The 71,270-nt window shown below is 35.6% G+C and overlaps 6 protein-coding genes and 1 non-coding gene across 9 annotated transcripts in view; 1 reads left to right on the top strand and 6 right to left on the bottom strand.

Moving 5' to 3' along the window:
- LOC113711964 (serine/threonine-protein kinase STY46) overlaps positions 1–8,426 on the top strand; it is an 11,486-nt gene extending 3,060 nt beyond the window's left edge. For both annotated transcript variants that reach the window (XM_027235222.2, XM_027235223.2), the window contains 12 exons: positions 892–964; positions 1,976–2,086; positions 2,541–2,591; positions 2,740–2,879; positions 2,998–3,105; positions 4,116–4,189; positions 4,582–4,757; positions 6,306–6,401; positions 6,898–6,978; positions 7,073–7,123; positions 7,919–8,062; positions 8,145–8,426. In XM_027235222.2, coding sequence (XP_027091023.1) covers positions 892–964; positions 1,976–2,086; positions 2,541–2,591; positions 2,740–2,879; positions 2,998–3,105; positions 4,116–4,189; positions 4,582–4,757; positions 6,306–6,401; positions 6,898–6,978; positions 7,073–7,123; positions 7,919–8,062; positions 8,145–8,174 — 1,135 coding nt within the window. In that variant the 3' untranslated portion in view covers positions 8,175–8,426. The remainder of the gene's footprint in view (positions 1–891; positions 965–1,975; positions 2,087–2,540; positions 2,592–2,739; positions 2,880–2,997; positions 3,106–4,115; positions 4,190–4,581; positions 4,758–6,305; positions 6,402–6,897; positions 6,979–7,072; positions 7,124–7,918; positions 8,063–8,144) is intronic.
- A 3,863-nt stretch (positions 8,427–12,289) lies between these two features.
- On the bottom strand, positions 12,290–13,657 carry LOC113711966 (uncharacterized). Its single transcript, XM_027235224.2, has 2 exons — positions 12,837–13,657; positions 12,290–12,572 (listed from the first exon to the last, which is right to left on the bottom strand). Exon 1 carries the CDS (start codon positions 13,617–13,619, stop codon positions 12,852–12,854), a length of 768 nt encoding a protein of 255 aa, XP_027091025.2. The 5' UTR covers positions 13,620–13,657; the 3' UTR covers positions 12,290–12,572; positions 12,837–12,851.
- Positions 13,658–19,824: 6,167 nt separating this feature from the next.
- On the bottom strand, positions 19,825–19,931 carry LOC113713135 (small nucleolar RNA R71). Its single transcript, XR_003453463.2, has one exon. It is a non-coding gene; the product is annotated as a small nucleolar RNA R71 (small nucleolar RNA).
- Positions 19,932–35,345: 15,414 nt separating this feature from the next.
- On the bottom strand, positions 35,346–37,013 carry LOC113711577 (uncharacterized). The gene is made up of 2 exons (XM_072068098.1): positions 35,941–37,013; positions 35,346–35,834 (listed from the first exon to the last, which is right to left on the bottom strand). Exons 1-2 carry the CDS (start codon positions 37,003–37,005, stop codon positions 35,829–35,831), a joined length of 1,071 nt encoding a protein of 356 aa, XP_071924199.1. The 5' UTR covers positions 37,006–37,013; the 3' UTR covers positions 35,346–35,828.
- An 8,054-nt stretch (positions 37,014–45,067) lies between these two features.
- On the bottom strand, positions 45,068–46,347 carry LOC140015482 (uncharacterized). 2 transcript variants are annotated; one of them, XM_072068100.1, is made up of 3 exons: positions 46,056–46,347; positions 45,616–46,016; positions 45,068–45,349 (listed from the first exon to the last, which is right to left on the bottom strand). In XM_072068100.1, the coding sequence occupies exons 1-2, from the start codon at positions 46,345–46,347 to the stop codon at positions 45,631–45,633; spliced, it is 678 nt and encodes a 225-aa protein (XP_071924201.1). In that variant the 3' UTR covers positions 45,068–45,349; positions 45,616–45,630. The 2 variants fall into 2 exon arrangements, with proteins under 2 accessions (XP_071924201.1, XP_071924200.1); XM_072068099.1 differs by having other exon boundaries at positions 45,616–46,347.
- A 4,199-nt stretch (positions 46,348–50,546) lies between these two features.
- Positions 50,547–51,761, bottom strand: LOC113711967 (uncharacterized). Its single transcript, XM_027235226.2, has 2 exons — positions 51,040–51,761; positions 50,547–50,798 (listed from the first exon to the last, which is right to left on the bottom strand). The coding sequence occupies exon 1, from the start codon at positions 51,743–51,745 to the stop codon at positions 51,062–51,064; it is 684 nt and encodes a 227-aa protein (XP_027091027.1). The 5' UTR covers positions 51,746–51,761; the 3' UTR covers positions 50,547–50,798; positions 51,040–51,061.
- Positions 51,762–55,085: 3,324 nt separating this feature from the next.
- LOC113711963 (uncharacterized) lies at positions 55,086–57,306 on the bottom strand. Its single transcript, XM_027235221.2, has 2 exons — positions 55,600–57,306; positions 55,086–55,339 (listed from the first exon to the last, which is right to left on the bottom strand). The coding sequence occupies exon 1, from the start codon at positions 57,291–57,293 to the stop codon at positions 55,623–55,625; it is 1,671 nt and encodes a 556-aa protein (XP_027091022.1). The 5' UTR covers positions 57,294–57,306; the 3' UTR covers positions 55,086–55,339; positions 55,600–55,622.
- Positions 57,307–71,270: the final 13,964 nt, after the last annotated feature.

Raw genomic sequence — 71,270 nt, 5'->3', positions numbered from 1 at the left:
TAAGGTGGCAAATGCATTAATTATGAAGCTAAAAGAAGTAGTGTTAATGATGAAAAGAACAAAATTTTGTCAAAAAATTATTTCTAACACTTCATTTAATATTATATTATGATTACTTTTGAGTTAGGAACTGTCCATCATTACAATTCTATGCCAGATGAATTAATGATGTGAAAGCTTTCGACATGTGCACCAGTTCCAAAAGGAAGATTTCGATTCTTGCCTTGTTACATGAACCAAAATACTTTTTAGTCTACCCATAATAAATTTTGGAGTTTAAGGGATTTAAAGTATATTTCTGTTCATCTGTGAATCTCTCTATGTTGAAGAAAGATTAATTTTTTGGAGTTTTGGCTCGTTCATTTTTGCAATTTTTATCCAATGGTGCCCTTGCGGTAATTGTTACAAGGTCTGCATATTGAAAGGGGACCTTGTATATGACCTATTGGTTTTTGTTATGTGCGCAAATAGCTAATTTGTCTCCCTTATTTACTGGGCTTCTTTGATCCCAAATCTGATTTGTAGCTTCCGGCGATGCTTTCTTTCATATGTGGGTCATAGTCATTGGTAATTGTTATGTAGCAAGGTATTGGTGTGACTAGCCTGCTCCATCATCATATTGGGATGCTTTTAGATGAAAGCTTTTGTGTCTAACACTATCAATTATATAAATGGGAAGTCTGGTCCCAGGCACAACTTTCACTTTTCAGAACATTTATTTTTCATTATGAAATGCAATCTTCAGTGTCTTTTGACATTATCAAATATTTTGGTGTGTTTTCTTTTGCCCACAGTCTCACTGGCCTTAGCTGTTTAAGCATATGGATAAAATGATACTAGACTTCTACTCCAAGGATTTTTGTGTTATTTGATTGCTTTTCTGTAGTGCAGGCAGGACGTTTCACATATACCAATCCATGAAGTAATATTTTCAACTGTTGACAAGCCCAAGCTCCTCAGTCAGGTTAATGCTTGAATGAGATAATTTATCAATTGAAGAAATTGGTGTAGTATGGCTATGGAATCTTTTAGTTCTCCATTTTGCCTCATAAGCTTATGGTTGATGAATTTCAAAAAGATTTTTGTTATATTTTAAGTTCAACACTAACTTTTCCAAATATGCATGATATCAATGCTAATATTTGACATTCCGGAGGTTCTAAGCCTCCAAAAGTGAAAGTAGTGAACTTGATTGTCCTGCTCTTCTAAGCAACAAAAACCTTTGTATATTGAGTCAAGTATACATGCATTATTGCATTTTTTTCCTAATAAACCATAGTAATATTAGGACTAGGAAGTTGAAATAACTGATTGATATTAACCGAAAGAAAATAATGCAAATCTATTTGCATATACGAGGGACACATTAAGCTAAGTATCTAGTTCTCATAAAATAGCCATATATGCTGCAATTTTGAACTCTGATACTATTAGGGTTACACTTTTCTTTTGTTACTGAAGTCTCACGTGCCCACCAGTCCCTGAATGTAAGAATCAAACATATGCATTATATGATACATGATGTAATATCATTTAGTTTTGTTTTGGAATGTTGCACATAATATTTCTTTTTGGTGCATTTAAATGATTATTAGAATTCGTATTTATCTTGTTCTAATATGTCTTATATCATTGTTTGTCAAGTGTTTTGTACGAAGGGGAATTGGTGCTGTGTAATTGTGGTATCCCTAGTATGCTTAGTGGGCCAAACAGTCCTAGAAACTTTGCGACATACTACCGTATTTCAGGGTTAATGAGAATGGTACTGTATAATATTAGCATAAATTTGTTGGAATGGCTGAAAAGTCTTACGGGTTAATCATGCTTACTATATCTACTGGATATAAGATATAAATGGGTAACCATACGTTTCATCTGAGAAAATTGCTATAGGCATTAGGCACTGGATATGGTTGCTTTGATTTTGCTGATAAACATTTTGTAATGACTTTAAACTTTGTGTCCCTCTTTCCAGCTTTCAGCTTTGCTTTCTGATATTGGGCTTAACATCCGTGAAGCTCATGTGTTTTCCACAACTGATGGCTACTCTTTAGATGTTTTTGTGGTGGATGGATGGCCTGCTGAGGTAACTGTGATTTCAGTTTTAACATTTTAGCTAATATTCTAGACTCAATGCGCTGGAAGATTGCTTGGTTGAACCTGTTATGCTGATGCCATTCCTTTGTTAAATATTTCCCATATTTCATTTATAGGTACTACATCTTTTGGTTTTTGGACAAGTGATAATTGATGTATCCTTAAGCTGCATGTACAATGTGTTTATCATGTGAAACTTCTTAATGTTGGTTTTTCTGTTCATTGCTGACCACTAAAGCTTCATGATTTGCGGGGTATGACAACGGAGAGGGAGAACCATTCTTGTAACACAGCATCAGTATCTCTTGAGTTATCAATATGGATGAGTTCATTCTCATGGGACATGTTAAATCTTCATATAAGGAGCATTGTGATTATATTTCTTGTATGACAGGGATCTCTGCTGAGTCAAAATGTTGCTGACTTTGCAATCTTGTGGTCAGGATACAGAAGGCTTGACTGAAGAAATGAGAAAAGCAATAGCTAGAAATTTGGTAATTCAATTTCCTTGTGATGATATTGTTATTCTTTTGTTGTCACTACTTGTGATATGTGCCCACTTGTTAAAACATGATACCTATGCTTTTTGTTACCTCTTTGTGAAAATCAAATTAAAACAATGCCCTGTTCTGACTGCCATAGGGATCTTGGTCTGGCTCTACACATTCCAAGCATGCTGTGGAAAAAGCTTTACCTGTGGAAGCAAAGCCTGTTGATTGGGAAATAGATACAAGATTGCTCAAAATAGGGGAGAAAATTGCATCGGGGTCGTGTGGAGACCTGTGAGTTGACCATTTTTTCCTATATGCATAGATTGGAAGCCAAGAAAACAGAAAAGATATTTCCTGTTTCTTTTTTTCTTTTTTCTGTCACTCACTCTCAACTGCAATTGAGCAAAAGGTATCGAGGAGTTTATAAAGGTCAAGATGTTGCAATTAAGGTTCTCAGATCGGAGCATTTGAATGACACCTTAGAGGATGAATTTGCTCAAGAAGTGGCTATCTTGAGGTACATGATTGTGATTGATGCGAGCCTCTGATGATTAATCTTTGCTGAGAAACCCCAAAATACTGTCCTGTCATAGTTTGGTCTGTTGAAATTTTGCGCTTTCAACAATAAGTTATTTTCAGTTCTTATTAAGATTTTGAGGACTGAGCTTAGAAAAAGAGTGACAGGCTGTGTACAGTAGCACCAGAAAGTGTGTCAATGCATCATTGGATGGTCATAAAATGATGAAAAATGAGTTGATATTTTTCATTTATTCTTTGTGTAGATAGCTCTCCTGAGAAGCAACATTGATGCAAACTAACCAGTTTAAGCTCGTAAATGTGGTGTATTTACAAATAATTTCCATAGCTCCTTTACATTATAGAAATTTATTTTGCTGTTTTGTCTTGCAAGAATTAAGCATCCGTACCACAATAAGACATCCTAAATTGTTACTAAAACTTGTAGTAACTTCTTTATCTAAAGGTTGGGGGCTTCAGTTGGGTTGGGGCTTAAGTATGAACGCTAATGTTATCTTACCCATGTCGAGGTAGGATTTAAGCTTTGTATTATTCAACGTGGTTGACTTGAGGTTTAAATGAAAGCTTGAATGACCAAACTCTTTTGCTTAGCAATTTGTTAAGTTTTGAGTTGAAAATTTGCATGTAACTGAGTAAGAAATGAAGCAGGTTAAGCTGGTAGTAATAAGGGATCTGAAAGGAAAAACAAAGAAAGTCATGCATGCTTTTCCTGCCTTTGAAGTAGTTAGGCAGTTAAAAATTTTTGGCGCACATTGCAGTTTGTAATTACGGCACTGTTATATCCTCAGGCAGGTTTCTTTAGAAACCTATGACATTGTTTCTTTGTTTGATACACCCTTCTCAAAACTAGGAAGATGCCATCTTGTGTTGTTCTTCAATTAGCTAAATTGCATGGGTGCAGATGTATTTTGATGATTCAATTTCATTTACAATGTCCAAAGCAAAAGTTGTTACCAATTTGACTAATTCTACATGTTTATTTGAGTGCAGGCAAGTTCAGCATAAAAATGTTGTTCGTTTTATTGGTGCATGTACAAAATCTCCTAATTTTTGGATAGTTACAGGTACATGGCTTTGGGACTGACTAATATTTATATTCATGTCTTGTTTATCTTCTGCCATTGCTTACATTTTCTAACTGTACTCGAAGAAAATGAAAAAAAAGGATCTAATCATAGTTGGTTCTTAATTAAGTGAATAAAGATGTTTTCTTTTTGGTTGTTTTGAAAATTCAATTGCTATCTTGTATGTATGGAACTTAGACACTTATGTTAAGATACTCCGTCTATTGCATATGGTTTTTTCATCTTCATCGTGTCTCTTTAAGTATTATGTGTTGCTTGAGTGGCGTCTATACATCATTTTGTAGTTTTGCATATTAGATAACTAAGTTAACTTATATCCTTGTTGGAATGCTTATGTAACTTGTTGACATAACTCCTGCTGCTGTGTGAAGAATTCATGCCTGGGGGGAGCCTCTATGAATATTTGCACAAGAACCATATTGTGTTGAAGCTCCCACAGCTGCTGAAGTTTGCCATCGATGTCTGCAAGGGAATGGAATACTTGCATCTAAACAACATTATCCACAGGGATCTAAAGACAGCAAATTTGCTGATGGATAGTGCCAAAGTAAGTAGTTTGAATGTGCCAATTGGATTCTTTTGATGATGGCTGTAGACCCAAAAAAAAAAAAACTTTTTCAGTTAAATCCTGATACTTGTTTTTGATTTCCTATCAGGAGGAGGATTTGTTATGCCCAGTGGGGAGTGAGGGAAGGGGGGGGGGGGAGATAGTGGAGGTATTTGTGCGTTTGTCATGGAAAATAAATTTTTAAAAAATCAATTAGCAGTTTGTGTAGTTGTAAAGTCCCTATTGTTAGTATCTGATGATCTTACCAACCATATAGCTGGTCAGCTTTTGATGGCTTCACGATACTTATTCCTTTGATATGACTCTGAGAGTGACACCCTAGGGAGTGGATGTGATTCAAAATTACTTTCACCCAATGCAAAATGCTCTTGCTTATTCAATTCTTCCCTTTAGCACTATTATCTGAATGGAATTCTATTTTGCACTTTTTGATAAAGTAATACGGTGCTTATGTTTGACTATGTGGAAAAAACTATTTATATCTTTAGCTTTTTCTCCTGGTCACTGATAGTCCTTGAATATAGCTTTTTTGGACCAGAGTTAATCTAGCCAATTTCTTGTCTTTTGGATGTTAGATTTGCTGAGTTACATGCTATATTTTTGGCTATGACATGAGTGTGAAGATTTTTGGTCAGCTGCAATGTCAAAACTTGTCTTTCTCTGACCAAGTGTTGCCCGTTCTTGTTTCTTTGGATGAATATTTGCATCATTTGAAGTAATTAAGTTCTTCTACTGCCATAAATATAATGCTCTTTTGGGATGGCTGTGATGGTTGTTGTGTGATGCCCATTTAGTTTAGGTGAACTTCCAATCTAAAAATGAAATAGCAGCAGTGTGCAAATTTTAGGCATCTTTTGCTTGTATGAATAACATGAGGAAAAAAAATTGGGGCTGGGGGGGGGGGAGTATGAAATTCTTGGGATCTGACCTTAATTTCAGAATGACCAAATTTGTCTTAATGTCCTAAGAATTATATTCAGGTTAGAAGAAACTCTTGTCTATAGACAAATGCTTTTGCATTCATTGCAGTACAAATATGTAACTAAAAGATTAACTGTGGGGCCAATTTGATGTTGCTAATTTGCTGAGACCTGCATGTCTTTTAAGTAACAAACTGATTATAATACCTGGAATCTACTCATTTTATAGAGATTAAACAAACCTGCCTTTGAATATGAATGTAGAGAAATTCAAATTAGAAGGTGATAAACTTCTATTTTGAGTTATGACTCCAACAATGTGTGGTTTGAGTAAAGATTCTCCAAAAGATTGCATTCAAACTAGCAGGAATGATTTTTTTGTTAATGTTTCTTGAACCCTTGATTAGCTGTCTTGCCACCTTTTAGCATCTAGAATACACTGATCATTGTTGGACATCAATGGTTTTATTTTACATTCTAATCGGGTGATTGCATTTTACTGGTTCTTAAGTGATTCTATTTTACTCTTGCATGTCTTGGAGTTTTGCTCATCGTGCTGCTTAGTATATTACTCATGTGAGTAATCATTAATTTTTTTTTTTTAAAGGTTGTTAAGGTAGCTGATTTTGGTGTTGCTCGATTTCAATCTGTTGGGGGTGTGATGACAGCTGAGACTGGAACATACAGATGGATGGCTCCCGAGGTTTGACTGCCTTGTTCTTTAAAAAGCTAATGAAGCCATCTATAGTTTATATATCATTTCCAGCTTTGCGTATACCTTTGGACTACGCATGTTGAAAAGTGTGAAGCATGCCGGAGATCCTTTTGATCTGCTTGTGGTTTTAGAGACTTGATTTGGTTCCATCCTTTCCACATAGCTATTTAAATGAAGCTGTTGCTCTGTGCAATTAATTTTTCTACCATATTGCAAATTGTTATGGTATTTCCAGTTCTTCGTGAGACAAGATTTAACATATGCCTACTGCCAGTGATTTCTTATCTTTGAAATGGTTATATATCCATTGCCTGGAAAAGAATTTCTACACTCCATTATTCCCTTGACTTTTACTCCTCTAGTAGATTGTTCATGTTACTTCAATGGCCTAATAAGTAGTAACTACCGGGAGTTGCTTTATTTGTCTGTTTCTCTCTTACGCTGAACTGCTCGTTTTGCTTAAATTCGATCTGCTTGTTTGCAGGTTATAAACCACCAGCCATATGATCAGAAGGCAGATGTATTTAGTTTTGCGATTGTTCTTTGGGAGCTCGTGACGTCCAAGGTGCTCTGAGTTTTATCATGCTTTATAGAAAATTTTAACTTCATTGGATCGGTCTTCTCTTTGAAGATTTACAATCAGTTTGCTGTATCTGCAGATTCCATACAACACCATGACACCCCTTCAAGCTGCCTTGGGAGTCAGACAGGTTTACAACATGATTCATTTCTTACAATGATACATTAGGCGACTTATGTTGGTTGACTATGTCAGTTGTAGCACTGAAATGCGAGTGATGCATAAGAGCTGGCTTGATGCAAGATACATCATAAGTTCGTGATAATGTTTTTCCTGGAGTTCCAAAATTGGTATTTTATATTGGCTAGGCAAGTATATCAAGTAATAGTTGGAAAATTAGAATGGTATGTGGATGAATAGGAGAACATGTAAGGTCGTCATGTTAGATAATTAGGTATGAGATGGGAAACATGGGGGATGGGCTAGTCTCACTGATCCACAAAGTACTTACAAAGGAAGGGTTGCTGATAAAACTTTTCAGTTTTGGGAATCTGGACATTAATCTTGGGGCAAACCATAAATTGAGACAATTCATTTTGGTGGAAGTGAGGTAGTTGTGAACTGCAAGTACTTTGTTAATGGAAGTTGAAGTAACAAGATGTAAAGAAATGTTAACATGACACTCAGTGATGTACCTCCTTTGGTTGCGAGTAATAGTCGCTATACCTCCTTTGGTTGAATAGAGCGCTTTGATAAGACTGTTCCTCAGAGAGTGTGGCAACACAATCAAGATGGTAAAATTAATTTTTTTTTTTCGGAACAATTGTCTCGTCTCTAAGTGCCTTGCAATTTTTTTTTAATTCCCTTAGCGAGATAACAGTCTTTTTCCATTTCATGTAAGGAGTACTATTTTTACCATTTCTTCCTAGAAGTTACTTTTTTTTTTTTGTTAATGTCGAATTGACTCGATGTATGTTCCCTCTAGGGTCTTCGGCCTGAGCTTCCCAAGGATGCGCATCCAAAGCTCTTAAATATGATGCAAAGATGTTGGGAAGCGATACCCGAGAACAGACCTTCCTTCTCCAATATAAGGGTACAACTCGAAGAACTTCTTCAACAGGAAGTTCAGGTAAATGTTGGTGGTCAATCTGCTGCTTCTTTTTGATAAGTTTTAACATTGACATGTAAGGATTGAGATTTGTGTCATGCAGGAACTTCCCGAAGAATCGAATGGCAGCTGAACATTGCTTCCACTACATGCTAACGGCCGAATTTTGCAGTAACTAATGAGGGATCCTTTTGTTTTTACCCAGTTCCTGATACAGAGTGTATTAACGTCTTCAGGGAAATTGGACAATTTTTACAGAGCCACTGGTATAGGACTGTAGAGTAACGAGAGTCATTGTACCAAGTCTTTTTGAGCGCCAACTATCAGACATTATTGATCTTGTACGAGGAGGAGGGATATATAATGCCTTTTGTTTTTCCCTAAACCTTTTTTTGAGTAAGCTTTTTTAGATTCATTGTAAGATTAGTAGGTAATTATCTGTTTGGTCTTGCTTTTGCTAATCAGTTGCTCATCTAATCAATCACATAATAAAGAACAAAAAACAAAAGAAGACTTGGGTGAGTGGAGAATCATCTTTTCTCAATTATTTCGATCAATAATTTTGATATGATACTTTAGTAAGCATTAGAAGTTGTATACTAGTAATGTGACAAGACATCATGAATTTGAAATTTTTATATAAAATTCCTTCAATTATTGCTCGTATGGTTTTAGGGGTGGAGTAACAATATGGAGATAAAGAGATAATGATAAATTTGGGGAACATTAATGGCTAATAGTGGCATCTTAACTTGTGAAAGCTTTCCATTTGTGCTAATCACAAAGTTAATTTTCAGATATAGGAGCCTAATTGCTATCATCCAATGCTACCTACTTGAAAACTATCCATCAAGAAGTTAGGCAGAATGATACCTCCAAGTCCAATTCCTAGGTGCCCTCCAGAAATATAAGGCATGCTTTTCAATAAAAACTGCAAAAAGATGTATAAGTTGGTGGCATTGAAAATTGAAATCACATGTTTATTATTTTTATTTACTGAATAACCCTTGTCGTCAAGAATCCGGTAAGTGTTTTTGTCCCTTCTTTTGATTTCTTGGAGTTTTCATTTTTTTCAAGAATGATGGCTACAACTAAACCATAGAAATGGTCTCTTAAACTAACTTGGGCAAATTTGCATCTAGAATTATAATTGTCAATTAGGAAAAACTTTCCCCTTCCTGGTCAGAATTTTTCTCTACACCTTCTGATGAATATTTTATTAAGAATGTACATTTTTGCAAGAAGAAGTACAAGTATTTACTATTTGTATTGACAAATTTTTAAGACGATATTGTGCTCTTTTTCTTTTTAATCATGAAATCAAATAGAACTATAGAATTTCTTGATGGCTTAGACAAGAATGGGCATAGCCCCCCACGGGTTGCTCGGCTGGGTTTCGCGTTCTTAGTTAAGGCGTCGGTCTTGGTTTCGATTCAGCCTGGGATATCTTCCTGAGGATCGGTGGGGCCCGCTCTCCTAGGGTTAGGGGATTAGTCGGGTGTAGGCCCGGATACCCCTAACTGAAAAAAAAAAAGAAAAAAAGACAAGAATGGGCACATCTAAGTTTTGCACATCCAACTTCCTGGCTACATTCACAGGATTGTGTGTGTGCCTACCTCCTTCCTCCAAAAAATTGAATGTCAACCGATACATTTTTTTTTGGGGTTCTTCTGTATAGCCTGCAGGGAACAGAATATATCAAAAAAAAAAAAGTGGGTGGTCAAGTGTTTAACTGTGGGCAAAAGTTTAATTTAGGAAGCAAAAGATTAGCAAGTCAGATGTCAGGCGTGGTGGATAATATTCGAATTTTATAGTGGGTCCAAAAATAATTTTTTTTAATAGTGGGTCAGCCTTATATTTTGTGTGCTTACAGAATTAAAAATATAAAATATATTTTTTAACATCAATATTAGCATAACTCCAATAACATGCCAGCTAACTATTTCTCAGACGTGAAATTCAAGATAATAACATCTCAACAAAACAATTTCAATAAGAAGAGAGAATAATTAATAGTACCATATAACTATTTCTCAGCCATGAAATTCATGATAATAACATCATAACTAAACAATTTCAACAAGAACAAAAAATAATAGGACAAATAACTTTTTTTTATAGGACAAATAACTTAGACCCTCGACATGTGCAAAACAGTAGAAGTCTTTTCAATTAGTTGTCAGATAATGATCTTGACGTCACCATGCAATGAGTTGTCGAAACTCCCCTATTTTTTAAAAGCAGACTATTCAACTCCAATTATGGGACACTTTGACGGACTCTTATTTTCTCTGGCTAATATGTGTACCTTTCAAAATCTCTCAAAGTCTTATATGTAATCTTCCGAACGTCCCTACCAATCATTTCACATTTAATTAGATTCGGAGGCCTGATCCTCCTGCTCCAATGCATGCTTAATGATACCCTAATTTTTTTTTTCCATTTTAATGCTTCCTTTATTTGTTCTATTGATCATTCGTCATGATGACATTATTATGAGATGATAATTTGCTGTCCTTCAACTAGGGCTGCAAACGAGCCGAGCCGAGTCGAGCTTTGAGCTAATCGAGCCGAGTCTCGACTAAATTTTACCAAGCTCGAGCTCGAGCTCGAGCTCGAGCCGGCAAATTTCGAGCTCGAGCTCGACTCGAATCAAGTCGAGCCGAGCTCGAGCTCGGAAAAAAATAAAAAATAATTATTTTATTTTAAAAAAATAAATAAAATAATATTTTTTTCTTAATAAATAATAAAATATTAAGGATATATACGTAATTTTACTATAAAAAAAAATAAAAAAAAATATATAATATACGTAATTTTATTATTAAATAAAAATAAAAATAAAAAAATATATATATATACCCAAGCTCGCGAGCCGGCTCGCGAGCTAACGAGCTTAATATTCTGAGCTCGAGCTCGACTCGAGCCGCTCGCGAGCAGCTCGATTCGTTTGCAGCCCTACCTTCAACTAGCCGCGAGCAGCTCGATTCGTTTGCAGCCCTACCTTCAACTAGCCATTTGTACTTCAAGAAAACTGGAGAGCCCAGAACTGATGAAGGTTAAGAAGAAAAATAGAGTATATTTTTGAGTTCAATTTGTTGAATTTTCTTGATGGTGAATACTTGATTAGAAAGCTTATGGTTCTTTGGCTAATCCGCAGTTGGGCAGCAAAAGAATGAATGACTGAGATTTGCAAAAAGAGCACTTTTATGGATTAATAGAAGATGATATGAAATCATGTTCCATAAGAGATACACTGCAATTTTGATCCGTTTAATTTTGGTAGAAACAAGAAAAAAAAAAAGATTGAAGAAGGTTAGCATGATATCCTTTCACATTTCAGAATTCGGTTTGCCATGAAAACCCCATATAAAATTCTCATTTACGAGTTAGATGTCTTCAGAGAAGAGAGTTTTGACATCAATTCCATATCGTTATCACGTAATACGAAGTCAGATTCACTAAGAAAGTTTTGACAGCCCTTATTTTTTGTTTTCTCTTTTGACAATTTCGTAAGCTTGAAAGTTGGAACTGATCATACTTCGAGATATTATTGTTACTTGTGTTTTTCGATTGAGTCCAGCTGTCAGACAAGAAATGTAATCACAAAATAAAAAAAATGCTTAAAAAACTATGATGATATCCCAAATTCATGAAGCATATGTGGATGCATTTTTAGTACTTGCATCACAAGCATGAATTTGCTGTGCAGCACGAAGATCCTATGTTCCTTAATTCATTCGATATGTAAAATCTTAAGGGTCATGGGAAGAGTGTCCTACTATTTTTTTTTTGGCTGCTTTTGTAATCATTAGAGATTATGCGAGCAATTATTTCCTTTCATCTTCTAAAGAAAAAGCACAAGAGTTAGTTTATCATGGGGAAAAATATTGGGTTCTGTTGTAGTCGAAACTAGTTAGGGATAAATAATGATGATAGCGTCATTAATACTTTATCAATAGCGCAGTCAGAATTTGAGTTTTGTAACTATAGATTCCACGAATAAATAGTTGCATCAAATCAAGATTTACACTTTTCATAATGTTAGTTTCCTTGAGTTTCAATGATATATTCATTAGTATCACGTTTCGGTCTTAAACAGTGATCACAAACTATTGCATCCTTTTGAGTTGAAAAGGGGAGCAGGTGAAAAAGAAAAGTAAAACATACAATTAGCATTAGACCAGATTACCTAAGTATTTGAATATTTTTGTTAAAAATATGATTAAGAATATTAAAGACAAAATATAAGAGAAACAGAGAAAAGTGTCGTAATATAAATAGTATTCATTTATTACATGGAACCTGCGGTTTGCCGGCAGGATAGAAAACCTTACAAACATGACATGTACTGCATGGTACGTAAAACGATACAAATCCCATAAACAAAGGAACTAAGGCGCTACAACCAATTTCGATAAAGAAATGGTAACGTAGAAAAACTTGAAATCATCATCTTCACATTGGGCTTTTATTCTTATGCTTCTACATCTTCAAGAAGGTCTCAAACACTGGTTTCCTTCTCCTGTGCCTGCAAATATTCAGCTGGCTATCAGCTATATGCATTTCTAAGTTGATAAGCTAGTTAAAAAAAAACTCTTTAATCTATATACTGTACAAGTTCTTGATAACAGAGGGAAAAAATGATGCCTTTCTTTGGTAACATAAAAAAAATTTTCTAGCAGTCATTTTGGTGGATGAAGTGAAGGCACTTAGCATGATAGACATGACAGTTTGTGTTGATAGAGATATGTTTTATCATGCAGAAGTGGGTATATTGAACAAGTGTTATTACCTCAGAAGCAATTGCTTAGTAGTGGTGAGGAGGTGGTGGAGACTTGTATTTGTAAACTGGGGGAGGAGGTGGTGGTGACTTGTAGTGGTAAACTGGTGGTGGTGGAGACTTGTATTTGTAAACTGGGGGAGGAGGTGGTGGTGACTTGTACTTGTAAACTGGGTGTGGTACCGGATGAGGAGGTGGTGGTGGTGACTTATACTTGTAAACTGGGTGTGGTGGTGGCGGAGGAGACTTATACTTGTATACCGGATGAGGAGGTGGTGGTGGTGACTTATACTTGTAAACTGGGTGTGGTACCGGATGAGGAGGTGGTGGTGGTGACTTATACTTGTAAACTGGGTGTGGTGGTGGCGGAGGAGACTTATACTTGTATACCGGATGAGGAGGTGGTGGTGGTGACTTATACTTGTAAACTGGGTGTGGTACCGGATGAGGAGGTGGTGGTGGTGACTTATACTTGTAAACTGGGTGTGGTACCGGATGAGGAGGTGGTGGTGGCGACTTATACTTGTAAACTGGGTGTGGTGGTGGGGGTGGTGGAGATTTGTACTTGTAAACATGATGAGGTGGTGGTGGGGACTTGTATTTGTACACTGGTGGAGGTAAATGCTCTGGAGGTGGTGGTGAGGGATAGTGGTAAGGAGGAGGAGGAGATGAATACTTGTAGTGATCATCAGCTGCAGTTTCTGAGGGCAAGCCAAGAGCAACAAATACCACTAAAAGAGTGGTAAGAAGAGGAGTCAGCCCAGACCCCATTGCTTTTGCTTTGCTTCCCATCATAACTACAAATTCTTGTTTTAGGCTGATATGCTTCTAGGCAGCCTCTAGCCCCCTTTTTATAGCACTCAGTGCCTTCATTTTTAACTCCCAAGGCTCGGAAGATGTAAGCATGGTAAGTCTTTTTACAGCTCTCAACAACTTTAGAAAAGTAAAAAATCTTTTGCAGGTTGGAATGGGTTGTCCTCAAACTGTGCTTTGACAGATTTGACAATCGTGAATATTCATTATTCAATTGTGTTAGGTGGAGGGTTATGCTCTAACGTTTTGAATCTTAAGCTATATAATAACAAGTGTTCGTACTTTTTTGCAGCTTAGCCATGCAATGACTTCGAAATATAATATTGCGTGAATGACATCTATGAAAAGAAGACCGGATGCAGCCGACTCCCCTCCCTACCTCTAGTACCAATCCTATCAAGAAGGATGGTGTGATAATTCAAAGTAGGTGTTGGCGCGGGTCGTATACCCGTCCCATTCACCATTTGATTGATTCGACCTGCACCTTACAGGTCAGTCATTTTCTGATTTTTACCTGCCCCGCATATCAGCGGGTACCCGATAAGATAGGGTCGGATCAGCGGGTACCCGTTCCGTCCCGTTTATCATTTAATTTTTTTAAAAAAATGATTTATACTAATTTAATTTTATATTTTACACATTCATCTAAGATTTAATAATTTTTTTTTTCTAAAAAAAGGTTTCCCACCAAGAAACAAGCATATGAAGAGAATATAAGATAAAGGAAAAAAATTAAAAGAAATCAAAATCAATAAAAGTTTGAAATAAGTAGCACAATTTTTAATATATATGTTCCACATTAATTAAACTTTTTTCTATAAAATATAAGATCATGACCTTTACAAATGAATCTTGTAAATAAACTATAGTCTCTCATATTTGTAATGCAATTTGTTCAATAAAATTACTTATTTGGTTCTAACTTATTATTTTATAGTGTGTATAAAAATAAAAAATATATATATGCGGGGCGGATCGGATACCCGCGAATTTTTAATTATGTGACTCTAACTCGCCCCGTATCTTAGCGGATACCCGACCCTCTTTTGATCCGATCAAATAATAAAAATCAAATATCCTAATTTTTGGATCGGATCAGATCGAATATGACGGATTTTCGGATTAGCAGATAATTTTGCGCACCCCTAATTCAAAGTGGTCATTGTCTCATTATTATTAACAGTCAATCTTGGAGTAAAGTAGAAGAATTTCTGACATCAAATGGGAGTCGGTGAATTGATTTTTAGGGTAAAGATCCTGTAAAGGCTTTCGTAGACGTGACCATAAAAGGTGCATTTGTGAAGAAATGAGTTGGTAGATTATTAGCTAGATGAAACAAAGGAATGTCCTGTGCACTAAGAGGTACGAAAAGATCGTACCTCTACGGCTCTACCATGGCAGGTTTTATCTTGGTCAATGATCAACTATTGGACAAGCCTGATACTTTTGGTCATTCACCAATGAAAATGTTTCAAATGTGATTAACAGACGTACCATTTTCCCTGTCATAAACATTTATGTACTAACCACCGTTTTATCTGTCTTTCTGTAATATTTCGCCAAGGATTTCAAACAACAAAAGTTAACTGCACCTTCTCCTCTTTCCCTCTATTGCAGCAGTGCCGTCCAGTACAATTATTCTAATTCCCACATAATTGGGATAATTCTGTAAACCTCCCTTAAGGTTTTTGATTATTTCATTAGCTTCTCTCCAAATTTTGAAAATTATACTAATCTCCCTTGAGATTTATTATTTTGTAATATCTAAGTTCAACCAATAATTAAAAAGTGATATTAGGAAAGAAAAAATAATATGATTTCACTATTTTCTTTCATCTACTAAATTATTTAATTAATCTAATATCAGCACAAACATTAAAGAAAACACTTGAATTTGCTTTTTATCATCAAGGATTGAATCACATATGCCATAAAAAATAGTATATCATTCTATATATTTCACTTAATGTAAGATCCAAATTATTCTTTTCAATTACAAACCCATAAATATTACAAAGAGTGAACTTTAACACCATAAAAATTTTAGTAACTAACTTTAATATTTTGATAAGAATATTTATGATGTTAAAGTTTATTTTTTTTTTTATAATAACAATGGATTTGTAATTGAAAAGAATAATTTGGATCTTACATTAAGTGAAATATATAAAATGATATACTATATTTTATGGCACATGTGATTTGATCTTCAATGAAAAACAGCAAATATTAGTATTTTTCTTTAATGTGTGGGTTGCTATTAAATTAATTCAATAATGTAGTAAGATGGGGGCAATGATAAAATCATATTTTTTTCTCTCTCATAATATCATCTTTTAATTATTGATTGGACCTAAATGTTACAAGATAAATAATCTCAAGGAAGACTAGTGTAATTTTTAAAATTTGAAAGGAGGCCAGTAAAATAGTAAAAAACTTCAGGAGAGATTTCTGAAATTATCCCCACAAAATTTGCTTTTCATGTCTTTTCTTTTTCCCGTGTTAAACTGATTGAAAGCAGCGTATCACACTAAGAGAACTTCTATGGAAGCACGATGCCGCCAAACTAGAGCTCAACAATCAACCCAGATTGGGATTTTTGTTGTTCTTTCTTTCTTCTTTTTAATTTCAAGAACAATACTTAATCCCAATTAAAGAATGCTTCGGATTTCATATTTTTACCTATGTTTTGCAAAGCACAGAAGGAAAGAAAAGAAAAAAAGGAGGGAAAAACCCAATTCTCCACAGTATCGATTCCAAAAGGGGTGAAAAAGGAAAGAGCACAATCTTTACTCCATGTAATCGGCTATGAACTGGACTATACAATTAAACGTTGAATGCACTAATCAAAAGCTATGGACACGTATAGTTTGTCGGTGGGTTTCAATGAAAATTAGTCTCTTCTTTTTTTTTTCCAATTACTTAATAATTTTTTCTAATATTAATTTAATATTCTGTTGGATATGGGTTGATGTCCACGGCTTTCATGGTTAGTTAATAATAAAATGTCCAAAATGACAGATTTGCAGTGCCTATCAAATGTTTTAAAAAATGCACAATAAAGGGAAGAGCTTGAACTAAGGCTTTTTTTTTTGGTTAAAAAGTCATCCCAACGTTAGTGATGGAATTTAATTAAAACATTACAGCTAGAGCTATATTAGTCATCCAATTAGCAAGTTGTGATTGGTCATTGAACAGCTTATAGGACTATTTCTCCTATAAGTTGCTCAATGACCACCATAATGCTTGCCGTTCTATTACACACTCTCGTGTATTAACACGTATTCTTTTTAAGAGTTAAAGTTAATTAAGGGTATTATTATGATAATTTAAAGTGTATAAGTATCAATCTATTAGAGTGTACACACTAATACTAATGCATAACAAAAGACTCATTACCATTCAACGATTGACCATGATGTGTTTGTAAGTCATCAGATTAGTTATTGCAGCAGTGAATGTACAAATACCTGTACTTGATCTTGGGTACGATTGTACCTATCAACTTGTTTATAGAGTTTACCTAACTTTTTAGAATTCTGCAGATGAAGAGGCCGTGTTTTAGGCGTGACTATTCTTTTTTCAAGAATTGACAAGTAGACTAGGTCGAGGAAAGATCATGAATTTCAACGTTTAAGGGGACAATTTTCCATCTTGTGTTTTTGAAAAAATGCTATGGTGGCTATGTTTGGATAGATAATTTTTCCAAATGATGGTATAGGCAGATTTTTCCTATGGTACATCAACCATAGAAAATCTTTGTCGACAGACAGTGAAATAGTACTCTTGTATGCTATGAGATGAAACCAAAATTTAAGAGTAAAATATAGTAAATCCCCTTTGTGTTTTAGAATTCGATCATGATACTCCCTCATTGTTTAAAAACCTCCACATAATCCATTTGTGTTTTGGATTAAATTAGACCGTGGGTGGAAATCATCCAAATTAACAGAAAAATCCAAAATGTCTATGCTACCCCTCTTATTTCTTTCATTTCTTGTTTTGTTTTATTTCTAGTTATTCTAAGTGATAGGTTACAATTTTATCATTTATTTTATAATTAATTTCCCCTATTACCTGACCCGATTTAAATTAATTGTCAAATTTTACTCACTTTTGACAATTTGCATTTATTACAGGGAGTGGAACGCAAATACCATAACAAGTGTCAATTTGACAGTCATCAGGAAATGAGTTCAAGTAGCGGTCCTCATTCCAGGGGCATTTTGGTAAACGGAGGAACTTTTCTACTTTTGGGGAATTGCCGAAAAGGGAGGAGATGGAACAAGACCTGGAGTCTCCTTTTCTTTCTTCCTCTAGGCAGCCGCAGAAGGGAAGTAGTAATTAGATAGGAAATAGGATGGTAGAGACCAAGCACTACTTTGGGTGGCTTTCTTTGACTTTTCTTTTTTCATCCTTTAGTTGTTTTTCTTCTTCCGTATGTGTAGAAAAAGTGCAGACGAAACAAAACAATGAATCACTCTCTGTAGTTTGGTTTTTTATCCTTATTCCAACGCAATTGAATCTACTGGATCAAGACGATGTCCGTGAATATTATTTTTGAATTCTCGCGTGGGTCTTTCGCATTAGGAATGAACTAAATTTTCTTTTCTAGTCAAGAAATAACTGATGCTTTGGTTTGTCTAAAAATTGTGAGATCGATTTAATTTTATCTTTTCCTCTTATTTATTGGTATTTACATATTCTCCGATTGCAGTGCTATTAGTTGTTAAATTGATTGATTATCTTGGATCGAGATAGTGAATTGATTTAGTAACCTATAGTCAATTAGGGCATTAAATCCGTAATTGTTTCATTGCCTTGAAATAGTGACAACTGGCATGATTGGGTTTGTATCAAGGGAATACATGGGCTAATTTAAAATAATCCTGATAGTGCGTTATTTGGTTAGAATAGGGCTCCTCTAATACGTAAGGCAATTGGGGAATTAAATCTTACGGACGTACCTAAGATTATTTCTCAATTATAGCAGTGATTAACGGACATACCTTAATCACTGATACAGTAAGGAGGGGTTGACTATCATCACTTGTTTGACAGTTATAATCTATTTATTAGTAAATAATTGGAATTGCCTTTGCGTCGATGATCAATTAGGTGAACCATTGCTGAAATTATTTCTTGGCTAGACCTTTAATTATTATTATTCTAATTTTAGTGAATTGTCATTTAATTTCTAGTTATCTATTTATTTCTATTTGCACTCCTTAGATTGTTATCGTTTATACAAAAACACCTCCTTGTTACTGTGGATTTGAAAAGAAACAAATTTTTTCCAATCCCTGAGGATACGACCCTACTTGCCCTGTTTACAAATCAACAATTCATTTTGAATAAGCAATCTCATTCTGGTATATCGGGTTAAGCAAACTCTTCGGGAATAGGGTGAATCAAGTAACCCATTACACACCTATAGTCCCTGCTCCAGTACTCAGAATTGGGCTCTGATTATTTTAATTGGCAACTAGGTTTATTTTTATTATTGCACAGGCATCGATAACCTGTCAATTTTTAGCGCCGTTGTCAGGGACTGGTGTTGGTTTATTTGTTTCTTTTTAGGTTCATTTTTGTTCTAATTTTCTAGTGCTTTCCTAGTATATGCCTCATTCTTCTCATACAGGTGAATTAATTTTTGACCCCGAGGTAGAGAAGACTGCGCATAAAATAAGGAAAGAGACCGGACAACTTAGAGAAGAGCACTCCAGTGCTTCATCTCAAAGACCTAAGCCAGAAGTTGAACTAACAGATTCACATAGTGATACTTCTAGTGACTCGGATCGAGAAGAAGTCACTATGGCTAATGCACGGATACTAAGGGAGTTTGCTGCTCCTGATTTAAAACAGCAGCCCTTATGTATTACTTTTCCATATTTAAATGATAACCACTCCATTTGAGTTAAAATCTGGTCTAATTCATCTCTTGTCATCTTTTTATGATTTAGCAGGTGAGGAACCGTATAAGTATTTGCAAGAGTTTGATGTCGTTTGCAACAGTATGAAACCTCCGGAAATTACAGAAGAACAGATAAAAATGAGAGCATTCTGCTTCTCCTTGAAGGACTCCGCAAAAGACTGACTGTACTACTTACCACCAAGTAGCATCACCACGTGGGATCAGTTGAAGAAAAAGTTTTTGAACAAATATTTTCTTGCGTCTCGAGCTGCAAGCCTAAGGAAGGAGATATGCGGTATCAAGCAGTATCTAGGAGAGTCGCTTTATGATTATTGGGAGTGATTCAAGAAGTTATGCATCAAGTTCCCTCAACACCAAATAAGTGAGTAATTGCTCATCCAATATTTTTACGAGGGGCTGTTTTTTAGAGACAGGAGTATAATTGATGCTGCAAGTGAAGGGGCATTGGTGAACAAAATTTCTTGAGAAGCGTAGGAGCTAATTGAAGGAATGACGGAGAATTCGTAACAGTTTGATACGAGGGAAGATGTCCCGACACGCAAAGTAAATGAGGTAGAGACATATTCCATCCAATAGCAGTTGACCGAATTAACATCCTTTGTTAGGCAATTAGCTATAGGAAATACATCACGAGCCAAATTGTGTGGGATCTGCACTGCTATGGGTCATTCTACAGAGATGTGCTCAATGATTCAAGAGAAAAGTACGGAGCAAGTGAACATGGCTGGTTACGCGCCCGTGCTAAGAAAGCCATACGACCCGTACACGAATACATACAATCCTGGTTGGAGAGATCATTCCAACCTCAACTATGGAGGAAATAGGCAGCCAGATTTTACACCAAATAGACAGCAAGGGTATCAATAACAGTATCAGTCTCGCCCGCCACCACCTCCTTCAAACTCAAGTCTGTCTATAGAAGAGATGATGAAGCAATTAATTGCTAATCAACAAAAAATGGATTCTGACCTACAAAGTATGAAAAATCAATTGGGACAGATGCAAGTAATGCAGAATCAGATGAGTTAGATGGCAATAGCAATCAACCGCCTGGAATCCCAAGTTTATGAAAAATTACCGTCTCAACCTGAACTGAACCTGAAAAATGTAAGTGCAATGATCTTAAGGAACGGGAAGAAAATTCAGAGATCCGAACTTGTGATTCCGAAAGATAAAAATGAAGATTGAATTGACAAAGAGCTTGAGGAGGAAGGAATGAGAAATGCGAATCCAAAGATAATTCCTGATTCTATAATTAGAGTTGGAACTAACTTACCGCCTTTTCCGAGCAGGTTAGAGAAATCAAAGAAGCAAGATAAAGAAAAGGAGATTTTAGAGGTTTTTTGATAAGTGAATATTTAACGTACATTTTGTACAGATTTGGCATGAATCTTTGGCATGTTTTGAGAAGATTAAAGCCATATTTGAACTCTTTTAGTGATAATTACTTAAAATATTGTTTAAGTGTTCAAAACTTGATAAATGAGTGGATTAATGAGTTAATTTTGTGAAATTGTGAAGGTTATTGATGTATGAAATTCGTGCACGAAGTTGAAAGAAATGCAAGGATCATCCAGAGGACAAAGTACAAAAGAAATTGGGAGCAAAAATGTAGAAAAAGGAAAGAAGTGAAAAACTGAAAATTTAATCAACACGGATTCGAGCTCGGATCCGTGTGAACAAGAGGGATCCGAGCCCTCGTATGTACTTTTGGAGGAGTGTATCCAAGGTCAGAACGATCCGACCTCGGATCCACCTTGGGAAGTCCTCGGATCCAGTTTCACCCCCGGATCCGAGGCTCGGATTTGTCTCTCTGCTCAGCAAGTGACACAGCTGTTTTTCTTTACCTTTCTCACAATTTTTTCAACTATTTTGAGGGATAGAAATCGGTGGCACATGCTTCTGCAACAAAAGAGAAGACCAAATGAGTTGTAGAAAAAAGGAAACATCATATCTTTGACTTCTTTTTACAAAATCTGAATGGAGGAAATTATGAAGAGGAAAATAGACTTTCTACTACCTTTTATGCAAAAACACAGGGGAGAAGCAGGACAGGACCATACGTAGCTAGTTTTTCCTTCTTGTAACATTTTCTCTCTAGCTAGGAGTCCTTAGAGAAGCATTTGGAGTTTTCAGTTGTAATCATCTTGTACAAGAACATAGCAGAAATTGGAGGGATTCACCATCAATTGGCTAAGATTTCTTTTATCTTTCTTGTACTTGTACTTTATGATATTTTGCATTAATAAACTTGTGAGTTTGATTGTTAAATCATTCATGAGTAGCTAATTTTCTTTATCTAGGAAGTAGATGAAACTTATGGCTAAATAATATGACTTGAATGTGATTTACACTTGTTATATTTTGTATTAACTTGTTTACTTGTGTAGTTGTGATTACTTGTTATTGATTGATCACCAATAGTATGTTTATAGTTGTTATTATTCAATGAGAATTGGTAGTAACAATGGAAATAAATGAGTAGAGCTTAAGTTGTATGTTCATGAAAATAGAGATACACTTAGGTGGATTATTCAGCATTTCATGAAATAAAACAGAGTAGTAGTAGTATTTCACCATGAAAATAGGGAAAACTATATTGGTCTAGGCCATTTCATCATGAAAATGAGACTTGATAATTTTGGAAATGAATCCCTAGTTAAACAAGAATAATAATAAGAGGTAAATCCATTCATTTGTGTTGTTTATGCCATAAGTGGAATCTACATCCCTAAATTCTTCCTTGAGTGAAATTTCTTCTTTTGCATTTAGCATTTGTTAAATTATATTTGTATATCAAATTTGTAAATTTTAGCAATATACTTTCTCTGTTCAAATTTATTGTGAGTCTAAATAATAGAGAAAAATAAGGGCTTAGTACTTGTTTAATTTGCTCCTCGTGGGATCGACCCGATACATACCCTACATTACAATTTCGGCCTGTATACTTGCAGTCAACGGGTATAAAATCGAATTTAAACTTGCATTGATATAAAAATTCCGTCATTTTTCGCAAGGTGGCAATCAATATTCCTTTGTTGGACGCGATCAAATAAGTGCCAAAATACGCTAAATGCTTGAAAAACTTGTGTGTCAACAAGAAGAAATTGAGGGAGGACAAGCATATTGTGGTAGATGAGAACATTTCAGCAATTTTACAAAGGAAACTACCACCTAAATACGGGAATCTAGGTATGTTTACTATCCCATGTAAGATTGGACATTCTAATCTAAAAAATGCCATGCTAGATTTAGGAGTTTCTATTAATGTGATGCCTAAATCAATTTATGATTCCCTAAATTTAGGATCTTTAAAAGAAATAGGGATAATAATTTAATTGGCTAATCGTATATTTACTTATTCAGATAGGGTAGTTGAGAATGTTTTAGTGCAAGTAGATGGATTAATTTTTTCTGCTGATTTTTATGTGCTTTATATGGATGATGAAAGTGTCCCAAATCCATCATCCATTAGATTAGGAAGGCCATTCTTGAGTACTATCCAAACTAAGATTGATGTTAGTAAGGGTACTCTCACAATGGAATTCGATGGAGAAATAGTCCATTTTAATATTTTTAATACAATAAAACATACTGTTAACTCTCATTCTGTGTTTGCTATTCATGCTACTAATTCCTTTGTGCAAGAATTTTTTGAGTTTGGTTGTAGGGGTAAATTCAAAATTCTTGCGAACAAATATCAGGGAATGAAAGCAATTTATGAGGTGAAAATGAATAGAAAATAAAGAAAGAAGGCTGCACTCAATGATTATTTGGAACCCGGAGTAGGACCACCGATTACAAGGAAAATTGAATTACATCCAAATTGAAGAGTGGTGTTCAACGTCTAACAAAAAACGTTAAAAAAGGCGCTTTTTGGGAGGCAACCCAAATATTAGCTTTATTATTTTTTGTTGTTCAATTCTTTCGATTTGTCGTTTTTCATTTGGGTACTAGTCAATTTTCATATTTTTCTCCAATGTGACCAGGACATAGAATCTTGGCATGCCCACGCGAGGAGGACACTCAAAAAGTGACTCCCAAGGCCAGTGGATGTTTACCAATCTTGGCGTGCCCACGCCATGTTAGTACAATTTCAACATCTCGCGACGTTGGCAGGAAGTGAAATCTTGGCGTGCCCACGCCGTGTCAGTGACTCCCAAGATCAGTGGACGTTTTATAATTTTGGCGTGCCCACGCTGTGTTTGACGATCCAAAACAAAAAAAAATAAAAAAATAAAAATTTTTTTTTAGCAAAATAAAATTATTTTCCTTTTTAACCTTCAGTTTTTTTTTTCAAAAATTCAAAATTTGACATTTAAATTCAAAAAAATAAAAAAAAATTGAAAAAAAACCCAAAAACTATTTTTTTTCCTTCTTCTTTTCTTTCTTCCTCTTTTCTTTCTTTCTTCTTCCTTGATTTCTTTTTCCTTCGTATGCCGCCTCCCTCCTCCTCTCTAACTTCGCACGCCGCTCCTCCTTTTCCCTCCTAGCCGTCGTCCGCCGCTCACCTTCCCGAGCACCGCCCCTCTCTCTCTCTTTCCCTGCGTTCCCTCTTCTCTTGGCCAAAACCCAAAAACCTCCACCCGCGTCCTTTCCTCTCTTTCTCCGTCGATTGACCGCGCACCGCCAGCCCACCACAGCGCGCCGCCGCACCTCCTCCGCTGTCGCACAGCCGCGTGACTCCCTCGCATCTCTCTCTTCTCCTCGCATCCACCCATGGCCAAGCGCACAGTCGCGCGCTTCTTCTCGCACCATCGCACGCAGCCACCTCACGGGCAGCCCTGCTCCCCTCACGTTTGGCGTCAACCACACTCCACCAGCTCTCACCACCTCTGCTGCCGTACGCCGCCACCATTGCCGCGCGTCCCTCTCCGCCGCTTGCCTTCTCTGCACGCCGCCCGCCACTCGTAACCATCCTTCCTGGTGCCAGTTTTTCTCTTAATTTTGTGATATCCAATATTTCGATTTCTTGATATTGATGGGATTTGGATGATTATGATTATGATTTTGTAATTTTGTTTGATTGCATCTGTGTTACTGGAACTGGTGGTTGACATATTGGGTAATTTTAGTGTTGGTTGGGATTTTTCAGTGGTTTGGGTTGGCGATTTGAATTGTTTCTCACCTGTGTGTGTACTAGTGGTACTAGTTGTGGTAGTTTGCATATAATTTATTAATCCTATGTGATTTGCTGCCTAATTGACTGTTGGACATTTGTGATTGAGTTGTTCTTGTCCAATTGGAGACATTTGGAGAGATTTGGATGGGCAAGTTGTGTCGCTCTCTATTGATATTTATGAGACACTTCTGACCATATTTTATTTATTCAAATTGGTTGAATTCATTGCTTTGTTGGGGTTATTTTTGGTATCACTTGAGTTCTATTTTGCTGATTTTTGTCTTAAGTCCCCGGAATCTGGTAGCCTTTATGCAGCACGTGGGTTTTCCTCCTCCTTTTGTACCTCGCCCGCCGATGTGACCCCAACACGGTTCCTGTGATTTCAGGGAAGTTTCGTTGCCCTTTTTCTTGCTTTTGCTGTTTATTCTCCACAGTGAGGGCAATGTGTCATTTAAGTGTGGGGGGGGGGGGATCAGTTGTGGTGTTAGTTTTTCTAGTTTTTAGTTTTCAGATATTTTTCTTTTATATTTAATTTGTTATTTGTCTAGTTTTTGTTTACTTTTTTGTCATTTATCTGTCTAGCTCTTCTATGACTGCCAAAGTTTGATGTTGAATTGTTGACTCTAATTCTACTATTGCCAAGTTTAATAATAAGAGTGTATCGAGTTAATGTGGTTGAGTCCAAGAACATTTCTTTGATGAATATCGGTGATTGCTTGACTCTTTTGATTTTTTTGATTAACTTTTCTAGGCATAGGGAATGATTGTTGGCATTTTCATGTGAATTGGTCCGGTTATTAATTTTAGCTCTCTATGTTTGAAGAAATGAGGCTAGCGGCTGCTGTTTTTGTTTTCTTTTACTGTATTATTTTGAGTTATCGTGTTATCTGGCTGTGAAATAAGGTTGACTGTACTCCGCTATTTGTTACTACTGAGTAACCGGGGATCTTCACCTAAAGTGTCGGTTCTTGCGTAAAAAAGTAGTAATTTTTATGAGTACGTGATCGTATAGCGATAGGAGCTGAGTAATCGGGTTCCTTCATCTAACAAATATTGGAATTCGTATCAAAAGACTCCAATGGCTAGAGACTAAGTCTTTTGTGCTATTGAAAAAAAAAAGAGAGAAAAATAGAAAACGTGATAAAAAAGGTGAAAGTTGTGTTAGTGTGTGATAAAAATCAGTCTGCCGATTTATAGATTTAATGTTGAGATTTTGGTTAATAGTTGGACCATTTGCTGATAAATATTGTGCGCCATTCTTTTTTCTTAGATTAGTTAAACTGGAATTGAAGGAGTTTGTGGTTTAGAAGCTAATCGGTGTGATGTTTCTCGGATCTTGATCACTGATGCTTGATCTATGTTTTTCTTGGTATCTTGGCAATAGGGTAGATAGAGCAATAGCCATTGTCAAATATTGATGTTTGTTTGCTATTCTCATGCTTGAGAACAAGCATAATTTAGGTATGGGGGAATTGATAGGTCGCAATTTTATTATTTATTTTATAATTAATTTTCCCTATTACTTGACCCGATGTGGATTAATTGTCAGATTTTACTCAGTTTTGGCAATTTGCATTTATTACAGGGAGTAGAAAGTAAATACCATAACAAGTGCCAATTTGAAAGTCATCAAGAAAGGAGTTCAAGTAGCAGTCCTTATTCCAGGGGCATTTTGGTAAACGGAGGAACTTTCTTCTTTTGGGGAATTGCCGAAAAGGGAGGAGATGGAACAAGACCTGGAGTCTCCTTTTTCTTTCTTCCTCTAGGCAGCCGCAGAAAGGAAGTAGTAATTAGATAGGAAATAGGATAGCAAAGAACAAGCACTACTTTGGGTGGCTTTCTTTGACTTTTCTTTTTTCATCCTTTAGTTGTTTTTCTTCTTCCGTATGTGTAGAAAAAGTGCAGACGAAACGAAACAATGAATCACTCTCTGTAGTTTGGCTTTTCATCCTTATTCCATCGCAATTGAATCTACTGGATCAAGATGATGTCCGTGAATATTATTTCTGAATTCTCGCGTGGGTTTTTCGCATTATGGATGAACTAAATTCCCTTTTCTAGTCAAGAAACAATGGATGCTTTGGTTTGTCTAAAAATTGTGAGATCGATTGAATTTTATCTTTTCCTCTTATTTATTGGTATTTACATATTCTCCGATTGCAATGCTATTAGTTGTTAAATTGATTGATTATCTTGGATCGAGATAGTGAATTGATTTAGTAACCTATTGTCAATTAGGACATTAAATCCGTAATTGTTTAATTGCCTTGAAATAGTAACAACTGGCATGATTGGGTTTGTGTCAGGAAAATACGCGGGCTAATTTAAAATAACCTTGGTAGTGCGTTATTTGGTTAGAATAGGGCACCTCTAATACGTAAGACAATTGGAGAATTAAATCTTACGGGTATATTTAGGGTTATTTCTCAATTAGAGCAGTGATTAACGGGCGTACCTTAATCACCGACACAGTAAGGATGGGTTGACTGTCATCGCTTGTTTGGCAATTATAACCTATTTATTAGTAAATAATTGGAATTGCTTTTGCATCGATGATCAATTAGGTGAACCATTGTTGAAGTTATTTCTTGGCTAGACTTTTAATTATTATTACTCTAATTTTAGTGAATTGTTATTATTTAATTTCTAGTTAGCTATTTATTTCTATTTGCACTCCTTAGATTGTCATTGTTTATACAAAAACACCCCCTTGTTACTGTGGATTTGAAAAGAAACAAATTTTTCCCAGTCCCTGAGAATACGACCCTACTTGCCCTGTTTACAAATCAACAATTCCTTTTGAATAAGCAATCCCATTCTGGTATATCGGGTTAAGCAAACTCTTCGGAAATAGAGTGAATCAAGTAACCCATTGCACACCTAGAGTCCCTGCTCCAGTACTCAGAATTGGGCTCTGATTATTTTAATTGGCAACTAGATTTATTTTTATTTTTGCACAGGCATCGACAACCTGTCACTAAGCATGAGCATTTTTTGTTTACCAAAAGTTAACCGGGCCAAAATCAAAATTTTAAAATATTTTTTGTATCTAAAGATAACATTATGGGTCAAAATAAAATTTATAAAAAATTCTCTTCACGTATCAAACTCCATCTTCAGCATAAATTACAATTTCACTGTTGTATTGGTCAAGTACAATTAGAGAGTAGCAATATTAACCATGAAAGTCACCGTTTTTTGGCAAAAATTTGTTGCTTTTTCGTCTGCTTCTATTCCTCAAATCTCTCCACCAGTCCCCACTGCCTTTCACCTCCATCACCAGTCGCCATCTTTTTTTGGGTCTATTAAGTGTGAATTCATGCCCAATATGGTTTTGGGATTTCCTTTCACGTTCAAGTTTAGTTCAAAGTGCAACAAGTGTATCCCAAACTAGCTTGGATGGTTTCTTTTCACATTCGAGTTTAGTCCAAAGTACAAGGGATTATGTGAGAATTTTTAAACAATAGGAAGGTAGCGTGGCCAAACCTCGAACCAGTATGTCATACAGGCTTAATTTCGATGTAAAATTAATAATTATGTGACGATTTCTATTGACTCTAGTTGCAAAGTTATACATTTCTTGTGAAGCTTGTATGACATACTGGTTAAGAAGTTAATTTCTTGAGTTCATATTTTTGAAGTCACGGGGATAAAGAAATTCAACATTTTTACTATACCATCAATTTGAAATATAAACATCTGCACGCAACTGCAACTCAAGGCAAGGAAGTCTTCCTAATAGAGACCTTGGAAGTATTAATTTCATCATGGTCTTTAAAATACTTCTTTGTCTAATTTGTATGAATAAATTTAACTTGTTCTAAAAAATATTGCTAATTCTTTAATATATATATTTTTTGTTGAGCGTAGAAGTATCCACAATAGTGGGATCAATACAAGCGGATTACAACCAATCAATCGCGATTCATTACAACCGATCAATACAAAAAGATTGAGATCATTGCAGATGAAACTAGTGAGGGAAAAATAATGGTGATAATGTCCTTAATAATTTAGCAGCAACACCGTCACAATTTGAGTTTTGTATCTCTAAATTCCACGAATAAATAGTTTCATCAAATCAAGATTTACACTTTTCATAATGTTAGTTTCCTTGACTTTCAATGAGATATTTATTAGTACCATGCTTCGGTCTTAAACAATGATCACAAACTGTAGCATCCTTTGAGTTGAAAAGGGATGTAGGTGAAAAATAAAAGTAAAACAATTAGCATTAGACCAAATTACCTAAGCATTTGATACTTTTGATAAAAAAAATGTTCAACAATATTAAAGACAAAATATAAGAGAAAGAGAGAAAAGTGTCGTAATATAAATAGTATTCATTTATTATATGGACTTGCGGCTTGCCAACAGGACAGAAAACCTTACAAGCATGTACTGCATGGTACGTAAAACGGTACAAACCCCATAAACATGGAACTCAGGAGCTAAAGTCAATTTAGATGTAGAAATAGTAACGTAGAAACTTGGAATCATCCTCGCATTGGGCTTTTATTCTTATTCTTCTACATCTTCTTGACGGTCTCAAACACCGATTGCCTTCTCCTTTGCCTGCAAATATTCAGTTGGCTTTCAGCTATGTGCATTTCTATGTTGATAAGCAAGTTTAAAAAAAAACACTCTTTAATCTGTATACTGCTCAAATTCTTGAAAACAGACCGAAAAAATAATGCATTTCTTTGATTCTTAAAAAAAATCTTCTACTAGTCATTTTCATGGATCAAGTGTACGTCCTTAGCCCGAGGGATTTAAAACCACTGGAAAAGTTTATAACTAAGTAGGGGATACGTCACTAATTTTTCCCTTTCGTAGTCTAAAGAAATCGACATCACGGAGAAAAATATTGAGATCATTTACAGTTTAAACTAGTAAGCGATAAATTATAGCAATAAAGTCCTTAATTAATTAGTAATAGCATTGTGAAATTTTTTTTTTGAGTTTTATAAGTATAAATTCCACTTACAAATTGTGCATTATCCAAGACTCACACTTGTCATGATTTTTCCTTATGTTTCAATGAGATAGGTTAATATCATGTCTTTGCCTTAAACTATATGTACCAGCCGGTAATATCACTATAACAAAAATGGCCTTTAGCGGCATTTAAAGGTGTCAGTATAGATAATCTAACCTGACATTTTATCTATCCTCACACCTAGGGCGAGTGTTGTCCCTTCCAATGTGGGGATAGCCTCAAATCTTTGGCAACATTCAAATGTGTCAGGAAAACCATGCTGCTATAGCATTCCCTCTGCCAACAAAAACTTTTTTTTGTGATAATCGAAAGTGTCCGTATAGCATTAGAACATCAGTAGCGGATTAGTAGTATATCCAATTTATGAAGGCATCTTGAATTGTCTTAATATATGGCTTTAAGGACACGTAGCCATGTGAATTTACACTGCTTTGGATGACATGCCCATTTGTCATTAGTGTTTTTTGAAGCTAAGCTATGCTGACACTTCTAATTGCCAGGAGTTTTTTCCTGTTTTTTTTTCATATGGAAGCAACCTGTAATTAGTCCTCCCTGCTGTACATTCCATCAACCAGAATCCCAAGGGACTTGTAAAATTATCCCAAAAGGCAGAATGCATATAGCAATTTAAAAGAAGAAGTCGATACTCAAATATAATTCATTGAATTAAAAGTCAATAACAAGTACAAACATAGCAAGTACTAAAATCGCAAACAAATGCTCAAAGCAAGTACTAAAATCCCAAAAAATTACCGAAAGATTCTCATTTACAATAACTTGAAAGACTTTCTTGTGCACAAACAAAAAGACTCTCATCCCTAACCAGTTGAAAGAAATGCTAAAAGTCAGGTAACGTAATTGTACAACATTAGCAACGATCCGCGAGAGGTATAGTATATATATAGTACATTGCTTGGGCTCCTATAAAGCAGGATATTAAAACCGAGCAACCCATACCGTCAGCGAACTAATCAAAGTGAAGTCAGCTCCATGAATTTCTGTCTAATGTGATAATTGTCCGCACCAGTAAAGTACTTTACGGGCATTTTCTTTGAACATAAGAAGTTCCATGTTCCTCAAACCTATTAATCGAGAGATAAAACAGACTGAAAATGGGGAGAAAAAAAGAAGAAAAGTTGAATATTGAAAGGTAGAGTAGATGTAAAAGCTTACTCAGATTTTGAAAACCAAATTTGCTGAAAGGAACCAAGTGCCGCCAATATACTCCCACCTGTCCAAACACTGAATGCGACAGGTTAGTCAACAATGCATGGCATTGGCATGCAAAATTACTTCTTGCTACAAATGAATAAAGCTAGCTCAGATTCTGCCCACAGGCAAGGGCTTAGAAGTGTAACCAGTTAACTTGATTAACACCTTCTTGGTATAATGCCAAAGGTTCAGCATCGTTTGTAACTTCATTAGAAACTATTGTCATATGCATATTTGTCCAAAGTTTTCATAGAAACAGATACTCATTCAAAATAGATAGCAATTTCACATTTAGTGCTTCAAACATTAGCAGAATCATAATAGAAATCTATCTTTTCAATGATCAGTATATATGTGCTCTTCACATTCTTTGTGGAAGCACTGCAAGTTTAGTACCATACAATCGGAGCACGTGCTGATATAATTTCCTAGGTTGTGCTTTGACATATGTAGTCATTAGTATTTTGAAGTGTGTCAATTAATGATCGGAAAATTTTCAATTAAATTTCAACAGATCAAAGCACTCAATAATCACTATTTTTTTAAGTGCCCACTGGAGGAAAGAAATCTTAAAAAACTATGTAACCAATCCTCCTGAAATTGGCAAACTTTTAAAAGATAAGAAACTATTAGTCACATTCCAACTTGAAAGACTAAATCAGGACACTTCGCTGGAGACTGTAACTGAAAGGCAATTTCCAGTATGTTACACTGCAGAGGATTTACAAAATATTGAATGGCTAGCAAATCCCAATTTGTTAGTTGCCCATAATGCATTATAGTGCAAACAGTCCCCATTGGGTTTAATGTGCAAGATCTGTATTTTTTCTACAGAAATTCTACAACAAAAACAATATATTCTTGTCTAAAAATATAGAGTAATCAATGCTCTAGATCATAAAAGCAGACAAAAAACAAGACAGTCACACAAATAAATACCACACAAGTCAAATAAATATAGAATCCCTTCAATTTTTTTTTTTTTTGAGATATAAAGTCAATTCAAAGAAATTAAGATATGCACCCAGCATCTTACAATAGAGCACTAGTCACTTAATCCATCTTATGTAAAGTCATCTTCAACTTTATCATAACTGGAGTTATAACAATTAACTTCTCCATCTTCATTCTCTTCCTCTGTATCCTCATAAATTCAAATTATTCTTATTTGTCCATGAGAAGAACATTTAGTTTGAAGAAGAAAAGGAGAGACACAATGTGTGCCTAAGTTGAGGTTGGGGGAAAGAATTACGAGGGATGTTGGGAGAAAAGATTTGACAAATACTCTTTTTATTCTTCAATTTGCTGCAGTTAATATCTTCTTTTTGTCTATATGGTAATTGTTCTAGGTCAATATAACTGGGATGCAACATAATAAGTGATGTACAACCAATTTATTACCCATTGGACTAAAAACTCGAAATAATTGAATGCGTAGATGAAACATCTCCAAAATTACAGAGTGCTCTACTTTAGTGCTATGTGCTATGAATAGCTGACATGGTGCATGGAATGCAAAAGTATCCAAGCTATGCGGTAATTTTTAATAATAATTAAAAAAAAACCTTCTTATGGGGCTGTAGCAAACAGAACAACAATCATGACCAAAGCATCAAAAATAAGTTGCATAGCATCCAGCGAAAGTTCCAAACAAGATTTCCTCTAAGATAGTTAGGAAATTGTACTAAATGTACTTTTCTATTGCACTTGATGATCAAAAACAAAAGAAAAGTTCACCAAGGCAAAATTTCACTCTCCAATCACTTTCATCTCTCTCTGTTCACTTCCATTGCAAATTTCCTTCTTTCTTCATTCGAACCTTCCGACAAACAAGTAGTGAGGATGAAAAGTTTTGAAATTTCTTTTTCATCAGTTCCTTATACGGCCTGAGCTTGAATTTTAAATCTAAAACTCTACTCAAACCTATGATCAATTCCAGCCACTTAAAATCGATTAACAAGACGAAAGTAAAGCATAACCGACATGATTGCAGACAAAGAAGAAAACAATACAATTAAGGGGGAAAAAAGGTATAAGAGTACGGGAAACTTTACAGTGATGATTTCCGCTGTAGTGGCTGGACTTCAATGAGACGATGGCGGCAACCTTCGCCTACTCTACTCCTCAACACGCTCAACCTGAATATCTAGTCAGTACGGAGAAGCATGGGGATCGGTTTCAGAGGAAAGAAGAAAAAGGAAAGAACATGAGTATCTGTTTTTTTATTCCTTTTGTCCTAGCAAAGAGAGCGAAGACTTATTGGTGTAGGTGTCGTGGTTGACCGAATAGGGCAGAGAAGCGGCCAAGTTAGCAACCGAAAATGGAGGAGTGGGGCGGCGGCGAAGGCGGAAGACAAAAGAACCAAAATGGGGGAGTTTTGAGAGATAGTCTGCCGAGAGAGAGGGTTTGTGAGAGAGAGGAGAAGAATCGACACAATGAAAGTTTTGAGATTTCACTAAGTGTTTTGGCAAATGAATCTTCCGTCAAAATCAAACGACATCGTTTTATGTTTTAATTTTTTCGTTGTATCTCACATTTTCTAAAATGCCATGATAGGAAATCTAAAGACACATTATTATTTTTATATCAGATAAAATAAAAAAAAGTATAAATTAGTGAATTGATAACAAATGTCATGATAGAAGTGCTATAATGACAAAAACCAGCAAGTGTCCTTATAGACATGTCAGGAAAGGCCATTTTTGTTGTAGTGTATCATCACCACAATGATCACAAACTATGGTATACTTTGAGATGTAAAGGGAATAAAAGAAAGACAAACATGAATTTAGCGTTAGACCAAACTACCTATTTATAATAGTATAATTTTACTATTGACTCAATAATATTAAAGGCAAAATATAAGGGAAAGAGAGAAAAAATGTCGTAACATGCATAAATAGTAGAGCCAATAGAAGTGAAATGAATTGATTAATTGTATGGAACCGACTTTTGCCAATAGGATAGAAATCCTTACAAACATGTACGGCATGGTACGTAAAACAATATGTACCCCACAAACAGGGAATTAATTGAGTCGCAAAATTCAATTTACAAATTAAAGTGGAAACATAGAAAAACTTGAAAACATCCTCGCATTGGGCTTTTATTCTTATTCTTCAACATCTTCATGAAGCTCTCAAACACAGATTCTCTTCCCCTTTTCCTGCAAAAATTTCAATGGGTTATGGGTATTGTGCATTTTCAAGTAGATAAGCATGTTAAACAATTCGTTAATCTATTTAATACACAAGTTTTTGGAAGCAGTGGGAATACTATTGCTGTTCCTTGGTTCTTAAGAAAACCTTCTACCACTCATTTTCATGGATCTAAGTGTACGGATTTGCCATGATACACATGGCAGTTTGTCTTGATAGGGATAAGGTTTATCATGCGAAAGTTAATTTATTGGTTAAGCGTTATTACCTCAAAAACTTGGATACAACTGCTTAGTAGTGAGAAGGAGGAGGAGGAGAAGGAGAATTGTAGTAGTAATGGTAGGGTGGAGGTGGAGACTTGTAGATTGGTGGTGGTGGGGAACTGTAAACTGAAGGAGGTGGAGACTTGTAAGCAGGTGGTGGAGATGACTTGTACACTGGAGGAGACTTGTATTTATCAATTGATGGTGGTGGAGATTTGTAAACTAGAGGAGGTGGTGGAGGTGATTTGTATACTGGAGAACGTGGTGGCGGTGACTTGTAAACTGGTGGTGGGAGTGAATGCGTTTGAGGTGGTAGTGGGGAATAATGGTAAGGTGGTGGCGGAGACTTGTAAACTGGTGGTGACAGGTGCCGAACCTGTGCAATAATAATTACCTACTCAAGAAAAATACAGATTTTGTATATAGCGGCGAGCAGGGTCGAATCCACAGGGATTGGGGATAATTCGTTTCTTCTAGAGTCCAGAGTATGGGAGGTTCTTGGATTAAATGCTAACTAAATAAATCAAGTGCAGAAAATAATTGATTAAAAGAAATAATTAAGAGAAACTCTAGCCAAGGGTACACTTCAGAAATGGTTCAGGCACTGATCATTGATGCAGAAATAATTCCAACATTTAGCAATAGATTAGTTATAGTTGTCATGCACGCGATAAACAACCAACCCTTCCTTAATTTCTCGATAGCTAAGGTACGACCGTTAGCTATTTCTCTAACCCAAAAATAACCCTAGGTACGACCGTAGGATTTAATTTCTAGATTGCATTAATAATTAGAAAGGCCCAATCCTAACCAACAAATACGCTACGAGGGTTTGTTTAAATTAGATCATATGCTCCCCTGACATAAACCCAATTACGCCAGTTGCTACTGAGGTAGAGATAACGAACAATTACGGATTCAATTACCCCTATTTAGCAAAAATAGCCTATATGAATAATTAATTATTGTGCACTAATCAATCATACACAAGGCCATAGCAATTAAAATCAAGGAACATATAAATACCAATAAATGAAGAAAATAATTAAAACAGATTCGATCTCACAGTAATTGTCGAACCAAATCGTCAGTTGTCCCCTTGACTAGAAAAGCTTAACCACGCCTCATGAGAAAATCTCCCCGTTGGGGAATATTGTCGAATACCTGGCGTGTGTCAGAGGCCAGTCCAAAGAAAGAAAACTAGAACTAAACTAAAAACTAAAACTAAAGCCCTAGATATCTTTTGCTTCTGTACGTTGTCCCCTTTTAAAGCAACAAAAGAAAGATGACTAAAAGCTATCTAGGTGGTCCCCACACATGTGGACAAAGCCTCCCAAGTACTTCTTGTTCCAAGTCTCTCTACGTTGCTTTCTTTGAAGCCCAAATGACCAAATGCCTTTCACTAGCTTGTGGTCCCCCACCAATTCAAGGGCCCAAGGATTGAAGCCCTTAGAAGTCTCCATATTTTTCACAAAGTCCCTCCTTTTTGGTAGTTTTCTGCTTCATTCCTGAAATTGATTCCAAATACCAAATATGAGTAAATATCAGCAATTAACACAATATTTGTCAGGGATAGAAGGGAAAATTAATAATAAAAATACTAACAAATTATACCCTATCAGGTGGTGGTAGGGGTGAATGCACTGGAGGTGGTGGTGAGGAATAGTGGTAAGGTGGTGGCGGGGACTTGTAAATTGGAAGAGGTGGTGGAGGTGACTTGTAAACCGGTGGTGGTGGAGGTGAATTTACCGGAGATGGTGGTGAGGAATAATGGTAAGGTGGTGGCGGAGACTTGTAAACTGGTGGTGATGGGGGTGAATGCACTGGAGTTGGTGGTGAGGAATAATGGTAAGGTGGTGGCGGGGACTTGTAAACTGGAGGTGGTGGTGGAGGTGACTTGTAAACCGGTGGTGGTGGAGGTGAATGCACCGGAGGTGGTGGTGAGGAATAATGGTAAGGTGGTGGCGGGGACTTGTAAACTGGAGGAGGTGGTGGAGGTGACTTGTAAACCGGTGGTGGTGGAGGTGAATGCACCGGAGGTGGTGGTGAGGAATAGTGGTAAGGTGGTGGCGGAGACTTGTAAACTGGAAGAGGCGGTAGAGGTGACTTGTAAATCGGTGGTGGTGGAGGTGAATGCAGTGGAGGTGGTGGTGAGGAATATTGGTAAGGTGGTGGTGGAGACTTGTAAATCGGTGATGGTGGAGGTGAATGCACTGGAAGTGGTGGTGAGGAATAATGGTAAGGTGGTGGCGGGGACTTGTAAACTGGAGGAGGTGGTGGTGAATGCACCGGAGGTGGTGGTGAGGAATACTGGTAAGGTGGTGGGGGAGACTTGTAAACTGGTGGTGGTGGGGGTGAATGCACTGGGGGTGGTGGTGAGGAATAATGGTAAGGTGGTGGCGGAGACTTGTATATTGGCAAAGGTGGTGGAAATGAATACACTGGAGGTGGCGGTGAGGAGTAGTGGTAAGGTGGTGGGGGTGACTTATAAACTGGCGGTGGTGGGGGTGAATGCATAGGAGGTGGTGGTGAGGAATAATGGTAAGGAGGAGGAGGAGATGAATACTTGTAGTAATCAGCTGCAGTTTCTGAAGGCAAGCCAAGAGCAAGAAATACCACTAAAACGGTGGTAAGAAGAGGAGTCAGCCTAGACCCCATTGCTTTTGCTTTGCTCCCCATTGCTACAAAACGTGGTCTGAGGCTGATATGCTTCTAGGCAACATCTAGCCCTCTTTTTATAGCGCTCAGTGTCTTCATTTTTTACTCTCGAGGCCTAGATGATGTCAGCCTCGTAAAATCTCGTCACCTTCTCTAATTAACTTTTCAAAGGCTAAACATCTTGTACACGTTGGAATGGGTTGTCCTCAAACTGTACTTTGATAACTTTATCAATCGTGAACATTCATTATTTAATATTTCTAATTCGTGTACCGTGCTCTAATTGTTAAATCTTAAACAAAAATTTTAAGAACAATATAATATTAAGTGTTTGTATAAATTTTGCAACTTAGCATGCCGGTGACTTTGACATATTTGTCTGAATGCCGGTGATTTCATAATGTTGTTTTGCCTCCGAAACAGGCTTAGACCAGGCCCGACTTTCTTCTCTATTTCCTTTTCCCATCCAGAAGAGGTTGGTAATAATCCAAAGTTATCATTGTCTCACTGATATCAATCATTGAACCTTTATATCTATATTCTACCCTTCAACTATATCTCTCTTCTTAGTTGACACCTAAGCTCTAATTGAGACAAATCAATCCCTAAACTATATCTTGATTCTTTTTTATCCCTAAACTCTTAATTTTGACACTTTTATTTCTATACTATGCCTTGATACATACTTTGGTCGCGAAACATCTTTCTTTTCTCTAATTTTGGATTTTTTTTTGTTATGGTTGCTTCATACTTGTCTAATCACCAGTATTGTATTAACCATTATACTTAAGTAAGAAGGGTTTCATAGTTTAAGGACTATAATGTCACAAATTACAGCTTAGAAATCGAGTTACAGTTGAAGGGTACAAAATGGCATTAACCCGAAGGAAACTAGAATTCCTCTTAGTATTTCTGACGTCAATTTGCCTGTCGGTGAATAGTTTTCTAGGGTAAAGATCATGTCCACACCTTTTGGTGGTGATTAAAGGTGCATTTGTAAAGAAATGAGTTGGGTGATTATATTACCTAGAGAAAAAAAATGTGCATCCAAAAAGGACAGTGCCGGCAGGAAGGGATCCAAACGTTGACCATGTAGTAAGCCATCGAATTAGTTATCGCAGCAGTCAATTTTGAAATGTTATTAACATTGCCACCTAACTTTCTAGAATTCTGCAGGACAGCGCAGATGAGCTGGCTGTTGTTTGAGATGTGAGTATTCCTTTTTCCAAGAATTGTAAGTAGACTAGAATGAGGAAAAGATCACGAACTCCCCATTACAAATGGGCAATTTTCCATCTTCTGCTTTTGGAAAAATGCTATCAAAATGTTTAGGCAGATTTTTCTTATAATACATCAAGCCTAGAAAGTTGATCTATAGATATAATCAAAAGTACTCTTGTATTTTATGAAGGGATACCAAAATTAATGCTTAATTTGCCTGTCAAAATAGCTATTTGAGGATTTCTATTGTATAAAATTGCAAAGTTGTATCTTGCTGACGGAGCCCCGCTGGCAATACTGGTTAAAGGAGTCAATTCTTGACTTCGTAGTTTCACGCGGGACAAAGACAAAAATTTTGTTGCATGGTAGTATTTATTAGCTTAACATAATTTGCGTTATTGTGATTTATTTTGCATTTTATTTGTTGGATTGTTTAGCTTCTCTGAGGTATAGAGTCCTAGTTTTTTTTTATATAAGGTGTAGAGTCCTAGAGTTGTTGTAGGATTTTGTTTTTGCTTACGGTCTATTTCATTTCTTATTAATAAAATTTGAATTTACAAAAAAAAAAAATCATAATTGTGTTAATTTTCTAATATATATTACTTCATAATTATTATAATTTATGGTTAAATGCCCTATTATTAACAATATAATCTTAAGCAATCCAAAGAAATAAACGTGCATACTATAAAGCAAGGAAGAACAGTACCAAAAAATAAAATAAAATAAAATAAAAGACGTGCATATAGGCATGACCACGGTTCTAGAACCGCCGGTTCTGGTTCTTAAAAAAGGTAGAACCAGAACCGCACCATATAAAATGGTTCTGGTTCTGGTTCTTCAAAGAGGTAGAACCAGAACCGCATAGTTCTGATTTTGGTTCCTTATAGTTCTGGTTCCGGTTTCCGGTTCTGTATGGTTATATACAATTTTATTTAATTCCTTATCCTTACCAATTTTAATACGAATATAACAATATATTTAAAATTTCAAATAAAACGTAAAAAAATAAATACAAAATAAAGATCATATTTTAATTTTATTATTATTCTACAAAGTAAGAAGTAATAAATAGATAATATAAATTTTATGAAAAGTACATTACATTGTCAAATTAAAAAATACATTACACTATCAAATGGTTGTCATATGTTGACTTTCTTGAGTTGGACAATCATCAATGTTGAAGATTCCATTTGAAGAAATATTGCAAAAAATATTTTTTTGCTTGCTTGATTTTGAAGATGAGCTACTACCATCAAAACTTGTCATTTGATAGCAAATAAGCAAAAAAAAAAAAAAATTTTAAGTAATAATTTAATACTTGCAAATTATAATGATAAATATTAGATGAATAGAAAGAATTAAATAATTAATAAAATATATAGAAAGTCCATAAAATTTAAACTTTCTTAAAACCTATTAAACACAACTAATTTTTTTTGAATTATCTCACCACTTATATTAATTATTTTTAACGGTTCTGGTTCTGGTTCTATTTTTTAGAGAACCAGAACCGGAACCTTTATCCAAGGTTCTATCACGGTTCTGGTTTCATGGTTTTGATTCCGGTTCTGATCTGGTTCCAAACGATCCGGTTTCGGTCTGATTCCCAGTTCCAAATGGAACCATGGCCATGCCTACGCGCATACAACTATCAACTATGCCAAGTGTATATTGACCTATGCAAATTCCATGATAGAGAGACGTGCATACAATTATGCTTTGTGTATGTTGACCGATGCAAATTTCCGTAAGAGAGACCTTGAGATTGAAAGTATTAATTGCATCGTGGTGTTTATGCTACTTCTCTGACTAATTTGTACTAATGATTTTAACATATTATTTTAAAGATTGCTAACTTTAACATACTTCTTTGACTATTCATACCAATAAATTAATTTAACATGTTCTTTAAAAGATTATTAACTTGTGACCTGATAGCATGTAAAGATGCTCAACCACTAATTTGTTATGTGGGAATAAAAATGATAATGACTCTGCACTTGCTCAGAAAAGTGATATGTATTCATATTTGGCAGAGAATATATAGTGTTTAGCAGACATTATATAAGATGCCGTATTCGCAAGTTGGAAAATGGAAATGAAAAGATTAGTCAATTCGGATTTATAGAATGTGTTAACAGCTGGATGGATGAAATCTACACCAAAAAAAGGGAATTTTATTTGTTAATTGAAAATATTAATTTTTCATGCACCACTTGGAGTAAAGAAATCTACAAAGTATTTTCGTTAGGAAGTCTCTTTATAGAGAAAAGCATCTTAGCAATGAATAGAACAAAAGGTTTTCACGACTCCCCATTTTCTAGCTAGTGTGAATTGAAAAGGCCTCATGGAATCGAAGTGGCCGAACTGATGACAGCTCAAGTCAATGCATATATTAATACTATTCAAGGCACTTTTATTATCTTAATAATTATATGCATTATAAGCTTAACAGAGGGAGCAAAATTGGAGCTTTATACCAAAAAAAAAAAAGGCAACAAAAAAGTTGCCTGGGTAACTAGGGTAAAATTTTGATTCTAGATCAACCAGTTTTCCCTTAGGAGTCAGGATAAAAGAATATCCAGATCTTCATCCATATTGTCAGTTCTGTTCGAAGAGGTTCACTTAGGGGTTAATTTGCCTGGTAAGCTATGAAATGACTGAAGATGTCTTTTACATATATATATATATATTCTGATCAATGATTGCATATGTTGGAAAATAACCATAATTCTTTTAGCTAAAGTTCTCCATTTAAATGTTGTTAAATTAGATTTACAGGAGTTGATCAGTCATTTCGTTTATGACAGTTGGGTCCTGAATTATTAACATAGAAGATCTACATTTTACATTCCAAGAAGGAGAATCTTGGGTGTCAAATCCCACAAATGTGAGGAGTACAGTCTAACTAGCTATATGGATCGGCTCATAGATGAGAAACCATAGATAAAAACGGAAAATTAATCTTGGGGGCAAACTTTAATATATCTAAGCTTAAGCGTGCAATATAAAATCTCTTTTAATTTTTGTAGGACAAAAATTTAAATTATGTAGAATATTTTTGAAAATTTTCAATAATCTAAAAGAAAAAAAAAACCTTATTTTGTAAAATTTGGGAGGCGGTGATCTTGTTGTTATGATTTCGTGTAATTCAGATCGATTGTTATATTTGTTACATTATTTGGTGTATAATTACATTATATTATATTATTATACTCAGCTGTTGTATTCACGATAAAAGTGATGTATATAGACAAAATATTTCACACATATATTTAGTATAATATTGTAGCACAATTGCACGTCAAAAATTTAAACTTATACAACAACGGATCAAATCGCATAAAATATGACAGCACAGGCCCCCTGTCCTTCTTTGCAAATGGCATTCCTATCATTACTTAGAAAGCCTAACCATTTCGCCAAACACCCTCTTGCAAATCACATATATATGGACCGTCAGATTAATTATCTATCATAATTCATAAAAAACTCCTTTTGGAACTGACATTTGGAAAGACTTCAATGAAAAAAAGAGAACAGAAAGTGGCTTATATGCTGCGATTTCAAGACTTTTTGGAAATACCAAGACTTTCGCATCAAAGACTTGAGAAGTAAATTTTTAACAAACAAAATTTTAACCTCTGGAATGAACCTTTATCGGAACACATTTTGTCGTGAAAAGCTCATATAAATTTCCCATTGAAAACTTTGAGCATCCATATCATTGTCACGTAATACAAAGTCAGCTCTATTAAGAAAGTTTCACCAATTGGGTAAACTTTGACGAATCAGCTTTGGAATATTATTACTTGAGTTTTTCAATTAAGTCCAGCTGTCAGACAAGAAAAATTCGAATCATAAAATAATCAAAATGCTTAAGGAAGTATATGCGGATGCATCGTCAACAAGGACACTGTTGTCCAGCACGAAGCGCCTATGTTCCTTAATTCGTTCGATATGCAAAATCTTAGTGGCTGAGGGATTTTTAAACTACGGGAAAAGAGTGCTAATTTGTTTTGATGCTGTTGTAATCACTAGAGGATATGTGACTAACTATTTCCTTTCATCATCTAAAGAAATGGATAAGAGTTAGTTTATCGTAGGGAAAAATATTAGGATTAGTTATAGTATATGATTTTTTTTTTTTTTTTTTTTTGGTATTCTGCACTCTTTAAGGGCGCATGATAATTTATCTACAAAATTTGAACTTTTGTAGATAACTAAACATCGGCCCACCTCTTTTCCTGTGCCCTAAAAAAACTTATAGTATGTGGGGTATTTAATGGTGATAATTAAAAAAAAATAGTGATAACGTCCTTAATTAATCAGTAATAGAATCTCAAAATTTGGAATTTTGTAACTATAAATTCCCCTAAGAAATAGTTGCACTAATTCAAGATATACGCTTTTCATGATGTTTCCTAATCTGTCAGTGAGATACTCGCTAGGATCAAATCTCTGCCTTAAATTATATGTAATAGCTCGGAATATCACCACTACAATGATCACAAATTATAGTAGCATCCTTTGAGTTGAAAAGGTATGTAGAGATAAAAGACAAGACAAGCCTGAAGTTAGGATTAGACCAAACTAGTGAACTACCTAAGTATATCAACCTTTTTTGTTAAAAAAATTATCAATAATATTAAACGGAAAATGTAAGAGAAAGAGAGAAAAAAAATATCGTAAAATAAGTAGTAGAACCAATAGAAGTTTACTCAAAAGACACAAAATGAATACAGTTATTTTATTGGACCGGCATTTTGCAATAAAAATCATTACAAACATGTATGGCATGTAGGTAAAACAACACGAACCCCACAAACAGGGAATTAATTAAGTCGCAAAAATCAATTTACAAAATAGAACGGAAACATTAATAAACTTGAGAACATCCTCGCATTGGGCTTTTATTCTTATTCTTCCATGAACCGCTCAAACACTGATTCTCTTCCCAATTTGCCTGCAAAAATTTCAGTTGGCTATTAGCAATGCGCATTTCCAAGTTGATAAGCATGTTAAACAAACACAAGTTTTTGGAAACAGAGGGAAAACTAATGTTCCTTGGTTCTTAGGATAACCTTCTACTAGTCATTTTCATGGATCTAAGCGTACGTACTTAGCATGATACACATGGCAGTTTGTGTTGATCGGGATAAGGTTTATCATACAAAAGTTTATACTGGTTACGCGTTATTACCTCAAAACTTGGATGCAATTCCTCAGTAGTGCGAAGGAGGAGGAGGAGTATTATAGTAGTAATGGTTGGATGAAGGTGGAGACTTGTATATTGGTGGTGGTGGGGAATTGTAAACTGGAGGAGGCGGAGATTTGTAAATAGGCGGTGGTGGAGACATGTACTGGAGGAGATAGTGGTGGTGACTTATATACTGGAGGAGGCGGTGGAGGAGACTTGTGCTCGTAAACTGGTGGACGAGGAGACTCATAAATTGGAGGATGCAGTGGAGATGACTTGTATACCGGAGGAAGTGGTGGGGGAGACTTGTGTTTGTAAATAGGTGGTGGCAAGGAGTTGTAAACTGGAGGCATGGGTGGTGGTGAATTGTACTTGTAGATTGGTGTCGGCGGAGACTTGTACATTGGAGGCGGTGGTGGGGATGACTTATATACTGGGGGACATAGCGGCGGAGACTTGTAAATTGGTGGTGGAGGGGACTTGTACACTGGGGAAGATGGTGGTGGTGATTTGTAAACTGGTGATGATGGAGGTGAAAGCAATGCAGATGGTGGTGACGAATAATGATAAGGTGGTGGAGGTGACTTATAAACAGGTGGTGGTGGAGGTGAATGCACTGTGGGTGGCGGTGAGGAATAGTGGTAAGGTGGTGGGGGTGACTTGTAAACTAGTGGTTGGTGAGGGTGAATGCACTGGAGGTGGTAAGAATATTTATGATGTTAAAGTTTATTTTTTTTTGTAATATTTTGGTTGCAAATTTTTTGGTTATTTGTTGTTGATCATGTTTGACAATGGGTTTGTAATTGAAAATAACAATTGGGATCTTACATTAGGTGAAACACATAGAATGATATACTATGTTTTATGGCATATGCAATTTGATCTTTAATGAAAAGTAGCAAATTTTAGTATTTTTCTTTAATGTGTGGGTTGCTATTAAATTTATTAAATAATATAGCAAGATGGGGGGCAATGATAAAATTATATTATTTTTTCTCTCATAATATCATTTTTAAATTCTTGATCGGAACTAAATGTTACAAGATAATTAATCTCAATGAAGATTAGTGTAATTTTTAAAATTTGAAGAGAGGCCAGTAAAATAGTCAAAAACTTTTATCATGGGGAAAATATTGGGTTCAGTTGTAGTCGAAACTAGTTAGGGATAAATAATGATGATAGCGTCATTAATAATTTATCAATGGCGCAGTCAGAATTTGAGTTTTGTAACTATATATTCCACGAATAAATAGTTGCATCAAATCAAGATTTACACTTTTCATAATGTTAGTTTCCTTGAGTTTCAATGATATATTCATTAGTATCATGCTTCCGTCTTAAACAGGGATCACAAACTATTGCATCCGTTTGAGTTGAAAAGGGGAGCAGGTGAAAAAGAAAAGTAAAACATACAATTAGCATTAGACCAGATTACCTAAGTATTTGAATATTTTTGTTAAAAATATGATTAAGAATATTAAAGACAAAAGTCTGTTTGGATTGTGAATTATTAGAGATATTTTTACTGTAGCACTTTTTGTGATGTGATGTATGTGAGATAAAAAGGTAATCGGGAAGGTAAAAAGGTGTATTAGAAATTGTAATGATGATGTAAGCAAATAAATTTGGGGAAATAAAGCTCAATCCAAACAAATATAAGAGAAACAGAGAAAAGTGTCGTAATATAAATAGTATTGATTTATTACATGGAACCTGCGATTTGCCGGCAGGATAGAAAACCTTACAAACATGACATGTACTGCATGGTACGTAAAACGATACAAATCCCATAAACAAAGGAACTAAGGCGCTACAACGAATTTAGATATAGAAATGGTAACGTAGAAAAACTTGAAATCATCATCTTCACATTGGGCTTTTATTCTTATGCTTCTACATCTTCAAGAAGGTCCAAACACTGGTTTCCTTCTCCTTTGCCTGCAAATATTCAGCTGGCTATCAGTTATATGCATTTCTAAGTTGATAAGCTAGTTAAAATAAAAACTCTTTAATCTACATACTGTACAAGTTCTTGATAACAGAGGGAAAAAATGATGCTTTTCTTTGGTAACTTAAAAAAAAAATTTCTAGCAGTCATTTTCGTGGATGAAGTGAAGGCACTTAGCATGATAGACATGACAGTTTGTGTTGATAGAGATATGTTTTATCATGCAGAAGTGTGTATATTGAACAAGTGTTATTACCTCAGAAGCAATTGCTTAGTAGTGGTGAGGAGGTGGTGGAGACTTGTATTTGTAAACTGGGGGAGGAGGTGGTGGTGACTTGTAGTGGTAAACTGGTGGTGGTGGTGGTGGAGACTTGTATTTGTAAACTGGGGGAGGAGGTGGTGGAGACTTGTAGTGGTAAACTGGTGGTGGTGGAGACTTGTATTTGTAAACTGGGGGAGGAGGTGGTGGAGACTTGTAGTGGTAAACTGGTGGTGGTGGAGACTTGTATTTGTACACTGGAGGTGGTGGTGGAGGAGACTTATATTTGTAAACTGGTGGCGGAGGAGACTTATACTTGTAAACTGGGTGTGGTACCGGATGAGGAGGTGGTGGTGGTGACTTATACTTGTAAACTGGGTGTGGTACCGGATGAGGAGGTGGCGGAGGAGACTTGTACTTGTATACCGGATGAGGAGGTGGTGGTGGCGACTTATACTTGTAAACTGGGTGTGGTGGTGGGGGTGGTGGAGATTTGTACTTGTAAACATGATGAGGTGGTGGTGGGGACTTGTATTTGTACACTGGTGGAGGTAAATGCACTGGAGGTGGTGGTGAGGGATAGTGGTAAGGAGGAGGAGGAGATGAATACTTGTAGTGATCATCAGCTGCAGTTTCTGAGGGCAAGCCAAGAGCAACAAATACCACTAAAACAGTGGTAAGAAGAGGAGTCAGCCCAGACCCCATTGCTTTTGCTTTGCTTCCCATCATAACTACAAATTCTTGTTTTAGGCTGATATGCTTCTAGGCAGCCTCTAGCCCCCTTTTTATAGCACTCAGTGCCTTCATTTTTAACTCCCAAGGCTCGGAAGATGTAAGCATGGTAAGTCTTTTTACAGCTCTCAACAACTTTAGAAAAGTCAAAAATCTTTTGCAGGTTGGAATGGGTTGTCCTCAAACTGTGCTTTGACAGATTTGACAATCGTGAATATTCATTATTCAATTGTGTTAGGTGGAGGGTTGTGCTCTAAAGTTTTGAATCTTAAGCTATATAATAACAAGTGTTTGTACTTTTTTGCAACTTAGCGATGCAATGACTTCGAAATATTCTTGTGTGAATGCGATCGATTTCGCAATATTGTACTATCTATGAAAAGTAGACCGGATGCAGCCGGCTCCCCCCTCTGCCTCTATTACCAATCCTATCAAGAAGGATTGAATCACACATGCCATAGAAGCTGGGTGGGAAAAGGGTGGCCAGGGATTGGTTGGGAAGATTGCGGGTGGGCCTGGGCTGTTCCAAATTTTAGCTGTGCCAGTCCAAAGGTCGAAGAAGCAAAGGCGCTAAGAGAGGCCATGATAGTTGCACATGCAACAGCAAGGTTGGCGAAGGGTGGTAGTCAAGTAGTGTGCAGTGAGGAGGAGGAGGAGGACGTGGTGATAGCAACAATTGTACATGAATAAAATTTGATGAATGTTGTTTTACCTTTGCAAATAGGGTGAACAACTTTGTTAGCCATAAACTAGCTAAAGTAGCTATTACTTTGGAACAAAATACTGAATGGAAGGAAAACTTCCCAGTTTGGCTGCTGGAACAAGTCCAGGCAGATTGTGAGGGCGGTTGCCCACCTATACTGTAATTGGTTTACTATTAATACAATGTTGCCGTTCTGATAAAAAAAAAAAAAAAAAAAGAATCACATATGCCATAAAAAATAGTATAATATTTTTATATATTTCACTTAATGTAAGATCCAAATTGTTCTTTTCAGTTACAAATCCATTGTCAAACACGATCAACAACAAATAATCAAAAAAATCTGTAACCAAAATATTACAAAGAGTGAAGTTTAACACCATAAAAATTTCAATAACTAACTTTAATATGTTGATAAAAATATTTATGATGTTAAAGTTTATTTTTTTGTAATATTTTGGTTGCAAATTTTTTGGTTATTTGTTGTTGATTTTGTCTAACAATGGGTATGTAACTGAAAAGAGTAATTTGGATATTATATTAAGTGAAAAATATAAATAATATACTATTTTTTGATGTTATATGCGATATGATGATCTTTAATGATAAACAACAAATTTTTGCATTTTTCTTTAATGTGTGGGTTGCTATTAAATTAATTAAATAATGTAGTAAGATGGGGGCAATGATAAAATCATATTATTTTCTCTCTCATAATATCATTTTTTAAATTATTGATTGGATCTAAATGTTACAAGATAATTAACTTTAAGGAAGATTAGTGCAATTTTTAAAATCTGAAGGGAGGCCAGTAAAATAGTCAAAAACTTCAGGGGAGGTTACCGAAATTATCCCCACAAAATTTGCTTTTCATGTCTTTTCTTTTTCCCGTGTTAAAACTGATTGAAAGCAGCGTATCACACTAAGAGAACTTCTATGGAAGCACGATGCAGCCAATCTAGAGCTCAACAATCAACCCAGATTGGGATTTTTGTTGTTCTTTCTTTCTTTTTTTTTTTAATTTCAAGAACAATACTTAATCCCAATTAAAGAATGCTTCGGATTTCATATTTTTACCTATGTTTTGCAAAGTACAGAAGGAAAGAAAAGAAAAGAAAAGAAAAAAAGGAGGGAAAAAGCCAATTCTCCACAGTATCGATTCCAAAAGGGGGGGAAAGGGAAAGAGCACAATCTTTACTCCATGTGATCGGCAATGAACTAATCAAAAGCTATGGACACGCTTAGTTTGTCGGTGGGTTTCAATGAAAATTAGTCTCTTCTTTTTTTTTTTCCAATTACGTAATAATTTTTTCTAATATTAATTTAATCTTGTGTTGGATATGGGTTGATGTCCAAAATGACAGATTTGCAGTGCCTATCAAATGTTTTAAAAAATGCACAATAAGGGGAAAAGCTTGAACTAAGGCTTTTTTTTTTTTTTTGGTTAAAAAGTCATCCCAACGTTAGTGATGGAATTTAATTAAAACATTACAGCTAGAGCTATATTAGTCATCCAATTAGCAAGTTGCGATTGGTCATCGAACAGCTTATAGGACTATTTCTTCTATAAGTTGCTCAATGACCACCATAATGCTTGCCGTTCTATTACACACTAATGTATAAGTAACAATTCAGGTTACACACTCTCGTGTATTTGGGCTTGTGTATCAAACTCCATGAAATTGTTGTATTTGGTCAAGTACAATTAGAGAGTAGCAAAATTAACCATGAAAGTGACCGTTTTTCGGCAAAAATTTGTTGCTTTTCCGTCTGCTTCTATTCCTCAAATCTCTCCACCAGTCTCCACTGCCTTTCACCAGTCGCCATCTTCTTTTGGGTCTATTAAGTGTGAATTCATGCCCAATATGGTTTTGGGATTTCCTTTCACGTTCGAGTTTAGTCCAAAGTACAAGGAGATTAAGCTCTAAATTGTTAACTCTTAAACAATATAATATTAAGTTTTTGTATAAACTTTTCTACTCAGCAAACCCCGGCCGGTGACTATGAAATATTTGTATGAATGACTGCTTGATTTCGTAATATTGTATTGCCTTTGAAAAAGAATTAGACCTGGCCTGACTTTCTTCTGTATTTCTTTTTCCTATTAAGAAGAGGCGTGTAATAATTCTAAATTGTCATTATTGTCTCGTTGATATCAATCTTAGGGTAAAGTAGAATTACTCTTAGATTTTCTGACGTCAATGGAGAGTCGGTGAATAGTCTTCTAGGGTAAAGATCATGTCGGTGATGAAAGGTGCATTTTGTGAAGAAATTAGAAGGGAATGGGTTCGATTGTATTGTATGGTGTAGTTAATAGAGGGAATGGGTTAAATTAAATTAGAAATTGGGTGTATGAGATTGATTTGGGGACTTAATTTTTTTAAGGAATGCCAAAATTTATTATGTTTTTGTATGTTGTTGTCTTAGCATCCACATTTATTAAATTAGCGTCTACATCTGATTTGTTGATATTTACACTATACCATACAATTGGAACTGGTAATTGTAGAAGCCCCTGATTGAGGAAAGGGATATGTGGTGGCAGGAAGGGGTCCAAAGATTGACCATGTAGCAAGCCATCGAATTAGTTATTGGATAGGTGAATTTTGAAATGTAAAATTGCTGGCTTTTGCCTGATTTTTAGTATCATTACGGCTATCAACTTGTCTATAATGCTACCTAACTTTCTACGATTTGAGGGAATGCTAATTGTATTTTTTACTTCTCTTTTTCACCTACTTCGCTTTTCAACTCAAAGGATGCTATAGTTTGTGATCATTGTTTAAGACCGAAGCATGATACTAATAAATATCTCATTGAAAGTCAAGGAAACTTAACATTATGAAAAGTGTAAATCTTGATTTGATGAAACTATTTATTCGTGGAATTTATAGATACAAAGCTCAAATTCTGATGGTGCTGTTGTTAAATTATTAAGGACATTATCACCATTATTTTTTCCTTACTAGTTTCAATAACAACTGATGTCGATCCTTTTTCCCTTGATAAACTAACAGTTGCCATTTTCTTTAGAAGACGAAAGGAAAGAATTAGTCACATATTCTTTGTGAGTTTTGTATTTATAAATTATTAAGAAAAGAATTAGTCACAAAAAGATTGAGATCATTGCAGTTGAAACTAGTAAGGGAAAAATAGTGGTGATAATGTCCTTAATAATTTAGCAACAGCACCGTCACAATTTGAGTTTTGTATCTCTAAATTCCACGAATAAATAGTTTCATCAAATCAAGATTTACACTTTTCATAATGTTAGTTTCCTTGACTTTCAATGAGATATTTATTAGTATCATGCTTCGGTCTTAAACAATTATCACAAACTATAGCATCCTTTGAGTTGAAAAGGGGTGTAGGTGAAAAAGAGAAGTAAAACAATTAGCATTAGACCAAATTACCTAAACATTTGATACTTTTGATAAATAAAAAAAAATGATCAACAATATTAAAGACAAAATATAAGAGAAAGAGAGAAAAGTGTCGTAATATAAATAGTATTCTTTTATTATATGGACCTGCAGTTTGCCAACAGGACAGAAAACCTTACAAGCATGCACTGCATGGTACGTAAAACGGTACAAACCCCATAAACATGGAACTCAGGAGCTAGAGTCAATTTAGATGTAGAAATGGTAACGTAGAAACTTGGAATCATCCTCGCATTGGGCTTTTATTCTTATTCTTCTACATCTTCTTGAAGGTCGCAAACACCGATTGTCTTCTCCTTTGCCTGCAAATATTCAGTTGGCTTTCAGCTATGTGCATTTCTAAGTTGATAAGCAAGTTTAAAAAAAAAAACACTCTTTAATCTGTATACTGCTCAAATTCTTGAAAACAGACCGAAAAAATAATGTATTTCTTTGGTTCTTAAAAAAAATCTTCTACAAGTCATTTTCATGGATCAAGTGTACGTCCTTAGCATGATATACATGGCAGTTTGTGTTGATAAAGTTTTGGATAGGTATTATTACCTCAAAACTTAGATGCACTTGCTTAGTAGTGGTGAGGAGGAGGAGAACCGTAGTAGTGATGATAGGGTGGAGGTGGAGACTGGTAAACTGGGGGAGGAGGTGGTGGTGAGTTGTATTTGTAAACTGGTGGTGGTGGAGATTGGTAAACTGGGGGAGGAGGTGGTGGTGAGTTGTACTTGTAAACTGGAGGTGGTGGAGACTTGTACACTGGAGGAGGTGGTGGAGGAGACTTGTACTCGTAAACAGGTGGCGGAGGAGACTTGTATACCGGAGGAGGTGGTGGGGGTGACTTGTACTTGTAAATTGGTGGCGGTGGAGATTTGTAAACTGGAGGAGGTGGCGGTGGGGACTTGTATTTGTACACTGGTGGAGGCGGGGAGTTGTATACTGGAGGGGGTGGTGGCGGTGACTTGTAAACTGGTGATGGTGGAGGTGAATACACCGGAGGTGGTGAGTAGTGGTAAGGTGGCGGTGAGGACTTGTAAACTGGAGGAGATGGTGGGGGTAACTTATAAACAGGGGTTGGTGGAGGTGAATACTCAGGAGGTGGTGGTGAGGAATAGTGGTAAGGAGGAGGAGGAGGAGATGAATACTTGTAATAATCAGCTGCAGTTTCCAAGGGCAAGCCAAGGGCAACAAATACCACTAAAACAGTGGTAAGAAGAGGAGTCAGCCTAGACTCCGTTGCTTTTGCTTTGCTCCCCATTGTTACTACAAATTCTTGTTTTAGGCTGATATGCTTCTAGGCAGCCTCTAGCCCCCTTTTTATAGCACTCAGTGGCTTCATTTTTTACTCCCAAGACTTGGAAGATGTAAACATGGTAAATCTCTTTCAACAGCTCTCAACAACTTTAGAAAAGTTAAAAATCGTGTACGCGTTGGAATGGGTTGTCCTCAAATTGTACTTTGATAGTTTTGACAATCGTGAATATTCATTATTCAATTGTGTTAGGTTGAGAATTATGCTCTAAATTTTTGAATCTCAAGCTATATAATAACAAGTTTTGGTATTAATTTGTAACTTAGGGTGTGTGTGATAAAACTGAAAACTGAAATCTGAAATCTGAAATCTGAAATCTGAATTCATTAAATTATTAAATTATTAAGTATTAAATCTAATACATACATTCAGTGATAAGTTATTCACTTATCACTTAATTTTGGGAGCAAGTTTTGTCTTGGAAATCCAGTGTTACTTAATTAATTTAAATGTTCAATTTTTTGTTATCAAACGATTTGAATGTGTTAAGATTTAAATCCATTAAATTTAAGTATGGAATTGGATTATCAAACAGGGTCTTAGGCATGCAATGACTTTGAAATATTGTGTGAATGCTCGATGGCGTAATGTTGTATTATCTATGAATAAAAGACCATATACGGACCCGCTTTCCTCTCTATTTCTTTTGCCTATCAAGAAGGACGGTGTAATAATACAAAATGGTCGTTGTCTCATTATTAACAGTCAATCTTTGAGTAAAGTAGAATTCGTAATAAGAATTTCTGATATCAAATGCGAGTCGGTGAATTGATTTTTAGGGTAAAGACCCTGTAAAGGCTTTTGGAGGTAATAAAACATAAAAGGTGCATTTGTAAAGAAATGAGTTGGGAGATTATTATCTAGAGGAAACGAATTGATACGTGCAGGAAGAGATGTGAAGAGACTATAGGTCTTCTGCTATACACTAATGTAACATTCACATTACACATTTTTGTGTGTTGACACGTGTTCTTTTTATCAATTAAATGTAATTAAGAGTATTATTACGATAATTTAAAGAATATAGATATCAATCTATTAATGTATGTAACATGAAAATTACATCAAAAGATCCATTGCCATTCAAAGTTTGACCGTGTAGTGTTGTAAGTCATCAAATTAGTTGTTGCAGCAGCGAATTTTGAAATGTGCAACTGCTTGTTCCTGATGTTGGGTATGATTATACCTGTCAACTAGTCTAGTTTTGCCTAACTTTCTAGAATTCTGCGGGACAGTGTAGATGAACAGGCTATGTTCAGGAGCGAGTATTCTTTTTTAAAGAATTGACAAGGGGGCAATTTTCCGTTCAAGGGGGGCAATTTTCCATCTTGTCTTTTTGAAAAAATGCTATCACATTGTATAGGCAAAATTTATGTCTACAGATGATGAAAAACAGAGAAAATTCTATAGTCTCTTTTGGGTAGGATTCTTTAAGTTGTATCTCTCAATAAAGATAAATAGTTTAAATTTTCAATATTTAACAATATTTAATCTTACAGTCATTAACACTTCTTTCACTATCCAATGACAAATATCACTTGTAGGTATGATACCCTAAAGAAACTATAAAATCTCCCATGAAGTAGTACTATTATATGTTATGAAATGAAAACAAAATTTATTGCTTAATTTGGATGTCAAAAAATCATTTGACGATTTCTATTGGCTCTAGTTGTGAAGTTATACCTCACTAGCGAAGCCTGTATGACATACTGATTGAGCAGCCAATTTCTTGAGTTCGTATTTTTGAAGTCACGAGAATAAAGAAAAAAACTTAAGGAAGAAAAAAAGAACAGACGTGAATACAACTATTTTTTGATACCATATAACTCTGCCTAGTGTAGTTTCACCAACAAAGGAAGTCTTCCTAATAGAAACCTTGAAAGTATTAATTTCATCACGGTCTTTAAAATACTACTTCTTTGACTGATTTGTACGAATAAATTTAATTGTTCTCATAAATTTTGCTAATTTTTTTTTCATAAGAGCACAAGCTGGTTACTACCAATCAATACAAGCTGGTTACTACCAATCAATATTACATATAATTTTCTAAGTGCCTTTGTCACCATTTTCTCTAGCTAGTGTGAATTGGATTGGCCTCATGGAATCGAAGTAGCCAAATTGATGACAACTCAAGTCAATGGACATGTTAGTATTCAAGATTCCTTTATTTTCTGGGTGATAATATATTTATAAGCTTAACAGGAGGCAAAATTGGAACTATATACCCATAAAAAAAAAATAAATTTGGCAGGGTAATTATACTCCGGAAGGTTAAATTTTGACCCCAAGGCAACCAGCCTTTAGGGCAAAAGTATATTTAGATATTCCTTCATATTATTGGCTTTGTTTGAAGAGGTTCACATGGGGAAGTTGCCCTGTAAGCAGTGATTGAAAATGTCCTTTTTTTTTAATGTTTTAATTTTCAGATCAATGATTGAATATGTTAGAAAAGCATGAATAAATTTTTATTTTCTTATTGAGAAGATAAAAAAAGGTGATTGAAAATGTGTTCTTGATACAAAGTGATTGTATCCAATCAGAAAATTTTGAATCATGTAAAAAATCAAAATGCTTAAAAAAAACTATGGCAATTTCCCAAATTAATGAAGTGGATGCATTTTAGTACTTGCATCTTAAACAAGGACTTGGTATGTAGAACGAATTGCCTATGTTCCTTAATTCACTCGATGAGCAAAAAATCTTAGGGCCCGAGGGATTTAAAACCACCGGAAAAGTTTATAACTAATTTTTGCTGATGTTGTAATCAGTAGAGGATATGTCACTAATTTTTCCCTTTCGTAGTCTAAAGAAATCGACATCATGGAGAAAAGTATTGAGATCATTTATAGTTTAAACTAGTAAGCGATAAGTTATAGCAATAAAGTCCTTAATTAATTAGTAATAGCATTGTCAAAAATTTTTTTTGAGTTTTATAAATATAAATTCCACTAACAAATTGTGCATTAACCAAGACTCACACTTGTCATGATTTTTCCTTATGTTTCAATGAGATAGTTGTTAATATCATGTCTCTGCCTTAAACTATAAGTACCAGCTGGTAATATCATCACCACAATGATTACAAACTATAGTATACTTTGAGATGTAAAGGGAATAAAAGAAAGACAAACATGAATTTAGCGTTAGACCAAACTACCTATGTATAATAGTATAATTTTAAGAAAAAGGCCCATTATTAATATTGACTCAATAATATTAAAGGCAAAATATAAGGGAAAGAGAGAAAAAATGTCGTAACATGCATAAATAGTAGAGCCAATAGAAGTGAAATGAATTGATTAATTGTACGGAACCGACTTTTGCCAATAGGATAGAAATCCTTACAAACATGTACGGCATGGTACGTAAAACAATACGTACCCCACAAACAGGGAATTAATTGAGTCGCAAAATTCAATTTACAAATTAAAGTGGAAACATAGAAAAACTTGAAAACATCCTCGCATTGGGCTTTTATTCTTATTCTTCAACATCTTCATGAAGCTCTCAAACACAGATTCTCTTTCCCTTTTCCTGCAAAAATTTCAGTGGGTTATGGGTATTGTGCATTTTCAAGTAGATGAGCATGTTAAACAATTCATTAATCTATTTAATACACAAGTGTTTGGAAGCAGAGGGAATACTAATGCTGTTCCTTGGTTCTTAAGAAAACTTTCTACCACTCATTTTCATGGATCTAGGTGTACGTATTTGGCATTATACACATGGCAGTTTGTCTAGATAGAGATAAGGTTTATCATGCGAAAGTTAATTTATTGGTTAAACGTTATTACCTCAAAAACTTGGATACAATTGCTTAGTAGTGACGAGGAGGAGGAGGAGAATTGTAGTAGTAATGGTAGGGTGGAGGTGGAGACTTGTAGATTGGTGGTGGTGGGGAACTGTAAACTGGAGGAGGTGGAGACTTGTAAGCAGGTGGTGGTGATGACTTGTACACTGGAGGAGGTAGTGGAGGAGACTTGTATTTATAAATTGGTGGTGGTGGAGATTTGTAAACTGGAGGAGGTGGTGGAGGTGATTTGTATACTGGAGGAGGTGGTGGTGGTGACTTGTAAATTGGGGAAGGAGGTGGTGGTGACTTATACTTGTAGACTGGAGGTGGCGGAGACTTGTACACTGGAGGAGGTGGTGGTGGTGACTTATATACTGGGGGAGGCGGTGGGGGAGACTTATAAATTGGCGCTGGTGGGGGTGAATGCACTGGAGGTGGTGGTGAGGAATAATGATGAGGTGGTGGAGGGGACTTATAAACAGGAGGAGGTGGTGGCGGTGACTTGTAAACTGGTGGTGGGAGTGAATGCGTTGGAGGTGGTGGTGAGGAATAATGGTAAGGTGGTGGCGGAGACTTGTAAACTGGTGGTGGTAGGGGTGAATGCACTGGAGGTGGTGGTGAGGAATAATGGTAAGGTGGTGGCGGGGACTTGTAAACTGGAGGAGATGGTGGAGGTGACTTGTAAACCGGTGGAGGTGACTTGTAAACCGGTGGTGGTGGAGGTGAATGCACCGGAGGTGGTGGTGAGGAATAATGGTAAGGTGGTGGCGGAGACTTGTAAATTGGTGGTGGTGGGGGTGAATGCACTGGAGGTGGTGGTGAGGAATAATGGTAAGGTGGTGGTGGAGACTTGTAAACTGGAGGAGGTGGTGGAGGTGACTTGTAAATTGGTGGTGGAGGTGCATGCACAGGAGGTGGTGGTGAGGAATAATGGTAAGATGGTGGCGGAGACTTGTAAACTGGTGGTGGTGGGGGTGAATGCACTGGAGGTGGTGGTGAGGAATAATGGTAAGGTGGTGATGGAGACTTGTAAACTGGAGGAGGTGGTGGAGATGACTTGTAAATTGGTGGTGGAGGTGCTTGCACAGGAGGTGGTGGTGAAGAATAATGGTAAGGTGGTGGTGGAGACTTGTAAACTGGTGGTGGTGGGGGTGAATGCACCGGAGGTGGTGGTGAGAAATAATGATAAGGTGGTGGTGGAGACTTGTAAACTGGAGGAGGTGGTGGAGGTGACTTGTAAATCGGTGGTGGTGGAGGTGAATGCACTGGAGGTGGTGGTGACGAATAATGGTAAGGTGGTGGCGGGGACTTGTAAACTGGAGGAGGTGGTGGAGGTGAATGCACTGGAGGTGGTGGTGAGGAATATCGATAAGGTGGTGGTAGGGACTTGTATAATGGCGAAGGTGGTGGAGGTGACTTGTAAACAGGTGATGGTAGTGATGGTGGAGATGAATACACTGGAGGTGGTGGTGAGGAGTAGTGATAAGGTGGTGGGGGTGATTTATAAACTGGTGATGGTGGAGGTGAATGCACAAGAGGTGGTGGTGAGTAATAATGATAAGGAGGAGGAGGAGGTGAATACTTGTCGTAATCAGCTGCAGTTTCTGAAGGCAAGCCAAGAGCAACAAATACCACTAAAACGGTGGTAAAAAGAGGAGTCAGCCTAGACCCCATTGCTTTTGCTTTGCTCCCCATTGCTACAAAATGTGGTCTGAGGCTGATATGCTTCTAGGCAACATCTAGCCCTTTTATAGTACTCAGTGTCTTCACTTTTTACTCCCAAGGCCTAGAAGTTGTAAGCCCAGTAAAATCTCGTCACTTTCTCTAATTAACTTTTCAAAGACTAAACATCTTGTATACGTTGGAATGGGTTGTCCTCAAACTGTACTTTGATAACTTTATCAATTGTGAACATTCATTATTTAATAGTGATAATTTCAGAAACATCCCCTGAGGCTTCCAACAATTTCATTGACCTCCCCTAAGGTTTTGAAAATGACATAAACCTCCCCTGAACTTATAGTTGTAGTAACATGATCAGCCCATGTCAGGAAAATGAGCATTAAAAAAATATTTTGAGTGAGATGATATTTGTGTTCCACATATGCCCTTTTTGCTTATCCACAACTTGTATTTGTAAATAATGAAAACTATTAAAAGACATACATAATTAGTAAATTCTAGTAGGTGTAATAGCAATTAGGAAAAGTGCAGTAACAACAACTTGAAGCTTCAGTCTGTACAAATGGCTAGTGCAATGGCCATATTTTAAGTTTCTTTCAAAAGCATATAAACGGCTCAAGCAACTCAAGAAATAATTTATTTTTAGTGTGATTACCTAATTTTGAGGTAATAAAAAGTGGCAAGGCTAGACCAACCAAAGGCCATAGTTAACATGATACTCATCATAAATATCATACTAGGTGTTGTATCTATATTCATCCAAAATATAAAATCAATTGGATAAACTCTCGTAACAAATATAAAAGTGTCACGACATTGTACCAACCATTTTAAATCTTTTCTGATTATGTAAGAAGTAAACCAATAGTACTTGTCAGTTGGATTGTATTTGGAAGAAATGTATGACTATTGTTGGATGACTACTACTGTAACTTTAATAAGAGATAATAAGCAACAACTTATTAGTTGAACTAGTTAGTAAGGTAACATAAGTCACTTGACATTAGTTCAAAATTGCTATAATTGTAGCAGTTATAGTATTACATAACTGTCGATGCAATCCAAGATAGTTTCAAACACCATCTGCCCCAGATGAATGAGGCAGATGGTGAGGATTGCATAGCCAAATTTCATGACCATTGATTGTTTGTCACTAATGCCAACCATATACAAAAGCATGAGTGGGTAGCATGTCAATAATCTTAATGCAAATAAGCATATTTTAACCTGAGAGGAGCTATGCTTTTTTCCTTCTTTTCCCTCCATTTTTCCATCTTCGCCAATTTTTTGTATAATACTATCCTTGTGTTGATCTCTAAAGTCATGTCCAATCACAAAAAATGGCTCCATATTGGTGCATCAATTAGTGTCATTTCATAAGTGTAGTTACATTGGCTTTTTAGAGATAGAACTACAGTTAATATCATTTTATTAGTTCATTTATTTAATGACCTAATTATATTTTTCCAGAAATTGGTTTCTCATCACCCTTTTATGCATAAGGGCAAAGTAGCAAATTCATTCTAGGTTACATCAGCAATGGATCCCAAAATCAGTTGAGGGGAGGTCAATGTTATTTTCGAAACCTCAAGGGAGGTCAATGAAATTATCAAAAACCTCAAGGGAGGTTTCTGAAATTATCCCTATTTAATATTGCTAATTCGTGTACCGTGCTCTAATTGTTAAATCTTAATTCTTAAACAAAAATTTTAAGAACAATATATTATTCAGTGTTTGTATAAATTTTGCAACTTAGCATGCCGGTGACTTTGACATATTTGTGTGAATGCCGGTGATTTCATAATGTTGTTTTGCCTCCGAAACAGGCTTAGACCAGGCCCGACTTTCTTCTCTATTTCCTTTTCCCATCAAGAAGAGGTTGGTAATAATCCAAAGTTGTCATTGTCTCGTTGATATCAATAATTGAACTGTTATATCTATATTCTACTCTTCAACTCTATCTCTCTTCTTAGTTGACATCTAAACTCTAATTGAGACAAATCAATCCCTAAACTATATTTTGATTCTTTTTCATCCCTAAACTCTTAATTTTGACACTTTTATTTCTGTACCATGCCTTGATACATACTTTGGTCGCGAAACTTCTTTCTTTTCTCGAATTTTGCATTTTTTTTTGTTATGGTTGCTTCATACTTGTCTAGTCACGGGTATTGTATTAACCATTATACTTGAGTAAGAAGGGTTTCATAGTTTAAGGACTATAATGTCACAAATTACAGTTTAGAAATCGAGTTACAGTTGAAGGGTACAAAATGGCATGAACCCGAAGGAAACTAGAATTCCTCTTAGTATTTCTGACGTCAATTTGCCTGTCGGTGAATAGTTTTCTAGGGTAAAGATCATGTCCACACCTTTTGGTGTTGATTAAAGGTGCATTTGTAAAGAAATGAGTTGGGAGATTATATTACCTAGAGAAAAAAAATGTGCATCCAAAAAGGGCTATGTGCAGGCAGGAAGGGTCCAAACGTTGACCATGTAGTAGCCATCGAATTAGTTATCGCAGCAGTCAATTTTGAAATGTAATTAATATTGCCACCTAACTTCCTAGAATTCTGCGGGACGATGCAGATGAACAGGCTGTTGTTTGAGATGTGAGTATTCATTTTTCCAAGAATCGTAAGTAGACTAGAATGAGGAAAAGATCACGAACTCCCCAGTTGGGCAATTTTTCATCTTCTGCTTTTTGAAAAATGCTATCAAAATGTTTAGGCAGATTTTTCGTTGATCTATAGTTATAATCAAAAGTACTCTTGTGTTTTATGAAGGGATACCAAAATTAATGCTTAATTTCCCTGTCAAAATAGCTATTTGAGGATTTCTATTGAATCAAATTGCAAAGTTGTATCTTGCTGACAATACAGGTTAAAGGAGTCAATTCTTGACTTCGTAGTTTCACGCGGGACAAAGACAAAAATTTTGTTGCATAGTAGTATTTATTAGCTTAACATAATTTGCGTTATTGTGATTTATTTTGCAGTTTATTTGTAGTATTTTTTTTATAAGGTGTAGAGTCCTAGAGTTGTTGTAGGATTTTGTTTTTGCTTACTGCCTATTTCATTTCTTATTAATAAAATTTGAATTTACAAAAAAAAATTCATAATTGTGTTAATTTTCTAATATATATTACTTCATAATTGTTATAATCTTCAGCAATCCAAAGAAATTAATGTGCATACTATAAAGCAAGGAAGTACAGTACCAAAATAAAAAAAAAGATGTGCATACAACTATGCCAAGTGTTGTATATTGACCTATGCAAATTCCATGATAGAGAGACGTGCATACAACTATGCTTTGTGTATATTGACCGATGCAAATTTCCATAATAGAGACCTTGAGCTTGAAAGTATTAATTGCATCGTGGTGTTTCTGCTACTTCTCTGACTAATTTGTACTAATGATTTTAACATATTATTTTAAAGATTACTAACTTTAACATACTTTTTTGATTATTCATACCTAAGGATGGCAATGGAGCGGGTGACCGGCGGGTACCCGCCACGCGGGGACTATTGGGGTGGGAGGGAATTTTTCCCCCCGTTTCGGGGGTATATACCCCCGCCCCGCCACCCGTTTAAAATAAAAAATATATATAATAATTATACATATAATGATATTATCAATTATACTACTAATTATACATGTTTATTAATAAAAATTATTAATTATTTATACTAAATTTATTAATACATTTATATTAAATTCCTAACTACACTTAATACAATAACATTTTTTTTTCAAAAAAATACAATAACAATTTAGTGATTGTATTTGTATCAAAAGTAAAAACTTGATTATTTTAGTTATACTTTTTTATCATATTAGATTGTATTCAAATAACTTTTGTTTAATTATTTTTATGAGTTTCAATTGTAAAGTTACAATGAATAATAATTTGATGATATGTTGATATTTTTAGTACTTGATTATTTGTTCAAATTTAATTATAATAAATTATATAATAAAATTTTTTTTAACCCCGCGGGGGAAGCGGGGCGGGGCAAGTCGAGGCGGAGGATGGGGCGGGGGAGGGGGTAATTAATAGGCAATGGGGCGGGGTATTCATACCAATAAATTAATTTAACATGTTCTTTAAAAGATTATTAACTTGTGACCTGATAGCATGTAAAGATGCTCAACCACAAATTTGTTGGGTGGGAATACAAATGATAAGACTCTGCACTTGCTCAGAAAAGTGATATGTATTCATATTTGGTAGAGAATATATAGTGTTTAGCAGACAATATATAAGATGCCGTATTCGCAAGTTGGAAAATGGAAATGAAAAGATTAGTCAATTCGGATTTATAGAATGTGTTAACAGCTGGATGGATGAAATCTACACAAAAAAAAAGGAAATTTTATTTGATAATTGAAAATATTAATTTTCCATGCACCACTTGGAGTAAAGAAATCTACGAAGTATTTTCGTTAGGAAGTCTCTTTATGGAGAAAAGCATCTTAGCAATGAATAGAACTAAAGGTTTTCATGACTCCCCATTTTCTGAGTACTTTTATTACCATTTTCTCCAGCTAGTGTGAATTGAAAAGGCCTCATGGAATCGAAGTAGCCAAACTGATGACAGCTCAAGTCAATGGATATATTAATACTATTAAAGGCACTTTTATTATCTTAATAATTATATAAGCTTGACAGAGGGGGCAAAACTGGAGCTATATACCCAAAAAAAAAAAAAAAAAGCCACAAAAAAGTTGCCTGGGTAACTAAGGTAAAATTTTGATTCTAGAGCAACCAGTTTTCACTAAGGGTTAATTTGCCCGGTAAGCTATTAAATGATTGAAGATGTCTTTTTGCCTTTTTTTTTTTCCTGATCAATGATTGCCATTGTTGGAAAATAACTGGTTTTTTCTTTAGCTTGACCATAATTCTTTTAGCTAAAGTTCTCCATTTAAATGTTGTCAAATTAGGTGTACAGGAGTTGATCAGTCATTTCGTTTATGACAGTAGGGTCTTGAATTTATTAACATAGAAGATCTACATTTTACATTCCAAGAAGGAGAATCTTGGGTGTCAAATCCCACAAATGTGAGGACTACAGTCTAACTAGCTATATGGATCGGCTCATAGATGAGAAACTATAGATAAAAAGGGAAAATTAATCTTGGGGGCAAACTTTAATATATGGGATAATTTCATAAACCTCCCCTTAGATTTTTAGCTATTTCACTTAGTTCCCTTGATGTTTTAAAAATTACACTTACCTCTCTTAATTAGATATTTTGGTAACCAAAACTTAAAATAGAGTGAAAAATTTAATGAATATCCTAAAATGCCCTTATTTTATAAAGTTTAATTTGTTCTTCTAAACAATTATAAAGTAATTTAGCACAATTATAAAAAAGAGAGGGTCAAGTTCTTCATACGAATATTTGTTATTTAATAATCAACTACAACAATAAATCTTTTGTCATAATAGGCTATTTTTTTTATAGAACTTTATTGGGGGATATAGATTCTTTTTACGATAAAGAAGAAAGTGTTATCTTTTTTTTTTTAAGTTTGTGGACTACTTTTTTAATAAAAGTTTATGGACTGGTTTAGTGATAGAACTAACATAGTTTGGTAGTGATTTTGGGCCATTTTGTTTATAATTATTGTTGATTTATTCTTGATTTTAATATGAAAATGGGTTGCAAAAAAAAATGGATGATGTTAAAAGTTATCAAAAAAATATTACTAGTTTAATGTTTGATTTGGATAGATACTAAAGACAACATTGATAATTCTTCTATATTTCTAATGAAATATAAGAGAAATGAATAAGAAGGAAAAAGGAAAAACAATTATAAAATCCATCTTTTGCATAAACATGGCAATAAGAGACTTTTATTAAAATATTAAGGTTAGTGTTATCATTTTAAATGGGTAAGGGAGGTAGGCGTAATTTTTGAAACCTTAGGGGAGCCAAGTGAAATTATTAGAAATCTCAAGGGAGGTTTCTGAAATTATCCCTTAATATATCTAAGCTTAAGTGTGTAATGTAAAATCTCTTCAAATTTTTGTAGCACAAAAGTTTAAATTATGTAGAATATTTTTGAAAATTTTCAATAATCTAAGAGAAAAAAAACCTAATTTTGTAAAATTTGGGAGGCGGTGATTTTGTTGTTATGATTTCATGTAATTCGGATCGATTGTTATATTTGCTATATTATTTGGTGTACAATTACATTATACTATATTATCATACTCAGCTGTTGTATTCGCGATAAAAGTGATGTATATAGACAAAATATTTCACACATATATTTAGTATAATATTATAGCACAATTGCACATCAAAAGTTTAAACTTATACAACAACGAATCAAATCGCATAAAATATGACAGCACAGGCCCCCTGCCCTTCTTTGCAAATGGCGTTCCTATCATTACTTAGAAAGCCTAACCATTTCGTCAAACACCCTCTTGCAAATCACATATATATATGCACCGTCAGATTAATTATCTATCATAATTCATAAAAAAAAACTCCTTTTGGAAAGACTTCAATGAAAAATGAGAACAGAAAGTGGTTTATATGTTGCGATTTCAAGAGATCTCTGGAGCCCTGATAATTTTAGATCTAACTCACAAACACATGGAGAGAAAGCCAAAAGCATCCTGCTTAAACTTTTTGGAAATACCAAGACTTTCCCATCAAAGACTTGAGAAGTAAATTTTTAACTCACAAAATTTTAACCTCTGGAATGAACTTTTATCAGAACACATTTTGTCGTGAAAAGCTATAAATTTCCCATTGAAAACTTTGTGCGTCTTCAACACAAAAAAGGAAAAAGGGAAGAACATCAATTCCATATCATTGTCACGTAATACAAAGTCAACTCTATTAAGAAAGTTTCACCAATTGGGTAAACTTTGACGAATCAGCTTTGAAATATTATTACTTGTGTTTTTCAATTAAGTCCATCTGTCAGACAAGAAAAATTCGAATCATAAAATAATCAAAATGCTTAAGGAAGTATATGCGGATGCATTTCTGTCCTTGCATCGTCAACAAGGACACTGTTGTGCAGCACGAAGCGCCTATGTTCCTTAATTCGTTCGATATGCAAAATCTTAGTGGCTGAGGGATTTTTAAACTACGGGAAAAGGGTGCTAATTTGTTTTGATGCTGTTGTAATCACTAGAGGATATGTGACTAACTAATTCCTTTCATCATCTAAAGAAATGGATAAAAGCTAGTTTATCATAGAGAAAAATATTAGGATCAGTTGTAGTTTAAGATTTTTTTTCCTGTATTCTACACTCTAAGGGCACATGATAAGTTGTCTACAAATTTTGAACTTTTGTACATAACTTTTTTTTTTTTGAAATCCGAGTTATTTTATTTGATAAAAATTAAGAAGGGCATACATGGAAAGCAAAGCCAACACTAGCGCTATCTTAACCTATGCCTTAACTCTACGCAAACTTGGAACACCCATCTGATCAAGAGCGACGTTACCTCTCACCAGACCAGGCAAATCACGCAAAGAGCCATACGTTAGAGTTGTTTTGTTAGGCTCCTGACCTAAATCTTAGAGAATTGATGAGGGAGAAGGGAAATCGGAGTTTGGGGAAGAAGAAATTGGGGAAGAATCATCAGGCGAGAGAGAGAGAAGATTGAGTGGGAAAATTTGGGGAAAGAGAGAGAGAAACAAATTTTGTTATTCCAAGTCATAACCAACTCTACCAATTACATTAGTACAAATAGGCAAGGATAACCAACTAACTAATTTCTTATTTTATTAGCTAAACGACGCCATCCTATTCAAGCTGTAATTCATCTGATTCCTAACCTTACGATGCCGTCTTACTTATGCGTTGATTTCTTGCCCTTAATCATACAATTTTTGCATAAACGACATCGTATCAAAGCTAATTCCTGACATTGCCTCCCCTAATTTTGAGTCTTGTCCTCAAGACTGGAACTGAGCATGGATGAAATCTTTATCCTCCCAAGACGCCTCTTCTTCACTCAGCTGCTTCCATTTGATCAGGTATTGGATCACAGACTGTCCATTTTGCATGATGGCCCTTCTTCTCAAAATGAGCTCTGGTTGCAAGGGACACTGATCATCAGTCGAACTCAGGTAGTGTGGTGGAAATTGGTTGCAATGGCCCTATCTTCTTCTTGAGTAAAGAAACATGGAAAACAGGATGAATTCATGCCCCTGGAGGTAATTTGAGCCGATAAGCTACTGATCCCACCTTGGCTTCCACTTGAAAAGGACCATAGAACTGGGCAGAGAGTTTGAGGCATTTTCTGATGGCAACTGACTGTTGCCTGTAAGGTTGCAACTTCAAGAAGACCCAACCCCCCACTGCAAATGTCCTTTCTATGCTTTTTTTATCTGCAAAAAACTTCATCCTCTGTTGAGCTTTAAGTAAGTGATCTCGTTTACTGCTAGAAATCCTCAATTTCTCTTGAAGTAACTGAGATGCTGCTGGTATGATAGAGTCGAAATGAGGCCCAAGGGGTATAGAAGAGGGCTGATATCCATATAATGCCTCAAATGGTGTCATTTGTAGGCTAGAATGGTAAGAGGAGTTATATCACCATTCAGCCAAAACCAGCCATTTGCTCCAATTGTAGGGAAACTCTCCAGTCATGCACCTGAGGTAGGTTTCAACACACTGATTCAGTCGCTCACTCTGTCCATCTGATTGTGGATGGTAAGCAGAGCTGTAGTGCAATGCAGTCCCTGCCAGTTTGAAGAGCTCCTGCCAGAAGAGACTGGTGAATATCCTATCCCTATCAGTCACTATGGATTTTGGAAGTCCATGCAATCGAAAGATGTGGTCCAGGAAAAGTTGTGCTACCTGCTTAGCAGTGAAAGGATGAGTTAATGCAATGAAATGTCCCACTTTGGTCATCCTATCAATCATTACCAACACTGTGTTCTATCCCTGTGATTCAGGCAGGCTTTTCTATGAAATCCATGGTGAGATGAGTCCATGCTAAATGAGGGACAGGTAGTGGCTGCAGTAAACCAGGGTATTGTACATGCTCAGACTTAAATCTTTGGCAAGTGTCATAGGCCTGAATAGCTCTAATAATGTCCTGCTTCATAGTAGGCCAATATAAGAGAGTTTTCATCCTCTGCCAGCAGCCCCTTTGTCCAGAGTGGTTTGCAATTGCAGATGCATGAAGAGCTTGTATTATTTTCTCTCTCACCCCTTTAGATGATCCCACATAAAATTTGCCATTATGCTTAAGCAATCCATTGTCCCATTCATACTATGGATGAGCAGCAGGATCCAGTATTAGTTGGGATATGATGGTCTGACAATGAGGGTCTGAACCGTAACTTCCTTGAAGTTCTTGTGTCCACAATGGTTTAGCAAATTGATATAGCTAAACAGGATCCTTGTGGAGTTGTCTGATCCAAGTTACTACGATGCAAACTAGACAATGCATCAGCTACCTTGTTGTCTGCTCCCTTTTTGTACTGAATCTCATAACCCAATCCCAACAACTTAGCCAACCATTTATATTGTAAAGCAGTAGTGAGTTTCTGGTCAAGCAAGTACTTCAGAGACTGGTGATCAGTCTTAATAATAAAGTGATACCCCACCAGATAGTGCTTCCACTTAGTTACAGCCATTACCAATGCTAACAGTTCCTTCTCATAGGCTGATAAACCCAGATTCTTGGTTGATAATGCTTTACTTAAGAAAGCAATGGGGTGACCTTCTTGCATTAATACTGCACCAATCCCTCCTCCACTTGCATCAGTCTCAATGGTGAAAGTCTTTTGAAAGTTAGGCAACCTGAGAATAGGAGCCCTGCACATAATGTTCTTTAATGAGATGAAGGCCTCTTGTGCTCCTAGATTCCAAGCAAAACTGTCCTTCCTAAGTAGCTCAGTGAGTGGCTTACAGATGATCCCATAATGTTTGATAAACCTCCTGTAGTAACCAGTTAGTCCAAGGAAGCCCCTTAGCTCTTTTATAGTCCTGGGTGTAGGCCAATTCACCATACTCTCAACTTTTGACTGATCCATGAATACTCCATCCTCAGTAATGGTATGACCAAGGTAATCTATAGTCTGCTGAGCGAATGAGCATTTAGATTTCTTTGCAAACAATCTGTGTTTCCTTAGGACAGTCAGTACTATTTTCAGATGTTCCAAGTACAGTTCCAAAGTGGGGCTATAGATCAGAATATCATCAAAGAAAACTAATACAAACTTCCTAAAGTATGGATGGAATATCTTATTCATGAGAGACTGAAATGTTGCTGGTGCGTTGGTTAGTCTGAAAGGCATAACTAAAAATTCATAATGCCCACAATGAGTCTGAAAAACAGTTTTATAAGTGTCTTTAGGTTTGACTCTGATCTTGTTGACCTTGGTTGATCAGTCCTTGATTTTGATGATTAACAAACCAAAATATAGATTTGGACTAATGTTTTTATGTGAGAAATTTGTTAGAACAGGTCATTGATCCAAAAGAGAATCGAAAAGATTTGAATCAAAGAGAAGTTAAGAAATATGAAGGTTCGGACGTAGAGGATCGGACGCTCGATAGAGGATCGGACGTCCGACAGACGACGATACTCTTCGGACGCTTGGATCAGACGCTCATTCATTGCTTCGACCGTCCGACACAAAAAGAATGAAAATTGAACATTCTGACTTCTATCGGACGCAGAATAAATGGTTCGGACGTCCGATAAGTGGTTCGGACGCATGGTTCGGACGCAGAGCAAATGGTTCGGACGTCCGACAGGCCAACGGCTAGTTTCGACAGCATTTAATATTTGACTGTTGGAGAGCCTTTTGGAGCCATTTCTCACCTTCTATAAATACCCCAAAACACAAGAAGACACAGACTTTTGACAACACTAAATACAAGCTTACAAGTGAGATTTTTGAGTAGAAATATTCTTTGTTGGTTGTATAAGGGGTTGAAAAAGTTGGGTTGTGAGGTTGCTCAAATGAAGGTTACTCTCTAGGAGGAGTAAAACCTTGGTGAAGGTGAACCTATCACTTGGAGTGGTAAAACCTTAATAAAGGTTGCCTCACCTGTATAAAGTAGTTCTTAATTGAATGAGTAAGCTTTCAATTGTAGCTAGTTGAGGGTTTACTTGGAGAGTAGTAAAATTCCTTTGCTCAACCAAAGTATGTTTTGGGTGAGGAAGGAGTGAGCGTTCACTTGTACAAGTTGGTTAGCACTACCATCAATTGAAGAAATTATTTGGTGGATTCAACTCCAAGGTTGGAAGAAGTTTGGGAGTTTGATTGGTTTGAATTTCTTTTACTTTATTGTTACTCTATTTTTGTGCTTTAAAATTGCTTATATTTTTTGTCATTGTATTTACTTGACTACTTGTCTGGTTGAATATTTTGGTTGTATTTGGTTGCATCGGGGCTTACAATTGGTATCAGAGATTGGTCTCCTAGAGATTAAGCTTAACCGCTTAGAGTAAAGATCATGGCAACAATAAATGTTTCTTTTTTAGAAGGGCAATCTATTGATAGACCACCTATGTTTAATGGTTCTCATTTTAGCATGTGGAAACAAAGAATGATGATTTTCTTACAATCCGTTTATATTGAATTATGGTATGTGGTAGAAGATGGTCCTTATGAAACTAGAATAGTTGACTCTACCACTAATTTGAGTAGATTAAAGACTAGACAAGAATTGAATGAAAAAGACAAGAGATACCTTTCTTTGAATGCCAAGGCTATGTATATATTGTGCAATGCATTAGATGTAAATGAATCTAGTAAAATTAAAGGTTGTAAATCAGCTAAAGATATTTGGGATAAATTGTGTGAATTTCATGAAGGTAACCAAGATATTAAAGAACAAAAGAAATCGTTGCTTGTTTCTCAATATGAATTTTTCAAAATGCATCCTCTTGAAAATGTTGATAAGATGTGTAGTAGATTTTGTGACATTATTCAAGATCTTAAATTGCTTGGAAAAGAATATTCTTTGGGTGAGAAAAATAGAAAGATTTTGAATGCCTTGCCAAAAGAATGGGTAAAACAAAATAAATGCTATAGAAGAGGCAAAGGAATTAAATTCTATGTCCATTGAATCTCTTGTGAATTTCCTAACCTCTTATGAATTAAAGCTGAAATTCAAAGTGCAAGAGGAAGAAAATGCAAGAATGTATAAGAGAGGCATAACTTTTAAAGCATTTCAAGTGGGGGATAACCCATCCTTCATGGGTAATGAAAACATGGAAGTGGACAATGATATAACTCCTCACATCAAAAGTTTCAAGAAAATCTTCAACAAGAGAAGTTCAAGAGGAGATTACAAAATTACATGGGATGAATGCAATTCAAAAAGAGAAAAAGAAGAGTTGGCCCAAATGGCACTAATGGCATTTGGAGAAGATGAGGTAAATTCTTATCACTCTTCTAGTGATGAAGATAATGAAAATGATGATGTGCAAATTCTTATGATTAAAATGCATAAAAGTTTGAGAGAATTTTATGCTAAAAATAAAGATTTGAAAACAAAAATAAATGATTTGTTGGAAGAAAACTCCAAACTTTTTCAAGAAAATAAATGTTTGAGAATGGAAAATGATGATTTAAAAAATCAAAAAGGTGTTTTTGATTGCAAAAATAATTTGAAAAGGAAGTTGGAAGAGAAAACAAAATTTTATGAAAAAATGTTGGAGGAATAAAATTTGTTAAAGAAAAGAATTAATGACTTGAACGAGTTTCTCCAAAATGAAAAATAAAAGTTTTCTCAAACAAAAGAAAGCAAATCTTTTCAGGGCACAAATAAGTTTGCTATAATAAGAAGTAAGAAAATTTGTTATATTAAATCCACTTATGTGCAAAATACTTCTATCATGTGTCACTTTTGTTGCCAATTTGGACATATGCAAAATGATTGCTATGTAAAGAAAAATATGAGAAAATGTATGAAATCCATGTGGATTGCTAGATCATGTTGTACTAACTCCCAAGAACCCTATAAAGAAAAAATACCAAATGAAATTTCTCATACTTAGGTACATCATGAAGATTTGATCCAAAAAGTGCTAAATGGTTGAAAGTACATTTGAAAGTTTTGACATTCAATATGGTCTTGATTTGAAAAATAAAGGGGGAGTTTGCTTTTTGATTGATGCCAAAAGGGGGAGTAGGATTTATTGAAATTTCTTTGTATGTTGGCATTTTCTAAGGGGGAGTTTTATTTGAACTTATTTGATCAAAGAAATCTTCATTTTGTTTGTCATCATCAAAAAGGGGGAGATTGTTGACCTTGGTTGATCAGTCCTTGGTTTTGATGATTAACAAACCAAAATGTAGATTTGGACTAATGTTTTATGTGAGAAATTTGTTAGAACAGGTCATTGATCCAAAAGAGAATCGAAAAGATTTGAAACAAAGAGAAGTTAAGAAATATGAAGGTTCGGACGTAGAGGATCGGACGCTCGATAGAGGATCGGACGTCCGACAGACGACGATACTCTTCGGACGCTTGGATCGGACGCTCATTCATTGCTTCGACCGTCCGACACAAAAAGAATGAAAATTGAACATTCTGACTTCTATCGGACGCAGGGTTCGGACGCAGAATAAATGGTTCGGACGTCTGATAAGTGGTTCGGACGCATGGTTCGGACGCAGAGCAAATGGTTCGGACGTCCGACAGGCCAACGGCTAGTTTCGACAGCATTTAATATTTGACTGTTGGAGAGCCTTTTGGAGCCATTTCTCACCTTCTATAAATACCCCAAAACACAAGAAGACACAGACTTTTGCCAACACTAAATACAAGCTTACAAGTGAGATCTTTGAGTAGAAATATTCTTTGTTGGTTGTATAAGGGGTTGGAAAAGTTGGGTTGTGAGGTTGCTCAAGTGAAGGTTACTCTCTAGGAGGAGTAAAACCTTGGTGAAGGTGAACCTATCACTTGGAGTGGTAAAACCTTGATAAAGGTTGCCTCACCTGTATAAAGTAGTTCTTAATTGAATGAGTAAACTT

The sequence above is a fragment of the Coffea arabica genome, chromosome 10e (genome assembly GCF_036785885.1).
Source record: "Coffea arabica cultivar ET-39 chromosome 10e, Coffea Arabica ET-39 HiFi, whole genome shotgun sequence".
Lineage (NCBI taxonomy): Eukaryota > Viridiplantae > Streptophyta > Magnoliopsida > Gentianales > Rubiaceae > Coffea > Coffea arabica.
Note: the sequence above shows the minus strand (reverse complement) of the source record. Positions and strands in the feature narration are given on the sequence as shown.

What these genes read in the sequence shown, in the direction of transcription:
- LOC113711963 (XM_027235221.2), bottom strand. Translation starts at nt 57,293, where the DNA reads ATGGGGAGCAAAGCAAAAGCAATGGGGTCTAGGCTGACTCCTCTTTTT.
- LOC113711577 (XM_072068098.1), bottom strand. Translation starts at nt 37,005, where the DNA reads ATGGGGAGCAAAGCAAAAGCAATGGGGTCTAGGCTGACTCCTCTTCTT.
- LOC113711967 (XM_027235226.2), bottom strand. Translation starts at nt 51,745, where the DNA reads ATGGGGAGCAAAGCAAAAGCAACGGAGTCTAGGCTGACTCCTCTTCTT.
- LOC140015482 (XM_072068099.1), bottom strand. Translation starts at nt 46,347, where the DNA reads ATGATGGGAAGCAAAGCAAAAGCAATGGGGTCTGGGCTGACTCCTCTT.
- LOC113711966 (XM_027235224.2), bottom strand. Translation starts at nt 13,619, where the DNA reads ATGATGGGAAGCAAAGCAAAAGCAATGGGGTCTGGGCTGACTCCTCTT.